This window comes from Oryctolagus cuniculus, chromosome 1 (assembly GCF_964237555.1).
Source record: "Oryctolagus cuniculus chromosome 1, mOryCun1.1, whole genome shotgun sequence".
NCBI classification, from domain to species: domain Eukaryota; kingdom Metazoa; phylum Chordata; class Mammalia; order Lagomorpha; family Leporidae; genus Oryctolagus; species Oryctolagus cuniculus.
Window position 1 is genome coordinate 165,864,596 of NC_091432.1, and position 72,089 is coordinate 165,936,684.

At 39.9% G+C, this 72,089-nt stretch overlaps 1 long non-coding RNA gene and 2 pseudogenes across 1 annotated transcript; all 3 read right to left on the bottom strand.

Annotated features, from left to right (window-relative positions):
• Positions 1-7,039: 7,039 nt before the first annotated feature.
• On the bottom strand, positions 7,040-54,612 carry LOC127491121 (uncharacterized). The gene is made up of 3 exons (XR_007919642.2): positions 54,518-54,612; positions 44,613-44,731; positions 7,040-8,341 (listed from the first exon to the last, which is right to left on the bottom strand). It is a non-coding gene; the product is annotated as an uncharacterized lncRNA (long non-coding RNA).
• LOC100337864 (Y-box-binding protein 1 pseudogene) lies at positions 24,088-25,403 on the bottom strand (annotated as a pseudogene).
• Positions 54,613-59,259: 4,647 nt separating the features above from the next.
• LOC100359263 (small ribosomal subunit protein uS17-like) lies at positions 59,260-59,734 on the bottom strand (annotated as a pseudogene).
• Between the last annotated feature and the right edge of the window lie 12,355 nt (positions 59,735-72,089).

Here is a 72,089-nt window from a genome sequence, read left to right on the forward strand (position 1 = left end):
AATGACTCTAGTTAGCAGGAGAGCATCTGCCACAGAAGAGCTCTTTTTCTTTTGAAGTTCATGGAGAAGCAAATTTTATCACTTTAAAAGCAAACTATTGCCTGACATGAGAGAATGCGAAAAGGAATTGAGAGTCAAAGTTTTGACCACTGACACTTAGAAAAGCTGAAATCATTAGTGTTTTTTAAATACTAACAAGTGCTATCTGCACTAACGCATATCCGTAATCATACCTCCTGAAATGGCCTACCTTGTGTGTACTTACTTACTCAGTTTGACATTTGCTTTTGACAGTTTGACATCTAGGATTTAAGTTCTATTTTCCAAAGTTCGAAACAGTGGGGAGAGAGAGTCATACATTCACTGCATTTGATAATACTTTCATGTTAAAATTGGTAAGTGAAATATTCTTCAAAGGAATTGCCATTTCTTGGTAATGACACATGAATTTATTTCTCCATTGTTCATTAGGTGAATCACCTTCATCAAATTTGTAACATTCTTTTAGTGGTCCATTTTTTGTTACATGTGCACTTTATTGACTGATTTTTTTAAAAGATGCATCTATCATTAAAGATCCTTGGGAATGTGTTCAAAAAGTGTTAAAATGCTGGGCTTGGTAAAATTACAACAGGCAACATAAGCCAGATTGAGAAACATCTTGCCAAATAGTATTTCTCAGCAAGCCGTTTGGAGAGACTACATTTTTTCGAAGTAGTTAATACCTTGATAAAAAAATATATAACTTTTCCCTTATTCCTCTTCTTAACATTAGTGTTCTTCTATACATATTAATTTCTACATGGCTGCAATTCCAAAATATTCCTGGCATTTGTATGCAATTGCATATAAATGTTTGTCTTCAGAGAATCAAATGCAATTGAGAAGTTTTCAGTTGCATAAATTATCTTCAAGAAATTAATTTAGGTTCTGTTATACCTCTGGGCTCTGAAACCAGGAACTTTTACCAAAGCAAGGGGGAGGATGTGGGAAAATCTTTTCAGTAACTGACCCAGTATCGCTGTGTTTTCTCTTGAGAAGGCAACATGAGTGGTTGTTGATGAGTACACTTGGACTTCACGACTTCCAGGACACAGAACATCTCAGCCTGCTCTGGGCAACAGAGGTTTTGGGGACCAGGGAGGGGATCTATTTAGATAGGGAGTTAGGGAATGCTTACAAGGTGACAAACTTTAAAACTGAGTTTTTATTTTTTTAAAGATTTATCTATTTAATTGAAAGGCAGAGTTACAGAGAAGCAGAGGCAGAGAGAGAGAGAGAGGTTGAGGTCTTCCATCCGCTGGTTCACTCTTCAAGTAGCTGCAATGACTGGAGCTGAGCTGATCTGAAGCCAGTAGCCAGCAATGTCTTCTGGGTCTCCCACGTGGGTGCAGGGGCCCAAGGACTTGGACCATCTACTACTGCTTTCCCAGGCCATAGCAGAGAGCTGAATTGGAAGTAAAGCAGCCAGGGCTCGAACCAGTGCCCACATGGGATGCTGGCACTGCAGGTGGCAGCATTACCCACTATGCCACAGCGCCAGACCCTAAAATTGAATTCTGAAGCAAGAAAAGATGAAAGGGAAAGCTTAAAGAAAGAGAGTCCTGTATTTAAGGAATTAGTATGATATCTGTGTGTCTACCACAAAATGGTAAAGAAAGAGTGGTACAAGCAAGAGTTATATAATGGTTGGGCCCTTATACGCGTACTAAAGAGGTAACATTTGATATCTTGGGGCCAGCCTTGTGGCACAGTGGGTTAAGCTACTGTATGTGACACTTGCACCCCATGTGTGAGCACCAGTTCCAGTCCCAGATGTACCATTTTCCATTCAGTTCACTGCTAATGTGCCTGGAAAAGCAGCAGAAGATGGCTCAAGTACATGGGCCCTTGTCACCCACATGGGAGACTAGAACGGAGTTCCTGGCTCCTGCTCACTTGCTCTCTCTCTCTCTCTCTCTCTCACTGTGTGTGTCTCTTTACCTTTCAAATAAATAAAATCAATTTTTTAAACTTTTATTTAGTAAATATAAATTTCCAAAGTACAGTTTATAGATTACAATGGCTCGCCTCCATAACTTCCCTCCCACTCGCACCACTCCCATCTCCCGCTCCCTCTCCCAATTCCATTCACATCAAGATTCATTTTCAATTATCTTCATATACAGAAGATCGATTTAGTATATACTAAGTAAAGATTTCATCAGTTTGCACCCACACAGAACATAAAGTATAAAATACTGTTTCAGTACTAGTTATAGCATTAATTCACGTTGGACAACACATTGACAGAGATCCCACATGAGGAGTAAGTACACAGTGACTCCTGTTGTTGACTTAACAATTTGACACTGTTGTTTATGGCGTCAGTAATCTCCCTAGGCTCTGGTCATGAGTTGCCAAGGCTATGGAAGCCTTTTGAGCTCACCGACTTCGAAGATCAATCTTTTTTTTTTTTTTTTTTTTTAAAGAATTGTTCCTTGAGTTTTAAGAGGAATAGACTTCAGTTTTAAAAAGATTGATTTGGGTCAATAAAATCAGAGATGAAAAAGGAAACGTAACAACAGACACCACAGAAATAAAAAGAATCATCAGAAATTACTACAAGGACCTGTATGCCAGCAAACAGGAAAACCTATCAGAAATGGATAGATTCCTGGACACATGCAATCTACCAAAATTGAACCATGAAGACATCGAAAACCTAAATAGACCCATAACTGAAACAGAAATTGAAACAGTAATAAAGGCCCTCCCAACAAAGAAAAGCCCAGGACCAGATGGATTCACTGCTGAATTCTACCAGACATTTAAAGAAGAACTAATCCCATTTCTTCTCAAACTATTCAGAACAATCGAAAAAGAGGGAATCCTCCCAAATTCTTTCTATGAAGCCAGCATCACCTTAATCCCTAAGCCAGAGAAAGATGCAGCACTGAAAGAAAATTACAGACCAATATCCCTGATGAACATAGACGCAAAAATCCTCAATAAAATTCTGGCCAATAGAATACAACAACACATCAGGAAAATCATCCACCCAGACCAAGTGGGATTCATCCCTGGTATGCAGGGATGGTTCAACATTCGCAAATCAATCAATGTGATTCACCACATTAACAGACTGCAAAAGAAAAACCATATGCTTATCTCAATTGATGCAGAGAAAGCATTTGATAAAATTCAACACCCTTTCATGATGAAAACTCTAAGCAAATTGGGTATAGAAGGAACATTCCTCAATATAATCAAAGCAATTTATAAAAAACCCACAGCCAGCATCCTATTGAATGGGGAAAAGTTGGAAGCATTTCCACTGAAATCTGGCACCAGGCAGGGATGCCCACTCTCACCACTGCTATTTAACATAGTTCTGGAAGTTTTAGCCAGAGCCATCAGACAAGAAAAAGAAATCAAAGGAATACAAATCAAGAAGGAAGAAGTCAAACTATCCCTCTTTGCAGACGATATGATTCTGTACTTAGAGGATCCAAAGAACTCTACTAAGAGACTATTGGAACTCATAGAGGAGTTTGGCAAAGTGGCAGGATATAAAATCAATGCTCAAAAATCAACAGCCTTTGTATACACAAGCAATGCCATGACTGAGAAAGAGCTGCTAAGATCAATCCCATTCACAATAGCTACAAAAACAATCAAATACCTTGGAATAAACTTAACCAAGGACGTTAAAGATCTCTACGATGAAAATTACAAAACCTTAAAGAAAGAAATAGAAGAGGATACCAAAAAATGGAAAAATCTTGCATGCTCATGGATTGGAAGAATCAACATCATCAAAATGTCCATTCTCCCAAAAGCAATTTATAGATTCAATGCAATCCCAATCAAGATACCAAAGACATTCTTCGCAGATCTAGAAAAAATGATGCTGAAATTCATATGGAGGCACAAGAGACCTCGAATAGCTAAAGCAATCTTGTACAACAAAAACAAAGCCGGAGGCATCACAATACCAGACTTCAGGACATACTACAGGGCAGTTGTAATCAAAACAGCATGGTACTGGTACAGAAACAGATGGATAGACCAATGGAACAGAATTGAAACACCAGAAATCAACCCAAACATCTACAGCCAACTTATATTTGATCAAGGATCTAAAACTAATTCCTGGAGCAAGGACAGTCTATTCAATAAATGGTGCTGGGAAAACTGGATTTCCACGTGCAGAAGCATGAAGCAAGACCCCTACCTTACACCTTACACAAAAATCCACTCAACGTGGATTAAAGACCTAAATCTACGTCCTGACACCATTAAGTTATTAGAGAACATTGGAGAAACCCTTCAAGATATTGGCACAGGCAAAGAATTTCTGGAAAAGACCCGGGAGGCACAGACAGTCAAAGCCAAAATCAACTATTGGGATTGCATCAAATTGAGAAGTTTCTGTACTGCAAAAGAAACAGTCAGGAGAGTGAAGAAACAACCGACAGAATGGGAAAAAATATTTGCAAACTATGCAACAGATAAAGGGTTAATAACCAGAATCTACAAAGAGATCAAGAAACTCCACAAAAACAAAACCAACAACCCACTTAAGAGATGGGCCAAGGACTTCAATAGACATTTTTCAAAAGAGGAAATCCAAATGGCCAACAGGCACATGAAAAAATGTTCAAGGTCACTAGCAATCAGGGAAATGCAAATCAAAACCACAATGAGGTTTCACCTCACCCCGGTTAGAATGGCTCACATACAGAAATCTACCATCAACAGATGCTGGCGAGGATGTGGGGAAAAAGGGACACTAACCCACTGTTGGTGGGAATGCAAACTGGTCAAGCCACTATGGAAATCAGTCTGGAGATTCCTCAGAAACCTGAATATAACCCTACCGTTCGACCCAGCCATCCCACTCCTTGGAATTTACCCAAAGGAGTTTAAATTGATAAACAAAAAAGCGGTCTGCACCCTAATGTTTATTGCAGCACAATTCACAATAGCCAAGACCTGGAACCAACCTAAATGCCCATCAACGGTAGTCTGGATAAAGAAATTATGGGATATGTATTCTTTAGAGTACTATACCGCAGTAAGAAACAACGAAATCCAGTCATTTGCAACAAAATGGAGGAATCTGGAACACATCATGCTGAGTGAAGTAAGCCAGTCCCAAAGGGACAAATACCATATGTTCTCCCTGATCGGTGACAACTGACTGAACACCAAAAAGGAAACCTCCTGAAGTGAAATGGACACTATGAGAAATGGTGACTTGATCAGCATAGCCCTGACTGCTAATGGACAACTTAATACATTATCCCTCATAGTATTTTTTTTTGTCTGTTCTACTTAATGTGACTGGTTTAATTCTGTAATTATCACACAGTTATTCTTAAGTGTTGAAAATTAACTGAAATGTGATCCCTGTTAAACATAAGAGTGGGAATAAGAGAGGGAAGAGATGTATAATTTGGGGCATGCTCGGGCTGACTTGCCCCAATTGGTAGAGTTGGAAACATACCAGGGGATTCCAATTCAATCCCATCAAGGTGGCATGTGCCAATGCCATCTCACTATTCCAAGTGATCAATTTCAGTTCACAATTGATCATAATGAAAGGACTAAGAGTCAAAGGGAGCACATAAACAAGTCTAGTATCTGCTAACACCAACCGATAGAATAAATAAAGGGGAGAGTGATCCAACATGGGAAGTGAGATACTCAGCAGACTCATAGAATGGCGGATGTCCTAAATAGCACTCTGGCCTCAGAATCAGCCCTAAAGGCACTCGGATCTGGCTGAAAAGCCCATGAGAGTATTTCAGGCATGGAAAGCCAAGACACTCTGGCAAAAAGATCTCTGTGAGTGAGATCCCAGTGGAAAGAACAGGTCTTCAAAGAGGGAGGTGCCTTTCTCTGAAGGGAGGAGAGAACCTCCACTTTGACTATGACCGTGTCTAAACAAGATAAGAGTCGGAGAACTCAAGGGGCTTCCATAGCCTTGGAAACTCATAACTGGTGCATGGGGAGATTACTGATGCCATAAACAGGAGTGTCAATTGGTAAAGTCAACAGCAGGAGTCACTGTGCACTTACTCCTCATGTAGGATCTCTGTCCTTAACGTGCTGTACACTGGGGCTTGATGCTATAACGAGTACTCAAACAGTATATTTCACTTTGTGTTTCTATGGGGGTGCAAACGACTGAAATCTTTACTTAATGTACACTAAACTGATCTTCTGTTAAAAAAAAAAAAAAAGAAAGAAAGAAAGAAATTATCAATTCCCAACTTGACTCTCACTGGGATTAAACATGACAATAGGTCTGATCTGATTTCATCATCATTTAAAAAAAATCATCTATTATTTTTCACTTTATGTTTCTGTGTGGGAGCAAACTGTTGAAATACTTACTTAAGGTATACTAAGCTGATCTTCTGTATATTAAGATAATCGAAAATGAATCTTGATGTGAATGGAAGGGGAGAGGGAGTGGGAAGGGGGAGGGTTGTGGGTGGGAGGGACGGTATGGGGGGGGGAAGCCATTGTAACACATGAGTCGTACTTTGGAAATTTATATTCATTAAATAAAAGATAAAAAAAAAAAGATTGATTTGGGGGCTGGCATTGTGGCATGAAAGATTAAAGTGCTGCCTGTGATATCAGCATCCTATCTGGGTGTCAGTTTGATTCCCAGCTGCTCCACTTCTGATCCAGCTCCCTGCAAATGCACCTGGGAAAGCAAATGAAGATGGTCCAAGTGTATGGTCCCCTGCCACCCATGTAGGAGACTCCTGTCTTGTATCTGGCTCAGCCCTAGCCATTGCAGCCATTAAGGAGTGAATCAATGGATGGAAGATTCTCTCTCTTTCCCTCCCTTCCTCCCTGACTCCTTCCCTACCCCCTCCCCCTGTAAATCTGCCTTTCAAGTAAATAAAAAAAATTACTCTGACCACTGGATTATATGCTGGCAGATGAAAGATCAAATTTTTTTTAAAGATTTATTTATTTGAAAGGCAGAGTTACAGAGAGGCAGAAAGAGAGAGAGAGAGAGAGTGTGTGTGTGTGTGTGAGAGAGAGAGAGAGGTCTTCCATCTGCTGGTTCACTCCCCAAATGGCCTCAATGGCTGGAACTGAGTCTATACTAAACCAGGAGCCAGGAGCTTCTTCTGGGTCTCCCATGTGGGTGCAGGGGCCCAAGCACTTGGGCCATCCTCTACTGCTTTCCCAGGCCACAGCAGAGAGCTGTATTGGAAGTGGAGCAGCTGGGACTCAAACTGTCACCCATATGGGATTCTAGCACTGCAGGCGGCAACTTAACCCACTAAAACACAGTGCCAGTCTCAAGATCAATTAAAAAAAAAAAAGCTATTAAAAACCACAAGTGACCAAAACTAGCTCAAGAGATAATTATGGAACAACAAATCACAAAAGCCAAAGAATGGTCATGGTAAAGATGCACCAGGCAGATAGTATTAGAGATTATTTTTTCTAACCATTAAATAACATAAGGTTATTTGAAGCCCACCAATTCTAGTCCGTAGAAAAACATGAAAATCTTCTGAATAAAGTTAGAATATCCTTAATATAAAACCCAACAAAAAATTTTGTATGTTTTGAAAGGATACTATCAAACACTATAGGAGAAAAACCATGTGTATGTTGATGATTACCATAGAGGCATTTGACAAAATTCATTACCTGTCCCAGAAAAAGACTGAAAAGAAAGAAAACAAAAAGTCAAAATAAAACAGGAATGAAAGAAATCTCTCCAGGCCACCATTATGGTGTAGCGAGTAAAGCTGATGTTTGCAATGCTGGCATCCCATATGGGCAGCCATTCATGTCCCAGCTGTTCCACTTCCAGTCCAGCTCCCTGCTCATGGTTTTAGAAAAGCAGAAGATGGCCAAGTTCTTGGGACCCTGCACACACATGGGAAACCTGGAAGAAGCTTCTAGATCCCAGCTTTAGCTTTGGCCAATGCAGCTAACTGGGGAGTGAACCAGCAGGTGGAAGATCTCTGTCTCTCCCTGTCTGTAACTCTCATTTTCAAATAAATAAATCTTTAATAATAATAAAAAGAAATCTCCCATTAGTCTCAGGAGCCAAGGAAATTGTGATGCAGGTGATTTCACTTGCTGTTATGAAAGGACTGGTTTCTTCATCTGCTTAGACGGTGCTCTACCTGAGGTTACTCCTCCGGGTGATGGAGACCTTTGTCACCACTGCAGGGTGGCCCAGACTAGGGCCTACTATTTACCTCTACCTCAAGAGCCAGCCGAGCTGGCTGTTCTACTCACCAACTTCTCATGCTCTGAAGTTCACGGTTTCACTCTTCTTCACTCATCCAGACACACGTCGACCCAGAGTCTAGGGAAATATGCAGATAGTTTTGGAGCACCCTCTTCCTTTTTCCTCTCTCTAGAAGGGTTTGTCAGGATCTTACCTGGACAGCTTCTCAGCCTTGACATTTTTGGCTAATTTGTTGTGAGGAGTTATCCATCCATTGTGGGATATTTAGCAGTATCCTTGGCCTTGATCCACTAGATGCCATCAATATACACTTCCACCCTCTCACCACCCAATTTGACAACCAAAAAATAGATATTTTTTAGTGTTTTCTGGGGACAAATTCACCATAGGTGAGAACCACCGGGCTGTAAGAGAATATTGTAATTCTGTTTTCCACGATACATGGTTTTCTATGATTGCATTTAGCAATAAATTCTCAGCTGAGGCCTGTGAGGAACTACTTACAGTAGTCATTAGGATGTCATAAATATATATCATAGTTTGGTAGACCACATATTAAGCCACAAATCAAGTCTCATCAAATTTTAAAAGATTGAAACATGCTAGTTATTTTCTCAGATCATAAGGGAATAAAACTAGAAATCAACCACAAGAACAATATAACACTCATAAATACTTGGAAATTAAACAGTATGTTACTGAGCGATTCATGGATTATTGAAGAAATTAAAAGTAAATAAAAAACTTTCCTAAAATAAATGAAAATAAAAACACAATATATTAAAACCTGTGGGATACAGCAAAAGCAGTATTAAGAGGGAAGTTTATAGCACTAAGTGCTTACATTCAAAAAGAGAAATGTCTCAAATTAACGATCTGATGATGCATCTTGAAGACTTAGGAAAACAAGAACAAACCAAACCCAAAACCAAAAGGAGATGATGAGAAACAATAAGAATAAGAGAAGAAATAAATGAAATTGAAACTAAAAATATAAAGATCAACAAAACAAAAAGTTGTTTTTAAGAAGATAAACAAAATAGATAAACCTCTAGCCAAACTAACAAAAAAGAAAATAAATATATAAAATTAGAGATGTGAAAGGAGACATTACAACCAGCTCCACTGAACTACAAATGATTCTAAAAAACTAAATAACCATATGCTAATAAACTGGAAAACCTCAAAGAAATGGGTAAATTCCTGGATTCATATAAACTACCGAGATTAAACCAAGAAAATATAGACAACCTAAACAGACCCATTACAAGCAATGAGTCTGAAACAGTAATCAAAAGTTTTCCATGAAGGAAAAATCCAGGACCTGATGGCTTTACTACTGAATTGTATAAAGCATTCAAAGAGGAAGTAACTCCAATACTTTGCAGTCTATTCCAAAATATGAACAGGATGAAACTCTGCCAAACTGTTTTTAAGAGATCAGCATTGCTTTGATACCAAAACCAGAGACATGACACATAATGAACATAGGTGGAAAGATTCTTAATAAGATACTAGCAAATTGAATCCAAAACCAGATCAGCAAGATCATACATCATATCAAGTGGGATTTATTCCAGAAATGCAAGGGTGATTCAACATTCACAAATCAATAAACGTCATAAGTCAGATCAATAGAATGAATGAAAATCATATGGTCATCTCAATAGACACAGATAAGACATTTGATAAGATTCAACACCATTCATGACAAAAGCCCTCCACAAATTAGGTGTAGAAGGAACATCCCTCAAATTTATAAAGGCTATATATGACAGACCAATAGGCAGTAATCATACTCAAAGCATTTCCCCTCAGATCTGGAACAAGGCAAGGATGTCCACTTTTCACCAGTCTTATCAATATAGTACTGGAAGTTTTAGCAAGAGCAGTTAGAGAGGAGAAAGAAATGAAGGGCATCAGATTCAGAAAAAAGGAAATCAAATTATCCCTGTTTGTAGATGGCTCGATGTTGCGCATGGAAAAAAACTAAACACTGCACCAAAATGCTATTAGAATTGATAAACCAATTCCGTAAAGTTGCAGGTCACAAAATAGACATACAAAAAACAATAGCTTTTTTGTATGCTAATGAACTCAGAGAAATCAAGAAAGAAAGTCCATTCACAACAGCCACAAAAAATAAAATATTTAGGAATAAATTTAACCAAAGAAGTGTAAGTTCTTTACAATGAAAATTATCAAATATTGATGAAAGAAATCATCAAGGACACAAAAAATGGATATTCCTTGCTCATAGTTGGAAGAATCAATAACATTAAAATGTCTATACAGGGCCGGCGCCGCGGCTCACTAGGCTAATCCTCCGCCTAGCGGCGCCGGCACACTGGGTTCTAGTCCTGGTCAGGGCGCCGGATTCTGTCCCGGTTGCCCCTCTTCCAGGCCAGCTCTCTGCTGTGGCCAGGGAGTGCAGTGGAGGATGGCCCAGGTGGTTGGGCCCTGCACCCCATGGGAGACCAGGAAAAGCACCTGGCTCCTGGCTCCTGCCATCGGATCAGCGCGGTGCGCTGGCCGCAGCGCGCCGGCCACGGCGGCCATTGGAGGGTGAACCAACGGCAAAAGGAAGACCTTTCTCTCTGTCTCTCTCTCTCACTGTCCACTCTGCCTGTCAAAAAAAAAAAAAGAGAGAGAGAGAGAGAGAGAGAGAGAGAAAACAATCCTGGTCAAGAAAAATAAAGCTGGAGGCATCACAATACCTGACTTCAAAGCATACTACAAAGCTATAGTAATTAAAGCAGCATGGTACTGGCACTAAAACCTGATACATAGATCAATGGAACAGAGAGCCCAGAAATTAATGCGCATACATACAGCCAACTGATTTTTGACAGAAGTGCTCAGACCATACAGTGGAGTTAGGATAATCTCTTTAACAAATGGTACTGGCAAAGCTGACAGTATCTTTGTAGAAGAATGAAATTAGATCCATACTTCTCACCATATACAAAAATTAACTCAAGATGAATCAAAGATTTAAATTTATGACCTAAGACTGTGAAGTTGTTGGAAGAAAACGTAGGGGAAACACTCCAGACATTGGTGTAGAGGATGATTTCTTGGATAAGACCCCAAACAAAAACAAAACTAAACAAATGGAACTACAGCAAACTCAGAAGATTTGCACTGTAGTGGGACAGAATCAGTACTGTTTCCTCTTCAGTGAGCAGAGGACTTGCAGAGGAGGTGTGTGTTCACACCACAGTGAATGCGTGTGCCCAGTCACCTCTCTGGCTATCTTCCATCTTCAGGAAACTGTTTCATCAACTCAAGTCAAGGCTTATAAAGACTTATAGCAAATGAAACAATCAATAGAATGAAGATACATGCAACAGAATGGGAAAAAAATATTTGCAAACCACATAAATGACAAAATATTAATAATCTGAATATATCAGCAACTTAAAAAACTCAACAACAGAAAAACAACCAATTCAGTTGAGGAATGCATAAAGGACTTCAATAGACAGTTCTCAAAAGAAATAATACAAATGGCTAACAAATATATGAAAAAATACTCAACATCACTATCCATCAGGGAAATGTAACTCATAACCAAAATGAGTTATTACATCACCCCTGTCGGAATGGCTAACATCCAAACACAGAGAGTAATAAATGCTGATGAGGGTGTGGACAAATGGAACACTTATACACTGTTGGTTGGAATGTAAATTATTGCAGCTACTATAAAACAGTGAGGAGATTTCCTAAAAAACTAGAAATAGGCTTGCCATGTGATCCAGCAATCTCAATACTGGGTATATCCCAAAAGACTTCAGCATGATGTATCAAAGAGATACCTGCACCACCATGTTATAGCAGCACTGTTAACAATATCTAAAATTTTGAATCAACAAAAGTGTCTATCATCAGATGAATGGATAAATAAAATGTGATATATATAAACACAATGGAGTATTATTCAGCTATAAAAAACAATGAAATTCTATCATGTACAGCAAAATGGATGCAACTGGAAGACATTGTGTTTAATGAAATAGGGTGAATATAGAAAGACAAATACCACATATTCTCCCTTATATGTGGGAACTAAAATATAAAAAACATAAAGAGAAAAAAAAAAGAAATGTCTGGGTACCAGTACTGCTGTAAATATAGTTTTGTAAAACTTTGTTTTATATATTTGTGAAACCAATTGTTAAGAATGCTATACTACTGTAGTTTTAATGATCTGTGATTACTTTAAAATTTATTGTATGGGATTAAATGGTCATTTTTCCATTCAATTATTGTTTATAGCTGTTGTCTGTATTCCCACTAAACTAAGGTCTTTTTTTTTTTTTTTTAAGATTTACTTATTTACTTGAAAGTCAGAGTTCACAGGGAAAGAAGGAGAGGCAAAGAGAGAGAGAGAGAGGTCTTCCATTCGATGGTTCACTCCCCAGATAACCACAACTGCCAGAGCTGCACCGATCTGAAGCCAGGAACTAGGAGCTTCTTCCTGGTCTCCCATGTGGGTAGAGGGGCCCAAGTACTTGGGCCATCTTCTACTGCTTTCTTAGGCTATAACAGAGAGCTGGAACGGAAGTGGAGCAGCTGGGACTCGAACCGGCTCTCATATGGGATGCTGGCACTGCAGGCAGCAGCTTTACCCTTTAAGCTACAGTGCTGGCCCCTAAACTAGGGTCTTTTTGCTTTTTACTTGTTAAACTTATTCGGTGAAGTACTAAGTATTTTACTGTAATGTAAATTTAAGATATGTTATATCAAACACTAAAAAAAAGACAGAAGGGGAGAAGGAAGGAGGGTGGAGAGGAGTATCATTGTGTTCTTAGAATGGTGTCTACAAATCATGTAGAATCTGTTAAAAGCTAACTAAAAATTAAAATTAAAAAAATTTAAAAGTGAAAAAAGAAGACAAAAAATATATCATAGATTGGGTCCTTAAGTAACAGAAATCTGTTTTGGGTCTAGCACTGTGGCATAGTAGTTTAAGCCTCTGCCTGTGACACCAGCATCCCATTTGGGTACTGGTTCAAGACCTGGCTACTCCACTTCCAGTCCAGCTCCCTGCTACAGGTCTGGGATTATGGAAGCAGTGGAATATAGGCCTAGTGCTTGGGCCCCTGCACCCACATGGGAGACCCTCAAGAAGCTTCTAGCTCCTGGCTTCAGATCAGCCCAGCCCTGGCTGTTGTGGCCATTTGGGTAGTGAACTGGCGGATGGAAGATCTCTCTCTCTCTCTGTAACTCTCTCAAATAAATAAATCAATCTTTTCTTTGTAAAAAAAAAAAAGTAATCTATTTTCTGAAATTCTAGAGGTTAGGAGTCTGAGAACAGGATGTAAACAGGGTTAGATTCTGGTGCAAGCTCTCTTCCTAGCTTCTATATGGCCATCTTCTCCTGGAGTCTCTTTCTCTTTTAAGGGGATCAAGTCTATCACACAGGGCTCTCCACCCTTATGACATCCTTTAACCCTAATCAGCTTCCTAAAGGCCTTATTTCCAATACAGACAACACAGGATCAGGAGGACACAGCTCACTCCAATGTACTATCTAAAGAATTCATAATATCCAGTAGATATTTTTATTTATTATACTACTAATGAGACAGAGATTTCTGCTATTACCCCTATTCTTCAAAACATTTTGGAAACTGATAAGACTAGAGAAAAAAAAAGCAGTTTAAATATGGGAAATTAAAAGATAATAGTATTTATACTTGCAGTTAGTTTGATTACATACTTAGAAAATACAGGAGAGCTTATTAAAAATCTGTTAGAGCTAAGAGAATTTGGTAATGTGGCTGGCTAGATACAAAGTTAACAGTTTTTATTTCTGTTATTATTATGCAATTAGAACTTAGAATGGGAAATTATACTATCGTAAGTAAAATAAAAAGATTAAATCACCCAAAACAAATGGATGCAAGGCAGGGCTGGCCCAGGCCAAAGTCAGGAGCCAGGAGCTAGGAGCTTCAACCAGATCTCCCACATGGGTGGCAGGGGCCCAAGCCCTTGGGCCATCTTTTGCTGCTTTATCAAGTGTATTAGCAAGGAGAAGTAGAGCAGCTGATACTCCAACCGGTGCTCATAGGAGATGCAGGCATTGCAGGTGGCTGCATAACCTGCTGTGCAACCACACTAGTCCTCAATTAGTTATCTAAAAGGAATACAAAGTGTACAATATTGACTAAAAATATGAAAGCATAAAAAATTATAAAACAAAAATGTGTCATGAAAAATTAAGAATCTTTGAAATAAAACAAGAAATCTTGAAATTTTAAAGGAAGACAGTAAAGTTTTGAAAACATACAGAAAATAAAAACTGTATGATTTGGTTACCCTAAGTCAAGACATTTCTTTCCAGGAAAGAAGCTACTGTCACTGTTTGGTCAAGAGGTGAGATTCATTACCAAAAAAAGTGGTGACAATTGAGATGGAGAGAACTAGATGGATCTGATACATGTTTTAAGGAAACAACACCAGGATTTTCAAATCCATTTTATGTGAGTTTAAAATGGTGAGAAAAGCAGATATTTAGTCTAGTGGTTAAGATGATGCTTAACATGCCAGGGTGGCCGGCGCCGTGGCTCACTAGGTTAATCCTCCGCCTTGCGGCGCTGGAACACCAGGTTCTAGTCCCGGTCAGAGTGCCAGATTCTGTCCCGGTTGCCACTCTTCCAGGCCAGCTCTCTGCTGTGGCCAGGGAGTGCAGTGGAGGATGGCCCAAGTACTTGGGCCCTGCACCCACATGGGAGACCAGGAGGAAGCACCTGGCTCCTGCCTTCGGATCAGCACAGTGCGCCGGCCGCAGTGCACCGGCCGCGGCGGCCATTGGAGGGTGAACCAATGGCAAAGGAAGACCTTTCTCTCTCTCTCTCTCACTGTTCACTCTGCCTGTCAAAAACAAACAAACAAACAAGAAACACACACACAAAAAAACCATGCCAGGGTGCCACATCATAGTTCCTAGACTCAATTCCTATCTCTGGCTCTTGAATCTAGCTTCCTGCCAATGCAAACTCTGGGGTGCAGCAGTAGTGGTTCAAGTAGTTGGATTCCTGTACCCTACATGGGAGACCTGGGTAGCATCCTAAGATCCCAGCCTTGGCCCTGAGCCATTCCCAGCTGTTGAAGACATTTGGGGAGTGAAGCAGTACATGGGAACTCTTTCTCTGTCCTCTGCATTAAAAACAAATCAATCTTTAATTAAAAAAAATGTTTAAATGGAAAGGAAGTATGATTGAATCCAAGTTTTTTGAGTTAATTTTTAAGAAAAAAAATATAAATTACACCAAATTAGATGAAAAGTATTTCTTTAGAATGAGAAAGGAAGCCACAAAAAATTACAAATTTTAAAGTGCTGCCAAATACTATACACATTATCAAATAAAGAAAAATGACATACTATTTTTAATGAATCAACTGCTTTCAACATTTGGCAGTAAGCTCTTTGATATTGCCCTTTAAATGACAATAACTTTATTAAATTCTTTTCTAAATAAAAATAGAAACTTAATTCAGTCTTGTTCCACCATGTTGATCAATGTTGAGAATTGGGTTACATAAAGCATCTGATGTCACACATATATATAATCGCTACAAGGGTACTTCCAAAGGATCATAGAAAATGTACATTATCTAATTCCCTTTTCCATGAACTTTATGAAGTACCCTTGTATTTGTAGTATATCTTTAAGCTTTTTGTCTACATATAAAAATTCTGATAAATTCTATTTCACATAATTTTCATCCAAAAAAGTGTGGATTATTTATAATTGTAAATGCATATGCTGCATTATTGAGTATATTCATGGCAAGAGAACTATTTTGACTAGGCACCATTATGTCTCAAATGCTCCAATATTTAGCTAAATAAATGTTCTACTATTTAGCTGGATAAATACTAAATATTGCATGTCTGATGATTGGAAGACTTTTCTACAGACTAACTTCTGGCTCCCTAAATTTCAAGTATTATTTCTTCTCTCATAGTGTACTGAGAGATACTGGTCATGCTCATATTGAAGGGCAACCACAGGCCCTGAACCTCTGTGTCACAAAGTTGCATGCATCAGCACAATGGGTAGTTAGAAGCCATCCTATGCAAGACTCACTAGCAGGGGCACAGTGGTTAGGACCCAATGTTGGGGGCTGGTGCTGTGACATGGGTAAGAGCTGCTGCCTGCAGTGCTGGCATCTCATGTAGGCACTGGTTTGAGTCCTGGCTGCTCCCTTCTGATCCAGCTCTCTGCTTATGGTGTGGGAGAGCAGTGGAAGATGGCCCAAGAACTTGGGCCCCTGCACCCATGGGGGAGACCCAGACGAAACTCCTGGCTCCTGGCTTCGGAGCAGCCCAGCTCTGGATGTTTCGGCCATTTGGGGAGTGAACCAGCGGATAGAAGACCTCTCTCTCTCTCTCTCTCTCTCTCTCTCTCTCAATCTGCCTTTGTAACTGCCATTCAAATAAATAAAAAAAATTTTTTTTAACTTTTATTTAATGAATATAAATTTCCAAAGTACGACTCATGTGTTACAATGGCTTCCCCCACATACCGTCCCTCCCACCCACTACCCTCCCCTTTCCCACTCCCTCTCCCCTTCCATTCACATCAAGATTCATTTTCGATTATCTTAATATACAGAAGATCACCTTAGTATACATTAAGTAAGGATTTCAACAGTTTGCTCCCACACAGAAACATAAAGTGAAAAATAATAGATGATTTTTTTTAAATGATAATGAAATCAGATCAGATCTATTGTCATGTTTAATCCCAGTGAGAGTCAAGTTGGGAGTTGATAATTTCTTTTTTTTTTTTTTTTTTTTTTTTTTACAGAGGATCAGTTTAGTATACATTAAGTAAAGATTTCAGTCGTTTGCACCCCCATAAAAACACAAAGTGAAATATATTGTTTGAGTACTCGTTATAGCATTAAATCTCAATACACAGCACATTAAGGACAGAGATCCTACATGAGGAGTAAGTGCACAGTGACTCCTGCTGTTGACTTTACCAATTGACACTCCTGTCTATGGCATCAGTAATCTCCCTATGCTCCGGTCATGAGTTTCCAAGGCTATGGAAGCCCTCTGAGTTCTCCGATTCTTATCTTGTTTAGACAAGGTCATAGTCAAAGTGGAGGTTCTCTCCTCCCTTCAGAGAAAGGTACCTCCTTCTTTGAAGACCTGTTCTTTCCACTGGGATCTCACTCGCAGAGATCTTTTTGCCAGAGTGTCTTGGCTTTCCATGCCTGAAATACTCTCATGGGCTTTTCAGCCAGATCTGAATGCCTTTAGGGCTGATTCTGAGGCCAGAGTGCTATTTAGGACATCTGCCATTCTATGAGTCTGCTGAGTATCTCACTTCCCATGTTGGATCACTCTCCCCTTTATTTATCCCATCGGTTAGTGTTAGCAGGTACTAGACTTGTTTATGTGCTCCCTTTGACTCTTAGTCCTTTCATTATGATCAATTGTGAACTGAAATTGATCACTTGGAATAGTGAGATGGCATTGGTACATGCCACCTTGATGGGATTGAATTGGAATCCCCTGGTATGTTTTTAACTCTGCCATTTGGGGCAAGTCAGCTTGAACATGTCCCAAATTATGCATCTCTTCCCTCTCTTATTCCCACTCTTATGTTTAACAGGGATCACATTTCAGTTAATTTTTAACACTTAAGAATAACTGTGTATTAATTACAGAATTAAACCAGTCATATTAAGTAGAACAGACAAAAAAACTACTAAGGGGGATAATGTATTAAGTTGTTCATTAACAGTCAGGACTATGCTGATCAAGTCACCAGGAAAACCTATTTACTTTAAGTGAATAAGGAGAAAACGTTGAATATTATGAAAATTATCTAAAAAAAAGAAAGACCTCATCTGGGACAATCACATCCCATATTGGAATGCCTGGGTTTGGGTCCCTGCTCTGCTTTTGGTTCCAGTTTCCCACTAATGATGTGCCCCTTGGGAAGCAGGAGATGATGGCTTAAGTTCTCATGACCCTGCCATTCATGTAGGAGACCCAGATTGAATTCTGATTTTCTGGCTTTGCCCTGGCCCACCCCTGGCTATTGTAGGCATTAGAGGAGTAAACCAATGGATAGAAAATCTCTCTCTCTCTCTCTCCTCTCTGTCTTCCTCTCCCCCACACTTTCTCTCCCCTTTTAGATAAATAAAAATTTAAAAAAAATTTAATAAAGAAGAATAACTTACAGTAACTTACTGGCATATAGAAGTGTCAGTGGATAACATGTTTATCCCACTAAATCCAAAGTGAAATATCTCCAGGACAATTTCCTCTTAGCCAGATCTTAACACTGCCTGGGGCAATGCCCAAAGGGCATTTGATAAAGGGGAAGCTGAAGAAAAAAGAGGCATCCTGTTAACTAAGTACAGTTAAAATATGCTACTTTAGTAAATTTTATCAAAATTTGTAATCACATAAGCACATTTAGGTCCCAGGGTTCAAAGAGTGATGGACACTGAAACTTAAGTTTTTTTTTTTAACTTTTATTTAATGAATATAAATTTCCAAAGTACAGAATATGGATTACAATGGCTTCCCCCCATAACGTCCCTCCAACCCGCAACACTCCCCTTATCCACTCCCTCTCCCCTTCCATTCACATCAAGATTCATTTTCAATTCTCTTTATATACAGAAGATCAGTTTAGCATACATTAAGTAAAGATTTCAACAGTTTGCTCCCACACAGAAACATAAAGTGAAAAATACTGTTTGAGTACTAGTTATAGCATTAAATCTCAATGTACAGCACACTAAGGACAAAGATCCTACATGAGGAGTAAGTGCACAGTGACTCCTGTTGTTGACTTAACAAATCGACACTCTTGTTTATGGCCTCAGTAATCACCCTAGGCTCTTGTCATGAGCTGCCAAGGCTATGGGAGCCCCCTGAGTTCACCGACTCTGATCATATTTAGACAAGGCCATGGTCAAAGTGGAAGTTCTCTCCTCCCTTCAGAGAAAGGTACCTCCTTCTTTGATGACCCATTCTTTCCACTGTGATCTCACTCATGGAGATCTTTCATTTAGGTTTTTTTCCCCCCAGAGTGTCTTGGCTTTCCATGCCTGAAATACTCTCATGGGCATTTCAGCCGGATCCGCCTGCTGATTAAGGGCTGATTATGAGGCCAGAGTGCTGTTAGGACATTTGCCATTCTATGGGTCTGCTGTGTATCTCACTTCCCATGTTGGGTCATTCTCTCCCTTTTTGATTCTATCAGCTAGTATTTGCAGACACTGTTCTTGTTTATGTGATCCCTTTGGTTCTTAGTCCTATCATTACGATCAATTGTGAACAGAAATTGATCATTGGGACTAGTGAAATGGCATTGGTACATGTCCTGTTAAAGTGAAATGAAAACTATGAGAAACGGTGACTTGATCAGCCCTTACCCTGACTGTTGATGAAAAACTTAATACGTTATCCCTCTTAGTATTTATTTGTTTGTTCTACTTAATACTTTTGGTTGAATACTGTAATCAATACACAATTCTTCTTAAGTGCTGAAACTTAACTGAAACTTAAGTTTTGTTGTTAATTCTTAGTATATTCATTTCTGCTTGATAATATGAAGAATCATATACCTAGTTATCTGGCTTGTTTAGCTTAAGCCAGACTTCTGTGTAAAACACTAAAACACCTCATTTACAGTTTGTGCTGTTTACTTAGGAAACTGGGTGGCTGAGTGGTTCTTCTTTGGGAAAGAGAACCTTGTTGTAATAAGCTGCTTTGCCCAGGGATCTTTTTCTCTGTGAGCCAGCCTCCCTTTCTCTGTGCATAGGCATCACACAGCCTGACCTGGAGACACTTTTTCTATCATTTTGGCAGCACCAGCACTGGCATGAGATAAACCAAGCAGGTAAAAATAGCATCATTAAAGCTCTGAAAATTAAATTGTCACTGGAACCACAGCCCACAAAATAGGCTAGGATCAGTGCTCTAAACCTACACAGAGTCATTTTACATAACCAACATCCTCTCACTCCTCAATCTAAGCCAATATCTTCCCCAAGTTTTTACATATTCCATCCAACCAGACAGTTCGTCAACCTACTTGTATCCCCCCACACATATTTGCCTCCTTCTAGTGACAATAAAAGGGTCATTAATCCTACCTTATTGCAAACTCTCCACTTAATTTCTTTTCTTTAAAGGACTTTATGCTGCCATGTTTTGTTTCTCTACCATAATATTTATGTAGTATTTTGTTTAAAAAACAGAGGGGCTGGCATGGAGCGGGGGAGAACATATAGAGAGCACTATCATTCATTGGTTCCCTACCTAAATGCCCACAATGGCTGGAGCTGGGCTGGGGCCGGGCTGGGGCCGGGCTGGGGCTAGGCTGGGGCCAGAGCCAGGAGCTAGGAACTCAATTCAGGTTTCCCATGTGGGTGGCAAGAACCCAATAATGTGAGGTACCACTGCCTCCCAGGCTCTGTATTACTGAAAGTGGGAGTCTTAAGCAAGAAGCAGTAATCAAATATAGGCACTCTGATGTTGCATATGGATGTCTTAACTGCTAGGCTAAACACCCATTTCCTCTCTACTGGATCCTTCTCATCCAAATTCATACATGCTATAAGATTACCTAGAAAAACAAACAACCAAAGTGGCAAGTAAATAAAGACCTTCCTCTGACTTCCCTGTTTCAGCTACTGCACGATTTCTCTGCCCTCCTTCACAAAAAAATGGGATGCTATCTATACTCATTGTCTCTACTTCTTCACTTCCAACTTTCTCTTCAGAATAACTCTGGATGGACTTTCTTGCTGACCCCTCTAATGAAATGGACCTTATCTCACTAATGACTGATCCTGCCAGGGCTAATTGTCATTTCTCTGATATCATCTTACTTGAGCTCCTAACATTTGACAGCATGCACTCTTTCCTACTTCTTTTTTTTTTCTTAGATTTTATTTATTTGAAAGGCAGAGTGAGAGAGAGGGGAGGGGGAAAAGAGAGAGAGAGAGAGAAAGAAAGAAAGAAAGAAAGAAAGAAAGCAAGCAAGCACAGGTGCGCACGAGAGAAAAAAATCTTCCATCCTTGGTTCACTCATCAAATGGCTGCAACAGCCAGGACTGGAACAGGCAGAAGCTAAGAGCCAGGAATACCATCTATGTCTCCTGTGAGTGGCAGGGGCCCAAGGCTTGGGCCATCTTCCACTTCCTTGCTTGGCCCATTAGCAAGAAGCTAGGTCAGAAGCAAATAACCAGAACTTGAACCAGCATTCAGATCTGGATGCCAGTATCACAAGTGGCTGCTTAATTCACCGCACCTCACCACCAGCCTGTCTTTCTTCCTTCTTGACACATGTTTTTCACTTGGTTCCCAGGATATCATACTTCCTTGGCTTTTCTCCCATCTCTTTGGCTGCTTCACATCTAATTCCCTCAGCTCTTCCTTCTGGCCTTTTTATGTCTTGGTAATCCACAACTCTCTTCTTGGATTTATTTTCTTCTCTATGATCTCATGTGGGTCAAACCATCTTTAGCAGATAATTCAAATTTATTACTCCAGCTGACCTTCTCATTTGAGCTTCAAAATTCTGTATTCTATTTGACATTTCAATTTGGTTGTCTACTAGAGGATTAAACATGGCTAAACAATTATTAATACCCCCATCCCAATTTGCTGATCCGAAGTCTTCCACTTCTCACTAAACAGATTTACATTCTACTTAGTTACTTCAAAAAATTACAGGTTTGAAAACTTTTTTATTTACATTTTTAAAAAATTTATATAAAGAGAAGGTTTGGGAATCTTGGTTCTTCTTTCTTATGCAACCTGTGCCCAGTCCATGAGTAAATATCCTTAGTACTACTTTCAGTATATCCTAAATATGTCCATTTGCCACTATCTTCATACTTATAACCTTAACCCACATCACCTACCTATCTCATATTTAACAACTGCCCTCTGAATTCACTTACAACAGACAGGGCTGGTAGGTAATTTAAAATGGTAATACCTTAAACTTCTCCAGGGTCACATATTATATACTAATTCTTGATTTTAATTTGGGTCATAATGGATAGTTTATGGGGAAATTACTTCACATGTTTTATACTGGAAATATATATGCTTTATATTTCACAACTACCAACAAAAAGCAGGTAGAGGAATAAACAATCAGTAGTAAATATAAAATACTTATATGGGTCTTTAAGAATGATTTGAGCCATAAACTCTCATGGAGCTAAAGTGTGTTATAAAATAATAAGGATAAAAGAGGGGCATTTAAAAGTTCTACTAATGAGCAAGAATAAACAGGAAGGGGTAAGCCCTCTGCTTGAGACAGATGGTGATAACAGACGACAAAAACAAGGCAGGACCATTCCGTTCCTGTGCTGCCTGTCTTCTGCATCAAAGAGAATGATCTTCAGACTGGAGGGGGCAGAATAAATACGTTTCATAGGGAACTGATGTCAACGATAAGTGGGAAGATAGAGAACACCAAGTGCCCGCCAAGATGAATTTATCTCAGGTTTGGAGAGACTGGGGGATGGGACTTCAGAATTGACAACTGTTATCTCTGAGGAATAGTGACAGAAAAGAGAGGTGCCACAGGGCTGGAGAAAAGCAAATTTTCAATAAGGGAAAAAGGTGAGTTTCGCAGGTATAGATCAGTGAGCCTGACATTAATCCCAATGCAAAATTATAGAATGGATGATTAAAATGGGTGGTTTCTCAATAGGATAAAAGGAAAACCTGTTACATTCTTACAAAGTAAAGTGGTACCCTCCAAGAGCCAGCATAGGCTCCTTAAGATTAAGCTGTATCAATTAGTCTTGTTTTCTTTTCAGGTAGATTATCTAGCACAGTTAAGAGAATATTTCATAAGCACTTTTTCAGTGTTATATTCTAGGTTAAGAGCTTTATATGCATTTTCTCATTTGATCTTAAGTATTGTTTTCCCTCAATTTACAGATGGGGTATTGTTTAGGATTGCCCCAGATCACACAGCTAAAAATTGAGGCGCATGTATTTAAGCACAGGTAGTGACATTTCAGAATCCACGGGCTTTATCTCTATGCTGTAATGACATTAAAGAGTACAGGATGGACACAGCTGAAGAATGCTATTAAAGTCACACCTGAATTTTGTCTAGGATGAACTAGATGATGGAATACCAGGGAAGTTCATAGATGATGAAATGGGCATTTTCAAAGTTGCAATGCATTTGATTAATGTGTGGTCTACTGAGGAAGAGATGCCTGGTGATCTTATCTCAAAAACTCATTCTTGACATATTGTTAATGTCTTCATCAACTTGGCTAACTACATAAATGGTATGTTTCTAAATTTGTGAGTGACCTGAAATCTGGTTGGGTAGTATCTGATAACAACATAAGATTCCCAAAAGATCTTAGCACAGATGCAATACAAGAAGGTGCATTTTACTAGGATTCAATGTAAAAACCATCACGTAGGGCTTTCAAAGTCTATCCAATATCACATGGAGGGAAAAAAAAGAAAAGTAGTAGAGTTCATTAATAAACCCTTCTCATGTGGTCAAAGCAAACTTAGTAGAATCATAGGTCTGTGGTGAAACATTTTACCAAGGCAAAAAATATCAAACAAAGAAGCTGAATCCCGGATCCTTCAACTGACTTTTCATTAAATGGCTGTAAAGTAAAACAGTGGAAAATACCAGAGAACAAGCAGCCAGGAAGCTTAGTCCTGGTGACAATTTCAAAGGAGAGGGAGAGAACAATTTGGCAAAATCTAACTCTTTTTTTTTTGTTTTTTGTTTTTTTTTTTTTGTTTGTTTGTTTGTTTTTATTTAAGACCTTTATTAGCAGGTGCTTGCAGTTTGTTGCCTTTTTTGAAAAAATCAAGTTGTAAACTTTTATTACAAATTAAAAATGAAGTTCTTAAAAATCTCAACTTGACCAGATATGAAACAATTTAAAAACCTTTAAAGGTGTATTGAGAAAAACCAGGCTTTTTTAAAAAACACGTTTGTCGTTACCAAAAAGAGACATCTTTAGGTAAAAATAATAAAAACCCCATGCTGCATAGATAATGCAGATAGTTCTAGTAATCTGGTCAACGGGCAAAAAGCAAGTACTTAAGGTCTTCAGCTCCAATCTTTTGTTCATTTCTTATTGCTGGAATTTCATATTCATTTCTTCTTGTTGGATGACTAAACCGGATGATGGTAGACATGTTAAGCCGGCATTTACTCAGCCCCGCCGTGCTCAGCCTCGGGAGCGGACGAATTCTCAGCTGGTGGATCGGCTGCTTTTGTCTCTTTGCCATCTTGTGGTTTAGGGTTATCTGGGCGTCTGCGTCGGTAGTTGAAGTTGCGGCGGTACCGACGCTGAGGTGGCTGCTGACCCTGGGTCTCATCTCCTTGGTTTTCCTTGTCTTCTTCATTGCCGTCCTCTCTAGGCTGTCTTTGGCGAGGAGGACCTCTGCGGAATCGTGGTCTATAACCCCGATGCATATTCTGTCTCACTGGTCTACCTTGTTCTCCTGCACCCTGGTTGTCAGCACCTTCCATCACTTCTCCCTGCACAGGAGGGTTGGAATACTGTGGTCGACGCCCATAGGGTCTCCGCATGTAGTAAGGTGGGAACCTTCGCCTGCGGTAGGGCCGGCGTTGTTGGGCCTGGCCTTTGGGAGCGCTCTCCGATCCCTCATTCTTTTCCCCACTCTCACTATTCTGGTAATTCTGCTGGTAATTGCGTGGAGGACCCCTACGACGTGGGTAGCATCTATAATGGTTACGGTCTGCTGCATATTTACTGCCTTGCACTGGAACTCCACCAGGACCTGTAACATTTGCTGCCTCCGCACCCTTTTCTCCTTCAACAACATCAAACTCCACAGTCTCTCCATCTCCTACACTGCGAAGGTACTTCCTGGGGTTATTCTTCTTTATGGCAGTCTGGTGTACAAATACATCTTCCTTGGTGTCATTCCTGTTGATGAAACCATATCCGTTCCTTACATTGAACCATTTTACTGTTCCCAAAACCTTCGTTGCGATGACCTTCTTGTCCCCGCCGGCGGGCGCCGCCCGGGCCACCGCTCCCTGCGCCGCTGCCCGTGGTGCCGGGCTTGGTTTCGGCGGCGCTGAGGGCGGGGGCGGGGGGGGGCGGCGGGCGGCTGCTGGGTCTCGCTGCTCATAGTTGCGGTGATGGTGACTGGGGCCGGCTGCGGCAGCTGCGGCTCCTCCCGGGGTGTGATGGTAACTAGGCCCGCGGCTGCGGTGAGGCTGCTCAGGGCTCTCTGGGGTCCGCTCTCCGCTCCCGCTACCGATCGAACTCCAAAATCTAACTCTTGTTCTCTCTTTTCTCACATATGCACTATATTTTCCCTTTTTCATGTGTAGTGGAAAGTTTCCAGTTACTGAGGGCTTTCATTATTTTCCTTACCTGTACTATAAGCAGGCTTTTTAAGTGGCTTTATATCATGTAGTATTTCTTCATTAATTTTGTCATTTTTATGTTTCTAAAAATATTTTCAATACTAAAAAATTCCTATGTGTACTATCTTAAAGGATGTTAGTCTTGAATATATGTATTTTCATAGAGTGACTGAAGGATAGCCCACTTTTAGTTGATAGTAGCCATGGCTGAACTGAAGGTTTTGGTTGTTTGGCCAGTCCATTATCTGCTACTATAACAAAATACCTGAGGCTCGATGGTTTATGAAGAGAAGCGGTTTATTTAGCTCACTCTTTTGGAGGTTAAAAGTAAAAAAAAATGGGCAGCCCATGATTCAGCTTCTGGTAAGAACATCATGGCAAATGGCATTACAATGGTAGGACTGCCTAAGAGTGGTTATGTGATGACAGTAGAAGCCAGAGCTTGAGAAGAGCTAGATTTGTTCCTCTATAACAACTTATTTTTTTAATTTTTAATTTAATTTAATTTTTTTGACAGAGTTAGACAGTGAGAGAGACAGAGAGAAAGGTCTTCCTTCCGTTGGTTCACCCCCCAAATGGCCGCCACGGCTGGCGTGCTGCACCGATCCTAAGCCAGGAGCCAGGTGCTTTCTCCTGGTCTCCCATGCAGGTGCAGGGCCCAAGGACTTGGGCCATCCTCCACTGCCCTCCCGGGCCACAGCAGAGAGCTGGACTGGAAGAGGAGCAACCGGGACAATCTGGCTCCCCAACCAGGACTAGAACCCGGGGTGCCGGCGCCGCAGGCGGAGGATTAGCCTAGTGAGTCACGGTACCGGCCAAACAACTTATTTTTATGAAAACTACCTGACCCTGTGAGACCAGCATCAATTCCTTCTAATGGTGATGCCACTTGACCCAATTATTTCCCACTACACTCTATCTCTTAAAAGTCTTACCACTGCCCAGCACCACCATGTGGAGGACCAAGCTTTCAACCCATGAACCCTTGAGGGACATACTCAAACAATATCCAAGCAGGAGATCTGTATAGCAGCTCAAAGGAACTCTGAATTGTGCAGATTATATTTGAGTATTTCAAAATGCTTATGCAAAATAAAATAAAAAGGTAAGTTTATGTTGTTGCCATTTTTTTTGGAAATCTGTGCAAATGAAGAGTCTTCAAAAAACCTCATGGGAAATAAGTATTATGAAAAAGCTGCATGAATTTCACATTTATTTCTGTACCCCTAAAATCTTATCTTTTAAGTCCATTTTTCTACAAACTTTTTGAGACACCCTGAAATTGGTAAAAAGTATGATATAGCGCATCAAATAAACTAAGGTGACTCGATACTACAATAACAAAATTATAATAAACAGAAAAAAAGAACAGAACATCTCTCTTTATATATACACTTGAGCTCACACATGGACTCATGTTTGGTTCTGTCACTTTAAAGGACAAATAGACACACCTGTACTTTCAGAAGTGGTATGAGTGATGAAGGGATTTAAATCCTGTAATATGAGAAACTATTAAAAAAATTGGGGTAATTTTTCCTGCAGAAAATATTAGTCACTACTTATCAAACTATGAAAGTGACTACAGTAATAACAGCTTATATAATCAAATGGAAATATCAGTTTTACCAATGGAGATGGGACAGAGTGGCTGAAAGCACAGGTTCTGGAGTTAGATTACCTGGGGTATGGCCCAGACTCACTACTTCCTTGCTCTTTAGACTTCTACAAGTTACTGAGCTGCTCTGCACTGCAATTTCTCCACCTGTAAAGTGGTAAAAATACTACTACATGACACTAGGATTAAATGGATTCAGATATACAAAACAAAGAGAACACTAATTGCTACAACATAATTATCTAACACATTTTAGCTATTAATAAACCACAATAAACATTTCCTCTTTTGGGGTCATGGTAAATTAATCATTATACTTTTAGAAGATTTTTTTAAAGATCTATTTTATTTGTTTGAAAGGCATAATAACCGAAAGAGATGGTGAGACAGAGGGAGAAATCTTTTTTCCATTGGTTCATTCTCCAAATGTATGCAAGAGTTGGGGCTGGGCCAGGACAAAACTAGGAATCTAGAACTTTATCCAGATCTCCCACATGAGTGGCAGGGGCCAAGCATTTGGGTCATCATCCATTGCCTTCCCAGGCATATTAGCAGGGAGCTGGATTGAAATTGCAGCCGGGACTGAAACTGTCACTCTAACACAGGAAGCCAGTGCTGTAGGTGGCACCACAATGCTAGCTCCCATGACTGGACTTTTGATGGTGGTTTAATTAGGAAAGAAAGTGATAGGGAAGGAATGGTAATGATCAACTTGAGAATTTCAGTTTGTTCTTATGGAATAAGTTTAGCCAAAGAAAACTGCCTTATAATTCCTAAAGTTTAGGTTACCTTAAAATATCTGGTGGGGCTTAATATCTCAACAAAATCAAATGGAAACATTACTAAGAAATCAGATTGTCAAGAAGATTGGTTATCTAGCAGGCCTGGGCCAAGTTTTTGAGCTCTGTAGTTAAACCAAGATAATGAAACCTTTTGAGAACATATTATCAAAATTATCAAAGTCACCTCTCACTTTACTATGAGCAGAGGATGCCCTTTAGAATAAGTTATGGTATCTGTGGATTATTTGTGTGTATACAAGTGAAAATGTTTCCATTACAAAGTAAATTTCATTATATCTCTTGGCAATTGACATTTCCTGTTCACTGGGCTCTTTGTTCTAAATCTTCCAGGTGCTACATTTTAGAAATAGGAGTGTTCTACGTGTCAAAGTTAAGAGTAGGCTAGCAGTTAACCATTGTCTTCAAATATGTGAGGTTTATGATATAGAAAGCAATTAGACTTTTAATAAGGTTTCAGCAGTCAAAACAAGGAGATCAATTTGAATGACAAAGGATTTAAATTGTGTACTGGACATTTTGACTCAAATCTCTCATTCATTCATTTAGAAAGCTTTTATTGAGTACCTACTATGTGCAACCTCTTTTTTAATATAAATATTTATATATTTATTTTAAAGTCAGAGTTACAGAGAGCGAGAGAAAGAGAGATCTTCCATTTGCCTGTTCACTCTCTAGTTGGCTGCAATGGCCAGGGCTAGGTCAGGCTGAAGCCAGGAGCCAGGAGCTTCATCCAGTTATCCTACATGGGTAGCAGGACCCAAATACTTGGTCCATCTTCCACTGCTTTTCCCAGGCCATTAGCAAGGAGTTGGATCAGCAGTGGAGCAGCCAGGACACAAACCAGTACCCATATGGGATGCTGGCCTTGCAGATAGTCGATTTACCCTCTACGCCACAGCACCAGCTCCACAAACTCCTTTCTAAGCCCCAAGAAAAAAAGCAGCAGATAGCCAGGCACTGTTCCTTTCTCATAGAGCTTACATTCTAGTGAGGAGACAAAATAAACAAACAAGAAAAATGCCAGAGTGTATTGATAACAGAGAATTAAGCAGGGCAATACAGATGAAAAAAGACTAGATGGCTACTTTGTATTGAATGGCCTTGGAAGTTTCTTTATTTACTTTTTTTTCAAAGATTTATTTATTTATTTATTTGAAAGGCAGAGTTAGAGAGGCAAGGCAGAGAGAGAGAGAAAGAGAGGTCTTTCATTCTCTGGTTCACTCCCCAGATGGCCACAATAGCCAGAGATGGACAGATCTGAAGCCAGGAGCCAGGAGGTTTTTCTGGATCTCCCACATGGGTGCAGGGGCCCAAGTCCTTGGGCCATCTTCCACTGCTTTCCCAGGCCACAGTAGAGAACTGGATCAGAAGTGGAGCATCCAGGACTTGAATAGGCATTCACATGGGATGCCGGTACTACAGACAGTGGCATTACCTGCTGTGCCATAGCGTCAGCCCCCGAGGTCCCTTTAAAGAGGTAACTTTTTAACTGAGACATGAACTTGAACCAAATTGTGAGGATCAAGAGGGAAAAAAAATCATTCCAAGAAAGAAGAGAAGAGGTGAGAGAGAAGGCAAGTTTGGATAAAAGATTGTAGGCAAAAGAGATAATATTTACAGGAAGTTCCAAAATGCAGAGTCCAGATTATTTATGGTGTTGTAAGACTAGTGAGAAATTTAGATTACAACTATCACTTCTTGGCCTTTTGGCTACGATCAAGTGTAGAAATTTAGATTACAACTATGATCAGTAGGCAATTAGTGGCTTTTAATCAGAGGAGGGACATGATGTGATTTAGATTTAAAAAAATTCTTGCTATTACATGTAAACTAGATTATAGAAAGCAACAGTGAAACCTGGGAAACCAATTAGAAGGTTATGACAATAGTCCTGGCAAGAAATATAAGTGACTTAGTGGGAGACAATAGAAATGGAGATAAAGAGAAACAAATCTTGGGTGGCTTTTAGAGTTAGAGGTGATAGAGATCAGGGTAGATTGGAAAGAGAAAGAGCTCATTTATGGAAGTATGCTAAATTTTTTATGTAATCAACCTAGTACAAATGGTACCAACTTCTGATATATGTAAGCTTGGGTAAGGAATGGTTTGGTGTGGAAAAATGAAGAATTTTCTTATGGATGGGGCTGGTGTTGTGGCATTAGGAGGGTTAAATTGCCGCCTGTGACACTACTATCTTGACTGGGCACCAATTCAAGGCCAGGTGTTCCACTTTCCATCCAGCTTTCTGCTTATGTGCCTGGGAAAGCAGCAGCAGATGGCTCAAGTGCTTGAGCCCCTGCACCTATGAGGGAGGCCTCGATGAGGCTTCTGGCTTCTGGCTTCAGCTTGGCCCAGTCCTAGCCATTGCTGCCATTTGGGAAATGAACCAGCAGATGGAAGATTCTCTCTCTCTCTCTGTCTCTCTTCACCTCTCTGTAACTCTACTTTTCAAATAAATAAATCTTAAAAAAAGAATACTTGCATGGGAAAATTCAGTTTTGCATGCTTACTAGCCATCCAAGAATGTTACATACAAAGTTGGATATTTGAATATAAGTTTCTTAAAAGAGGTGACAAATAGAAAATATTGATTCAAAAGCCTAGACTATCTGAAGTCATAAAAATGGATGAGGTCATGTATAACAGGGACAATTTACTGAACCTATGAATATTCCCATATTTAGAGACTTGGTAAAGGAAGGGCGACAGAATAAGAGAGCAAGAAGGATCAGCCAGGAAATTGGGAGGAAAAGGAGGTGACAAGGCTAACCAGGAGGTCAAGAGAAGGAGCTATTTCAAGAAGAAAGGGGTAATCAATGTAGCAAATGTTGCTGAGAAATGGAAGATAAGAACAAAGTAGACACTGCTGGATTTGGCAGTCTCAGTTGAATGATGGGTACTGAAGTTCAGTTGGAGGAAGTGGAGAAGAGAAGGTGAACTGGTGAAAGAAAGACAGCAGCTACTGACAGGAGCAAGTACCTGTAGACGATGTCAGAGACTGAATGGAACAACTCACGATATTGCAGAAACTCGGTGAAAAGTTGACAATGACTTATGATGAAGAGAATTGTGCATCTGTTTATCAGTTGGACTAAATGACCTTGGAATAACCTATCATATGATAATGCTCTTTGAATCTTTTATTCCGCAGTATTTATCTGCTATTGCTCTCTTGCTTGCCTAAATTGTCAGTAGTGTGCCCCCCCACCTGATCCCTCTGCAACCTTATCAAGGGTGGATAAATTATTTTCATTAGACTTTATAAAATACTGCAAATGGCTCTTGAATTTTTATTACTTTCTCAGTAGACTGTAGATTGGGAAAAATTGATCTTATTCTGCTGTCTCATAATGTAGATAAGTCAATTAAGTCTCCAAGAAATGAAATGATTAGTCAAATATAAAATTCACAGATAATAGCAAGACTAGGACTGGAAACCCAGTCTCCTACTCTCATTTCTTTTCATATTATTATTTCTCTATTTTTGCTTTATAACTTCCTCTTTTTTAAATAGCTATCTTCAAAAAACTTTCAAAGTTGTATTGTTTAAAGTAGCAAAATAAAACCAACCAAACCAAAAAATTAGAAACACCTGAAATTCTCAATATCAAAGAATTGGTGGAGGTCCCTTTTCAGGAAGGAGCTGAGGCGTTCCTTCCCTCAGTGGCTAGAATATTGGCAGTTGATGGTTTTCAGCTGGATCCTTCTCTGGGCCTTGAAAAGTCACAACGTCAACTGGACTCAGCATTAATCTGTTGTAAGTCAGGAAGGATAAGTCCAGGATCAAGCATAAAGCAGGGCTTGAGGGTACAATTAAGCTGCCTTGGCACCCTCAGCACAAACCCATGGGCACATGAGCAATCTCTACAGCTAGCACACCAAAAAGGAAGAAGGCCAACCTGAATTCACAAAAGGGTTATCCTCATACGAAACACAAGCTGCAAACAGACTGCACTATAATCTCATTCAAGATGTCTCTGAAAGGAAGTGGTGCAGGGAAATTCTCAGAACAGGCAGAGCTTCAGGCTCATCTACCTTGTGTGGAAAGAATGTGGGACCAAAGGCATAATCTATACCAAACTATGAGTAGAGGACAAGGATTTACATCACCATTCAATGGTCAATAAAAACAAAAACTGGAAAATTGGTGACAAAGACGGGGGTGGGAGGAGATGAATGTGTGTAACATTTGGGAATGAGTGTGAAGATCTTTTTACCACTTGTTAATATCCCTCCCCCCAAGCATCCTCAAGGAAGAGTCACTAAACAACTAAAAGTACAAAATGACTTGGCCAGTTGGTCTGGTGAGTCTCTGTCATCAGTCACCCCAGTTCTGGCACAATAGTCACAAAACCAGTAGTCAGAGTGGCAGAGATGAGACTTTTCATGGGCTCTACAGCATGGCTCCCATTCACCAGGGCTAACCTATTTCCACTGCCAAATACTCACCTCACATCAATAGAATTCATTGTTAAGCTTTGATATGGCATAACCCTAAAGGACACCAAAAAATTACTTGATGGAAAATTGAATTCCCTGAATTTCTTCCATACTGCAAGGGGCAGAAATTCATCTTGGCTGGAACCAACACATATTTCAGGTATGGGCTTACCTTTTCCACCTACAATCTCACCAGAACACTTAAGGCCTTGAAGAGTGTTTGATCCACTGAGGTTGGAGCTTTCATCAGACTAAGAAAACCAATTGATGACAAAGGTAATGTGGCAGTGAACATGAGACCATGAAATCCATGGATATATCACAAACCACAACATACAGAAGTTACGTGTCATGCTGCAGGAAGGAGGTGCTATCTTGCAGAATACATCCAAATGACCATTGTATGCTATTTCGTCCCCATTAGGTAGGATTTATGAGCCTGGGAACCAAGAGAAGAAAATAGTATTCCAAGTGATTTACTTGTAAAAGTTGTGCTTCCCTTCCCTATAACTCTAGACAAAGATGTCCTGCTCTCAGAGTGTCCTTTAAAGAACACAAGGATTACATTAAGCTTCACATGAAAACTACTGCTGTCACTTTGGAATTCTCATCATAGGAAGGCAAAGAAACTAGTACACAAGGAAAGAAGCTGTAATCCTAGTGAAGGTGTTTAACTGTGGTCCTCAGGTGGATGTAGGACTGCTGATTCACAATGAGGACAAGGAAGAACAATTTTGGCACCGATGCACCCATGTGATCCGTGGGAACATTTCTTAGCATGCCACCCTGCCCAATTTTGATGATTATTGGATTTATTGCAATAGTCACAGCCCGAGAAAATCATGGTAGCTGACTCAGATCATAAAGATGAGGGACACTTCACCATGTAAGCCACCCAGATCAGTAGAAATATTAGTTAGCTTTACATCATTATAAAGAAATACCCAAGAGAGACCAACTTTATACAGAGAGAAGGCTAAGCTCATAGTTTTTGAGGTTCAAGCCCATGTTTGGGCAGCCCCAGTGGTGGATGGTGGATGACAATGATAAAGCACATGCAGAAGAAGCATCATGTGGTGGTAAGCAAGGACTCAGAGAGATGCTTCATGGGGTCAAATTCAGGCTTTGCTAGCAATCTTCTCATGATCACTGCCGCCAAGTCCATTCACTCAGTGACCCAAGGACTCCCCATGAGACCCACCTCCTAAGCACTGTCCCTGGATTTGGCTTTCACCCTCTTACTACTATTAACTTAGGACTGTAGGGTTTAAACGACTGCATACATTTGGGAACCACATGCTGTTCAGACTGAAGCACCAGGGGTGAGTGAAATCAAGAATAACTGGAAGAGGATGGATACAAAGAGAACTTCAGGGAATCAAAGCAACCCAGGAGATGGACTACAGCAAACACTATTTTATGCTGCCCAGATTACTCCTTTCAGGATTGATGCATTAGCTCTCAGCTGAATTCTTATCTGGAAATCATCCTTAGCTGAGAGAAGCTGTCTTGCCCCCTTCTGATGCCTATTCCTTGTGTGCAGTCCCTATTCAAAGACCTAACCCCTTTTCTTCAAGGAGGTACAACTCTGAAAGGCCATCCCAGGGCCAGAGCTCCCCAGGAGGTCTTTGTCCCAACTTCATTGCAGTTCCAATCTTTTCTCTACTCTGCCCTCCTTCCTTCACTCACCCATAAACATGGATCCTGAGTCACTCACCAGAAAAATTACGACATACAATACAAATCTCTTTCTTAGACTGTTTCTCAGAGCCAGTAAGCTCAAAAATTGTATGACCCATCCAAGTGAGATAATATCTGTAGTTGTGAGAATGCTAATATAGTAAAAAAGTTCATGAAATTGGGAAAATTAGGTTACGAACACTGTGAAATGTTTGCTCCCAGGGCTGGCCCTGTGTCATAGCATATAAAACCACTGCTTCTGATGCCAGCATCCCATATGGGCTCTGGTTCAAGTATGGGCTGCCCCAATTCCCATCCTGCTCCTTGCTAACATGCCTGTGAAAGCAGCAGAAGCTGGCCCAAGAACTTGTGCCCCTGCACACATGTGGGAGAACCAGAAGGAGCTCCTGACTCCTGGTTTTGGACCAGCCCAGTTCTGGCCATTACAGCCACTTGGGGAGTGAACCAGCAGTTGTAAGATCTCTCTCTCTCTCTCTCTCTCTCTCTCTCTCTCTGACTCTGCCTTTCAAACAAAATAAATCTTAAAAAAAAATCAGAAAAATTTGGTCCCACTTTTTAAAAAGAAATGTGTATAGACATATGGAATTATGACCCAGAAAAAGCCTAAAGAAGGAAAACTTCAACAGTGGTCATCTTAGGGTACTAGGCTCATCATGTTTTCCTATATTTTTAAAAATCAAGACTGGATATATTATTTTAATGTGTTTCTTTTAGTAAAAATATTAATTGTTTGATAGTATACCTGTAAAAATGCAATTATAACTATGAAATGGAAGGAGAGATAAAAACACAGATATCAATGTAATGGGTCTATTCCAGAGATTTAAGAATGGGAAATAATTTATCTTCTCTAATGTATTCACTGGACCAACTAAAGGTAACTGGTGAGGCAGACAAAAACAAAATGAACACCTAGGAGTTGAATTTCTAGGTGGCACAGTAGCTATATGTTTAATGGAGGAACTGCTAGATTGTTTTGTAAAGTAGTGTATAATTTTATATTTACCAGTCACTATAATCTACATTATTTTCCACTTTAGTTCAAGAAGTTCTCTTTCAGTCTAAATGTCTTGCCAGATACAGATTTTGTCATTTGTCTTAGATGGCTCTGCACAGGTTCCTAACAAGCAGAAGACTATAAAAATTGACAAGAACTTGGGTGGTTTTAAAGACTACATCCAAAAGGTAAGAATGAGTATTAGTTCTTCTCCGAGACTGGCACACAGCTCTTACAGCATTTCTCTCACTGTTCCTGTCCATCCACCTCAGGCATGTGTGTATTTGCCCAACTGACTCAGGAATTGCTCCTGCAGAGGTGGGCAGCTTTGTGGTTGGCTTTGTTTCCTATCAGACCCTCTCAAGGAAAGGGAGCCTGGGAGGCAGGTATCTGGTGCAGAAGTTAAGAACCCAGATTGGGGCACGTGCATCCCATAACAGAGGCCTGGATTTCAGCCCCAGCTCTGCTCCCAATTCCAGTTTCAGGAATTTGGGGAGTGAACCATAGAATAGGATCTCTGTTTCTCACTCTGCCTCCCAAATTAACAATTTTTTTTTAAAAATTAAACAATGAAAGGGGAGCCAGCGCTGCAGTATAGTAGATTGAGCATACCCCTGTGGCACCAGCATCCCATGTGGGCGTCAGTTCTTCCAATCCAGCTCCTTGCTATGGCCTGGGAAGACAATGGGGGATGCCCTAAGTGCTTGGGCTCCTGTACCCTTGTGGGGGACCCAGAGGAATCTCCTGGCTCCTGGCTTCGGTCCAACATAGCCCCAGCCATTGTGTCCATTTGGGGAGTGAACTAGTGGATGGAAGACCTCTCTCTCTCTCTCTCTAACTCTGCCTCTCAAGTAAATAAATAAATCCTACACAAAAAGGGGGGGTCTCATTATCATCTCAATTACCTGTATAGAGAGCAAATTTTAATTGCAATCAGAAATTGTACAAATTGCTATCTAGTACACGATTGGATTGTTTTTTAAAAAAATCATGCTACTTACATTTTATAAACAGATGATACTTTGTTTTCTCTTTCATCATGCTAGATTCCCTCAAAATTTGTAAGAAAAATTTACATATACTATAGCTGAATACCATATTCAACCCCAAATTTCTTGGCAATAATTCTTACATGATACAGAATAAGCTTGCATTTTTAATAAAATATTTTCTGGAACAGTAACTTTAGTGTGGAAACAATGCTTATACAAGTGCCACCAAAGAGCCACTTGTATAAATCAATGACCACAATGTCTTTAACAGTTTCACAGAAAATGTAGAAAAATTCTTTGAGTGTTCTTTGATCAACTCTAAATAAAGTCAAATGAATTACATAAAACTATATTTTCTGTGAGGATTTTTTCTCTAGCAGGTTAATCAAATGCAATTGAAGAGTAGTGTGTGGCTTTTTTTTTTTTTTAAGGTTTATTTATTTATTTGAAAGTCAGAGTTACACAGAAAGAGGAGAGAGTGAGAGAGAGAGAGAGAGAGAGGGCTTCCATCCGAGGTTCACTCCTCAGTTGGCCGCAACGGCCAGCTGCAGCTGTGCCGATCTGAAGCCAGGAGCAAGGAACCAGGAGCCAGGAGCTTCTTTTGGGTCTCCCACATGGGTGCAGGGGCCCTGGGACTTGGACCATCTTCTACTGCTTTCCCAGGCCATAGGAGAGAGCTGGATTGGAAGTGGAGCAGCTGGGTCTCAAACCGGAGCCCATATGGGATGCTGGCGCTTCAGGCCAGGGCGAAAACCCACTGCGCCACAGCACTGGCCTCTAGTGTGGCTGTTTTTAATGTGATTTTGAACTTCATAAATTTGAAGTGGTATGGTATAAAACTTTATAAATAAAATCCCTGTCTATATACTTTGAAATAATTTGTATCCCCTCCAATTACCAAAAAAAATCAAAAGTTATATAATTCAAAGCTGTTTGAATAAATTGCAAGCTGTGTTTTTGCTATTTCCATTAGGAGGTGGTAAATTAGCTTTAAAACAGACACATCTTTTGTCAAATCTATTGAAACTTAGTCTCGAACCACACAGTGAGAAATAAGTGATTCAACCTGTTGAATTCTTTATTTAGTGGAAGAGTAAGCATGTGATTATAAAGTAAATTGAAAGTATGTTATCACAAAAATTGAAAAATAAGAAAGGAAGAGAAGGAAGGGTGGGTGGGAGGGAGGGTGGGTGAGAAGTATCATTATGTTCTTAAAACTGTATATATGAGGTACATGAAATTTGTTCTCTGTATAAATAGATAAGTAAATTTATTTAAAAATGATTATTGTGAAAAGAAGAAATAAGTGGCACTTTTTAGGGATGTATCATTCCCATTAATGCACAGCCCTGCATCTGGTTTTCTGGTACTTTATCTACAAAGGAGAAATTGTTACTCTTTCACACATGGATGTACTACATACAACATATTTATACATGAATCTATTAATGGTGCCGGTTACATACACTTTGGCCAACGGTTAAAAATCTGAGCTGAGGAGCCAGCGCTGTGGCACAGCGGGTTAAGCTGCTGCTTGCAGCGCCCAGCATTCCACATGGGAGCATCGGTTCAAGTACCAGCAGCTTTGTTTCTGATCCATCTCCCTGCTAATGTGCCTGGGAAGGCAACGGATGATGGCCCAAGTCCCTTGCCATCCATGTAGATGACCAAGATGAAGTTTCTGGCTCCTGGCTTCAACCTGGCCCAGCCCCAGACAATGTGGCTATTTGGGGAGTGAACTAGCAGATCAAAGATAATTCTTTCTTTCTCTTTCTCTCTCTCTCTTTTTCTCTCTCTCGATTTGTGGTGTGTGTATGTCTGTGTGTGTTTCTCTTTCTGCCTTTCAAATAAATAAAATAAATCTTAAAAAAAAAATCTAGGCTGAACAACAAGGCCACCTGGAAAGTAATCTAAAAGTCATTATTTCATCATGAAGGTTATATAAATATTTTTACTTAGCTCAAATCCAAGAGATACAAAGGGATATGCTGTGGGAAAAAAAAAACAGTTTTCTATCTATCAATATCTAGTTCTTCCCTCCAGAGCCAAAACCAGTATCACCAGCTGTTTGTGTAATCTTCCCAGAGATATTTCATACATATATAAGCAAATATGTATAAATACGTATGCTCCTCTTGTTTTTTTTAATAGCATTAATAAAATACAATACAAACTTCCATTTTCACTTGAAAGTATCTTAAAGATTGGACCCCATCCATACATATAGAAGTTCCTAATTTCTTTGCATATCCATTGAATATTATTGCATGATGCATCTTAAATTGTTTTGCTAGTTGGAAAGTTTTTTAAAATATGTGTTCCTGAAATCTCTCATAGACCTAAAAAATTAAAGTCTATGGACCAGAGTCTGGTAATGCATATTTGCTTATTTTAAACTTTTTTAAAAATTTAATTCTTATTTATTTGTAAGAGAAAAAGACAGAGATCTCCCATCTGCTGGTTCACTCCCATCTGCTGGTTCATTGGCTGCCTGCAGTAACTAGAACTGCACCAGCCAGGACTGAGCCAGGTCTGTGCCGGAAATCAGGAACTGAATCCAACTCTCCATCTTAGATGCCAGGAATCCAAGTATTTGAGCCATCACCTGCTGCCTCCCAGTGTCACATTAGCAGCTAGCTGCAATCGGGGCAGAGCTAGGACTACAACCCAAATGCTCGGATACAGCATGCAGGAGTCCCAAGCAACATCTTAACCACTACAGCAAACACTTGCCCTGAAACATGCATTTCAAATAAATTCCAGGTGACTTACACAGCCAGCAGCATCTTTGTGCAGGTTGGCTTGGGGGAAATCACACTATCTTCCTTAAAGTATCTAACCATAGAATTCTGGAAGGACTTTCTTCGTCAATGCTTTCAGTAGATGTGGGTTTGGAACCATACAACTTATCTAAGAAAATTTGAAAGTAGTGAAAACAAAGATATATACAGAGATGGGGCCGGCGCTGTGGCTCACTTGGTTAATCCTCCACCTGCGGCACCGGTATCCCATATGGGCGCCGGTTCCAGACTCGGCTGCTCCTCTTCCAATCCAGCTCTCTGCTATGGTCTGGGAAAGCAGAAGATGGCCCAAGTACTTGGCCCCTGCACCCACATGGGAGACCAGGAAGATGCACCTGGCTCCTGGCTTCGGGCCATTGAGACCATTTGGGGAGTGAACCAACGGAAGGAAGACCTTTCTCTCTGTCTCTCCCTCTCACTATAACTCTGCCTCTCAAATAAATAAATAAAATCTTTAAATATATGTATACACACACACACACACACAGAGAAGATCTTTTTGAATTGGGACAAGTTTAACATTCTTGTGGTCCGTTCACATAATCTCTCTTCCCCTCCATCTTTCAGTGAAACCTCTCATTCTCTAATAGTTGCTTCCCTCCCAGTTTTACCAGGCTCCTCATCCGTGGGAAAGCAAAGTAAAATGGTTCAAGAGCAGAATTTACTTGGAAGCCTTGCAAGATTTAGAGTACTGCTGCAATAGATGTGTTGTTTTTGTTTGAGAAATTTAAAAAAATAAATAGTTTGCAAGAACTAAAACAGAAAATGTGGAATGCTAGTGACCCATGATTTCTCAGCATTTTAATCAACTATAATGGCTTTGAGATGGATTTTATGGAAGCAGAAGGGGAAGTAACCAGCACTGATTACATTCTACATAGATTATTTAAATGCATTTAATAAAGTGTAATCATATGTCCCCATTTTGTAGATAAAGAAGTTGAGGCTCAAAGAGGTGCAATACCTTACACAAAGCACACATCTGGTAAATGGCATATGGCTGGAAACTAGTTCTGATTCCAGATACTATGCTTCTATGAAATCATGTTCACTGACTAGGCAAATTATATAATTTAGAGACACATGAACAAGAGGAAATAGTCAATATATTTACATAAAAACCTATTCAATATTTCACTGTGAATCCCCAAATGAGGTAATTGAGGTAATTCAATTTCCTAGGCAAGTATTTCTGTGGCTGAATGGGTAATTATTGAACCAATTGTGCTATCAGATCACGCAGATCATGTGCTATGGAGGAGAGGGACTATTCTAGATATAGCACTACATATAAATTGCGCATCAGAGAGTTGCTTTGGAATAGTTTTAGCCCTAAGTGAGAATGACAACCTCTTGAGAGAGTTTCAAATTGAAAAATTGTTTTTGCACTTGTGTTGTTGTTCTGTGTGGTTAGTCCTATACCAAATTTAATAAAACATTTATAAGCGTATATATTTAAATCTTGGCTTAAAGTAAAGATCACAGACATACTATACAGTACTTCAGGAACAACATCACATAGAAAAAATTGACTTCAATTTATGTCATAAGGCCACATTTTAAAAAGCAGGTTCCTTGTCCTTTTTAGACTTCTTAAGTTCTGGAGGCTAACCTATCTCTCCCTTTAATCAGTAATGCAAAGTGTCTCCCAGATGTTCCCAGACTACTGGTGCTTTTGTGCCATTGAAATCCAGTCACAAGACCACAACAGTCCATCACAGCAAATGTGGGTGAGACAGGAATTGTGTCCATGTGTTGATTAGCCAAAAAACAGAGTTTGTCATAGGGCTCAAGAATCCTGCTTGGAAAGGAAAAGGGATTGGAAGTATCACTTGGGTTCTGGGAGAGCGCTATTAAGGTAAATCTCATGAAATACAATATGCTTCCTTTGCTTATTAACATTTTCTTTAGCATGTTTCTCAGCCAAGTGTTCTTGCAATGAAGATTTATTGGTACGAATAAAAAGATGCTACATTGTTATCATGCTGTGGTCAAATAAGCTTGAAAAGCAATAATTAACTTACTACATTGTTAAAGTATACTTATACAATATTAAACTGTATGTAAATCGTCTCTGCCTCAAACTTCTAGTTTCCAATGTATTCCTTGGCAGAGAGTTACAGCTCCTTATTGGTTTTTTCCATTTTTCTCAGTTCATGAATGTTAAACTAAACTTTAAATGAAATTATAGATTCTAAGGACTCTTAACTCCAATTTTTGTCCTTTCATTCCAATTTCCTCAAGTAATACAAATCCAAAACATGATTTTATTATCATTTGAGATTAAAATCATAGGACTGTTTCATCTTCTTTCCTTCCAACATTTCTGACATTTACATTTTATTTTTAATTTCAAAATAAAACATGCACATAGTTTATAAAATCAAATGTCCTAACATGTTTTTAGCAAAAATAGCCACTTCATGGCTCATCCCCTCCTCCTCAGCAACATTGTTCTCATGTTTACCCATCTCACTACTTATTGATGATAGGCATTCATATATCATTGTATTTTTCTCTCCTTCAATATTTACTTTTATCTTATATTGTGACAAGTTTCAAACATTTGTAACAATAATTGGAATCATAAAGTTAACCCTCATGTACCCATCACCCAAATTTAGCAATTATCAACTCATGACCAACCTTCTTGCCTCAAACTCTGCATCCATTTTTCTCTTCTCTAGGCTAATTTTTTTTCATTGAAAAATTTTTAATGGAAATGGAACCTACATGTGGAAATGTACAAGTATCAAAGTATACTTCTCCCTTAATTTCCACCCAGAGAACACCCCGTGACCTCAGTACTCAGGCCAAGAAACAAGACATTAGCAAGCCCTGAGGGCCTCACTTTGGCTTCTTCCCCGTTAACACTCCTCTAAGAGTATCCCCTCTTCTGACTTGAAACGGCAGAGATCTGTGTCCTCTGTTCTTGTACAGTACACAAATGGAATCACACAGTGCATGCTTTTTTGGTCTGACTTCTACTCAATATTATATTTCTGATGTTCATTCCTATGGCTTTCTCTCATACTTTCTCAGTATTCTTTAGTAGTACATTATGTAAATACTGCATTATGTGACTATTTCAGTTTATTTAGACTGTCTACTGTTGGGCATTTCAGTGAGGTCCATTTTGTAGCTATTTCAAATAGCATGGCTATGAATGTTTTTGGTGATCATATGTTTGCATTCTTTTTCTTGAGTATATACTTCTTAGTATATATTGAGTATTATATATTACTGGGTCATAGAGTATGTATATATTCAGATACAGTGCATACTTTAATATATGCTTCCAAAAAGTTTTCCAAATTTGTGTAAATACATATTCCCAATAGCAGTCTATGGGAGTCCCAGTTATTCCACAACCATTGCCAACAAGTGTTACTTCCTGTCTTCATTTTAGTATTCTAGTGGTTTGCAGTGGGATCTTATTATGGTTGGAACTCTGTGGACTAATGAAGTTGAACACCTTTTCATATGTGAGCTGGTCATTTGGCTGTCTTCTTTTGTGAACTGCCTGGAAAAATCTTTCATTAATATTCCTGATTGATCTGTAGAACTTATTCAATTGTTTTGCATATGAGCCTCCTTTTATTTTTTAAACTTGTTCATTTTCATCCACTTGAAAAGCAGAGTAACAGAAAGAAAGAGAGGCAGAGTCAGAGATAGAGCAAGAGTGAGCAAGCGAGCAAGCAAGAGTGAGAGAGAGAGAGAAGAGAGAGAATTTATCATCTGCTGTTTCTCTCCCCAAATGCCCCCAATAGCCAGAGCTGGGCCAAGCACAGGCTAAAGCTAGGAATTTCATCCAGGTCTCTCACATGGGTGGAAGGATCATCCACAGCAAGCCATATGGGAAGCAGAAGAGCTGGGACTCAAACCAGGCACTCTGATACAGGATGTAAGTAAAATGGTGGCTTAGCCCACTGTGCCACAGGGCCTGCCCCAGGTACCTTTTAAGATACATGTGTTGCAAATATCTTTTTCCACTTTGTGGATTGTCTCTTATGGCTATAAAGATATCTTGATTTAGTTTTTAAAATAGTACCATTATTCATTTAAAAATTTGTCTACTTCAGTGCCATACATGTACTTTTTTTCCTAATTCTTTGTTGCTTTACCTTTCACATTTAGGATCACAATCTATTCAGAATTGAATGTTGTTTATGGAGTGAGGTAGGTAAGGGTCAATATTCACTTTTTTCATATGTACTAAATTGATCCAGAATTATTTTTTGAAAAAAAAATTTTTGTTCACTATATTAAAGTGTCACTTTCATAATAAATAAGCTACCAGTATGTAGGTCTTTTTGGATTCATCTCTTTCCTCTTGGCTTGTTCTTACTCAAATAGGACAATTTTAGTCACTGGGGTTTTATAATAGTTATAGGCATCTGGAAGTACCAGTCCACCAGTTTTCTCCTTTTTAAAGGTCACCTTAGCCTTTTCTCATTCATTTTCATATTGACTTTATATAATCTTTCATCTAAAAGTAGTAATAATCCACTGGACTACTAGGATTGAACTGAGTATATAATTTGGGGATAATGGACCTCTGTATAAGATTGAGTCTTATGCTCCGTGGATATGTTACATATCTCCATTTGTCTCTTTATTTTATAAAAATGTAGTCAAATTTAACAGTATTCTTCCCTTTATTGGGAGGGGGGGGATTTTTTGAACACTGTTTTATAATTCTTTCAGGACTACTGAATTATGAAGATATTACCTTCTTAAATCCTAATGGTTTGCATGTTATACTTAGATGTAAAATAGAGAACACAAACTCCACACATCTATAACCAACTTATCTTTGACAAAGAAGCGCTAAAATCAATCCATCAATCCCTGTAGCAAGGACAGTCTCTTCAACAAACGGTGCTGGGAAGAAAACTGGATCTCCACAGGCAGAAGTATGAAACTAGATCCCTACATTACACCTTACACAGAAATACATTAAATCTATGACCTATTATCACCAAATTACTAGAGAAGAACATTAGAGAAACTCTGCAAGACATTGGCATAGGCAAAGACTTCTTGGAAAAGATCCCAGAAGCACAGGCAATCAAAACCAAAATTGAGAAATGGATTACATCAAGCTGAGAAGCTTCTGTACTGCAAAAGTAACACTCAGCATAGTGAAGAGGCAACAGCAGTATAGGAGAAAATATTTGCAAACTATGAAACTGATAAAAGGTTAATATACACAATCTATTAAGAGCTTAAGAAACTCAACAACAACAAAACAAACAGTCCAGTTAAGAAATAGGCAAAGCTTGAACAGGCATTTTTCAAAACAGGAAATTCAAATAGCCAACAGACACTTGAAAAAATGCTCAGGATCACTAGCCATCAGGGAAATACAAATTAAAACCACAGTGAGGTTTCACCTCATCCAGTTCAAATGGCTCTCATACAGAAATCAACTCACAACAAATACTGGCAAGAATTTGGGGGAAAAGTACCCTAATTCACTGTTGGTGGAAATGTAAACTGGTACAGCCACTGTGGACGACAGTATGTGGACACCTCAGAGAATATAGACCTACTACATGATGCAGCCATCCCACTCCTGGGAATTTGCTCAAACAAAAAGAAATCAGCATATGAAAGAGATATCTGTACCTGCATGTTCATTGCAGCTCAATTCACAATAGCTAAGATATGGAATCAACCCAGATGTCCATCAGCTGAAGGCTGGATAACGAAAGCACGATATATTTGCACTATGGAGTACTTCTCAGCTGTGAAAAAAAAAAAAAAAATGAAATCCTGTCTTTTGTAACAAAATGGATGCAACTGGAAACCATTATACTTTGGGAAATAAGCCAGTCCTAAAAAGACAGATATCATATGTTTTCCCTGATCTGGGAAACTAATAGAGTACCTAAACTGTAGTGTATTGGAGTGAAATGGACATTTTGATGATTGTTTACATTGCTTGTCTCTACTATTAAGGAACAGTGTTTTTTTTTTTTTCTTCATAATATTTATTGAACCTTTACTTAGTGTAGGGTCAACCTTATGAATATAAAGTAAACTGAAAACAGATTTTGATAAAAATTAAGAGTGGGAATGGGAGAGGGAGGAGGAAGAAGTGTTGGAACGTGGATGGGAGGGAGGATAGGTTGGGAAGTATCACTATCTTCCTAAATCTGTATGAGGGGCCGGTGCTGTGGTACAGCGGGTTAACGCCCTGGCCTGAAGCGCCGGCATCCCATATGGGTGCTGGTTCGAGACCCGGCTGCTCCAATTCCAATCCAGCTCTCTGCTATGGCCTGGGAAAGCATTAGAAGATGGCCCAAGTCCTTGGGCCCCTGCACCCACGTGGGAGACCTGGAGGAGGCTCCTGGCTCCTAGTTTTGGATCAGTGCAGCTCCAGCCGTTGCAGCCAATTGAGGAGTGAACTAGCAGATGGAGGACCTCTCTCTCTCTCTCTGCCTCTCCTCTCTCTGCATAACTCTGCCTTTCAAATAAATAAATAAATAAATCTTTTTAAAAAATGAAATACATGAAACTTGTATACCTTAAATAAAATTAAAAAAAATAAAATATTGGGGCCGGCGCCATGGCTCACTTGGTTAATCCTCTGCCTGTGGCGCTGGCATCCCATATGGGTGCGGGTTCTAGTCCGAGTTGCTCCTCTACCAGTCCAGCTTTCTGCTGTGGCCCAGGAGTGCACTGGAGGATGGCCCAGGTGCTTGGGTGCCTGCACCCACGTCGGAGACCAGGAGAAGCACCTGGCTCCTGGCTTCAGATTGGCATAGCTCCAGCCGTGGTGGCCACTTGGGGGGTGAACCAACGGAAGGAAGACCTTTCTCTCTGTCTCTCTCTCACTGTCTCACTCTGTCAAATAAAAAATAAAATATTAAAAAAAAACATTTTATTGGAATACAGTATACCTGCCAAGAAATGCACATAAGTGTATACAGATAAATGAGGTTTATTTTGTCATTTGATTGCACTCATAACAAACACCCAATTTAAGAACAGAGCATTACTAGTACCCCAAAGTCCCATTCTCCCTTCGTGTCTTTGTTTTGAACATATGGAATAAGAGTATATTATGATGTACATGGTATGAGCAGTGAAGCACAATTTACAACTATATATCAAATTATATGATATCCACACCATTTTTATGCTCTTTCTGTACATTAACCACCACAAATAAGATAGAACATCTGCTATTTGTCTTTTTGGGTTTAAGTTTACTTCACTTAGCAAAATGGTCTCCAGTTTCATCCATTTTGTTACAGATGTCAGAATTTCATTCTTTTATTTGGTTGAGTAATATTCCATCTTGTATGTCTACCACAGTTCCTCTATATAGTCATTAGCTGATGGACATTTAAGTTGACTCCATATCTTAATTATTATGAATTGAGCTGCTATAAAGACAGGTGTGCAGGTAATGCTTTCATATGCTGACTTCATTTCCTTTGGCTATATTCTCAGGAATGGGATAGCTGGATCATATGGAAGACTTATTTTTAGTTTTCTGAGGAATCTTTACTTTCTTCCATAACTCTTTCAACAGTTTGCTTTCCCACCAATAGTGCATTAGTATATCTTTTTCTCTCCCAGCATTTATTGATTTTTTGGATGATAGAATTCTAACTGTGGTGAGGTGACACCTCGTTGCAGTTTTTACTTGCATTTTCCTGATGGCTACTAAACCTGAGCATTTTTTCATGTGTCTTTTATCATCTATATTGCATTCTTCAACAAATGGTTGTTCATATCCTTTACTCATTTCCTTTCTTATTTTTTTTTTTTTGACAGGCAGAGTTAGACAGTGAGAAAGAAAGACAGAGAGAAAGGTCTTCCTTCTGTTGGTTCACTCCCCAAATGGCCACCACGGCTGGCGTGCTGCTCCGATCCGAAGCCAGGAACCATCTAGGTGCTTCCTCCTGGTCTCCCGTGGGGTGCAGGGCCCAAGCACTTGGGCCATCCTCCACTGCACTCCCGGGCCACAGCAGAGAGCTGGACTGGAAGAGGAGCAACTGGGACAGAATCCGGCGCCCCAACTGGGACTAGAACCCAGGGTGCCAGTGCTACAGGTGGAAGATTAGCCTATTGAGCTGCGGTGCCGGCCCTTTTTCATTATTTTTAAATTTATTTTTCTCCAAAAGAAACCTTTTATTTAAGGAATACAAATTTCATGCATTTCATAAGTATAACTTTAGGAATATAGTGATTCTTTCCACCATACTCGCCCCCCCCAACTCTCTCTCACCCTTCCTCCTCCTCCTTCTCCCATCCCCAGTCTCATTCTCCAGTATAATCCTTTTTCAATTAACTTTATACACAGAAGACCAACTCTATGCTAAGTAAAGAGTTCAACAATTTGCACAAAAACAACAACAACAAAACTGTTCCTCAACAGTAGAGACAAGTGCAATTCTAAGTCATTGCATCTTGAAGTTAATTTCACTTCTTTTTATTTTTATTTTTTGAAAATTCACTTAAAGATGTACCCAAGAATGATGCATCTTTTGCAAGCACTCAGACATAATTATGATACAACTCTGTGAGGACAGAGGTCCTTCATGGGAAGTTAGTGCACAGTGATTCTTTGTTGTTAATTTAACAGTTAACACTCTTATGTATGACATCAGTGATCACCTGAGGCTCTTGACATGTGCTGCCTAGGCTATGGAAGCCTTCTGAATCCATAAACTCCATCAGTATTTAGACTCCTGGGAGTCTTCCCAAGGGAAATGAAATCAGCATATGAGTTATCTGCACCCCCATGTTTATTGTAGCTCAATTCACAATAGTTAAGACATAGAATCAACCCAAATGCCCATTAACTGAAGACTAGATAAAGAAATTACGGGATATGTACCCTATGGAATACTACATAGCAGTAAAAGAAAATGAAATCTGGTCATTTACAACAAAATGGATGAATCTAGAAAACATCATACTTGGTGAAATAAGCCAGTCCCAAAGGGACAAATACCATATATTCTCCCTGACCTAGGATAACTAATAGAGCATCTAAAAGGCAATCTTTAGACGTGAAATTGACATGTTGAGAAGCAGTGACTTGAACAGCCCTTGTCTTGACTGTTGCCCATTTCTTAACCAGATTTTTTGTTTTGTTGTTGAGTTTCTTAAGTTCCTTATCTATTTGGAGTATCAACCTTTTATCAGATGTATAATTTGCAAATATTTTCTCTTGTTATGTCAATTGTCTCTTCATTTTGTTAATTGTTTCTTTTGCTGTGGAGAAACTTTTTAGCTTGATGTAATCCCATTTGTTTACTTTTGCTTTTATTGCCTGTGCTTCTGGGGTCTTATCCAAAAAGTTTTTGCCTAGGCCACTGTCTTGCAGTTTGTCCCTTTTTTTTTTTTTTCTAGTAATTTGATGGTTTCAGGTCTTAGGTTTAGAGCCTTGATCCACTGAGAGTTGATTTTTGTATAAGGTGTAAGGTAGGGATCTTGGTTCATACTTTTATATATAGAGATCCAATTTTTGCAACACCATTTTTCTTTAAGAGACTGTCTTTTATCAAGGAAGTGATTTTAGCTTGTTTGTCAAAGATTAATAGGTTGTAGATGAATGGATTAATGTCTGGGGTTTCTATTCTGTTTGTTATTCTGCCAGTATCAGGATGTTTTGATTATAACAGCCCTGTATTGAAATATGGTTATGTGATGCTACTGGGTTTGTTCTCATTGTTAAGATTGCCTAGCTATTCAGGGTCTTTTATGTTCCATATGAATTTTAGGATTTTTTTTTTCTAGTTCTTTGAGAATGTCCTTGGAATTTTGATTGGGATCACATTGAATCTGTAAATTTCTTTGGGTAGTACGGAAACCATGAAACTTTCAATCCATGAACATGGAAGACATTTCTATTCTTTTGTGTCTTTCATTTTATTCATTAATGTTTTGTAATTTTCATTGTAGAGATCTTTCACAGCCTCTGTTTAATTTATCTGAAGGTATTTTAATTTTTTGTAGTTATTGTGAATTGGATTGATATTATAAGTTCTTTCTTAGCCAGAGCATTGCTAGTATATAGAATGCTATTGACTTTTGTGGTTTTGATTTTAATCCTGCAACTCTGCCAAATTTTCTGATAATTTGTAGTAATATCTTAGTGGAGTCTTTTGGCTCCCCTATTTAAAGGATCATGTCATCAGCAAACAGGTGTGATTTTACTTTCTCCTTTCTAATTTGTATCCTTTTGATTTCTTTCCTTATCTAAAGGCTCTGGCTAAAACTTTCAGAACTATATCAAATAGTAATAGTGACAGTGGGCATCTTTGTCTAATTTCAGATCTTAGTGGAAATGCTGCCATCTTTTCCCCATTCAATAAGGTGCTATCTGTGGATTTGTCATCTATTGTCTTATTTGTGTTGAGATATGTTCCTTCTATATCCATTTTTTTAAAAATTTTTTGAAGATCCAAAGCCAGGGGCCAGGTGCTTCTTCCTGGTCTCCCAAGCACTTGGGCCATCTTCTACTGCTTTCCCAGGCCACAGCAGAGAGCTGGACTGGAAGAGGAGCAACTGGGACAGAACTGGCACCCATATGGGATGCCAGCACCACAGGCAGAGGATTAACTTAGTGTGCCATGGCACCAGCCCCCTGATGCTCATCTTTTGATTTCTATTTGCATGGTATATCTTTTTCTGTCCTTTCACTTTCAGCCTTTGTATATCTTTACTAGTGAATTGTGTTTCTAGTAGGCAGCATATAGAAGGGTCTTTTTACAAAAAAAAATCCATTCATCCAGTTTGTATCTTTTAATTGGTGAATTTAGTCCATTTACCAAGGTTGTTATTGATAAGTAATGAGTTGGTACTGATATTTTTCCACGAATATTCCTATAATTTGTTTTGAATCTCCTTTGTTCTTTTACTATGTTGCTTTCTATGTCCACACTCTTTCTTGATGTTGAATGTCTTTCTGTTTCTTTATATTGTACATCCTTAAACATCATTTATAAGACTGGTTGGTGGTGACAAACTCTTTCAATTTTGGCTTGTTTTTGGAAGGTCTTTATTTAACCTTTATTTATGAAAGACAGTTTTGCTGGGTAAAATCTTCCTGGTTGTTTAAGACTTGGTTCCATTTTCACAGGGTTTCTATTGAAAAATATGCTATTTATCTGATAGGAGTTCGTTTAAAGGTTCTGTGTCTCCCTTGAAAATTTTAGGATATTATCTTTATGTTTTAGTTTTGAACATTTGACTATGATGTGTCATGCTGAGGATCTTTTCTGGTCTTGCCTATTTGGGTTTCTATGTGGTTACTGTATTTAATGTCCATATATTTCTGAAAATTAGGGGAAATTTCTACTATTATTTCAATGAATAGTTTTCTAAACTGTTCCTTTTTTACCTCCATGCCTTCAGGATCTCCTAATATTCATATATTTGGTTGGTTGATGGTATCTCATAGATTCTGAAAACTATTTTGGTCTTTTTTTTTTTTTTTGTCTAAGATATTTCAAAAGAACTGTCTTCTAGATCAGATATTCTTTCTTCTGCTTCAACAAGTCTGCTGTTAAGGCTTTCCACTGAATTTTTTATTTGACTCATTGAACACTTCATTTCTAATATTACTGTTTGTTATTTTCTTCAGTACCTCTCTTTGCTGAAATTTTTTGTCCATGTCATGCACTGAATTCCTACTTTCATTCCTTAAAATTCCTTTTCAGGCATTTTGTCAATCTCCCTTTCTTCACAGTCCAATATTAATAAATTATTATATTCCTTTTGCAGAGGAATATTGCCTTGCTTGTTTATTTGTGTGTGTGTGGGTATGTGGGTGTATTTCTAAGCTGATTTTTGCACATCTAGGAGAATCCCTTGTTACTATCTCCTCTGGAGGATCTCTCTCTCTCTCTCTCTCTCTTTCTCTGAGGGAAGGCTTTATTTCCTGGAAATGTGCCTCCTGGTCTTGGTGGAGTGTCTAAGGCTTACATTTTCATTTCCGGGTGTGTGCTGGGTGGGGCTGGGGAGCTCCAGGAAGGTTCACTGTACAGAGCTCTGCTCTGCTAGATCTGTCCCTACTGTGCAGGGAGCTCAGAGTCTCCACACCCCAGCCTCAGCCAGTGACCTTCTCACCTCCGTGGCCTATGCCCAGAACTCCTGCAGTAACAGGATACAGAGGACCCGCTCTTTACTATATAAATTGCCTATCCTGACCCTGGTGAGTTCCCACAGCAGGGGAACTGTCCAGTTTCCCAACTCAGGTTGGAGTTCAACTGGAGTTCTACCTCAACAGATTGTGCCTAGAACTTTGGTTGGGGGGAGAGAGAGGAGGTAATGGGGCCTCACTTCACAGAGAAAAGTAATCGCCCAAACCCCTACCAACTCCCCAGGCCAGACATGAAACCAGTGGGGAACCATGTAATTCTCCCTCAGTCAAAGCTGTTGGTTGTAGTGGCCACAGCACCTTGTCCAGGGAAGATGGCACTTCGCAGCCCACAGCCAGTCATGTCGATGCAGGAGTGGCAGATATAGTTGCCTATCCCATGTTTGAAATTATCTCCTCCTTTTTTTCCAGGTGTTGTATAATTTACATTTCAGTCTATTATCCATTTTGACCTGTTTCCTGAATAGTGTGAGCAATGAGTCAAGGTTGTTTTAAAAATAGATATCCAATTGGATTGTTTAGACATCTTTGAAGAAAATCCATTGACAAAGAGTTTATACATGAACTCTACTTTTACATATTAGACTGTTTCCAGTTGCTCTACAAGTCCCTGAGGCACCATTCATTTTCTAATAATTGTCCTTCTGTCTGGTCTTCAGATTGGATTTTTTAATTAATCTGTTTTTGTATTCTGTGATATTTTCTTCTTTGGTGTCTAACTTGGATATATTTTAGTATATCCACCAATTTTAAAATTTCATATGTATTTTTCAGCTCCAAAATTTTTTTGAGTAATTGAGATTTCCTATTGATTCTTTTTAATTATTTGCATGTTTTTCTTTGTATCCTTAGATGCCTAACACTTTAGTATGCTGGTAAATAATTTCTATAATTATTAAGTGTATTTCTTAATAATTAATTTGTTTCTCTCTTAATTGTAGGCCACTTTCTCTGCTTCTCTACATATCTGGTAGTATTTTATTGAGTATTGGATAATTTTGTTCTATTTTTGTAAAAAGCACTGAACTTTGTTATAGCAGGTGATTAATTTCCCTGTGGATCAGTTTAATTATTTATAAGATGGTTTATAAGCAATTCTATAAACATGGTGGGTCTAGTCTGGGGCTAGTCTGGCCTACTCATTAGAGTTTTGTCCTTTTTCTTAATTGCTAGTATTTTATTTTATTTTATTTTATTTTTTTATTATTTTTTTTTTTTTTGGACAGGCAGAGTGGACAGTGAGAGAGAGAGACAGAGAGAAAGGTCTTCCTTTGCCGTTGGTTCACCCTCCAATGGCCGCCGCGGCCGGCGCGCTGCGGCCGGCGCACCGCGCTGATCCGATGGCAGGAGCCAGGAGCCAGGTGCTTTTCCTGGTCTCCCATGGGGTGCAGGGCCCAAGCACCTGGGCCATCCTCCACTGCACTCCCTGGCCACAGCAGAGGGCTGGCCTGGAAGAGGGGCAACCGAGACAGAATCCGGCGCCCCAACTGGGACTAGAACCCGGTGTGCCGGCGCCGCTAGGCGGAGGATTAGCCTAGTGAGCCGCAGCGCCGGCCTTAATTGCTAGTATTTTATTTTTTAAAATTTTATTTATTTAATAAATAAATTGCCAAGGTTGGCCACACTGAAGCCAGGATCTGGGAACTCAATCTAGGTCTCCCTTGTGGATGGCAGGGACACAACCACTTGAGTCATCACCTGTCATCTCTTCAGGGTGCTGGAATCATGAGTGGAGGAGGTGCTGAAAGCCAAGGACTCTGAAGTAGGATATGAATATCCTCAACGACATTTCATCTCTATATCAAAACCTGTTTCTACATATTGTCTTTAAAAATGTTTTAAATGTGTTTATTTTTATTTATTTCTTTGACAGGTAGAGTTTACAGAGAGAGAGAAAGAGAGACAGAGAGAAAGAAATCTTCCACCTGCTGGTTAACTCCCCAAATGGCCACTATAACTGGAGCTGGGCCAGTCCAAAGCCGGGTTCTTCTGGTTCTCCCATGTGAGTAGCAGAGGCCAAAGTACTTGGGCCATCTTCTGCTGCTTTCCCAAGCACATTAGCAGGGAACTGGATCAGAAGTGGAGCAGCTAGGGCTTGAACTGGTGCCTGCATGGGATGTCAGCTTCACAGGCAGCAGGTTTAACCACTCCACACTACACCACACCACCAGTCCCCAAATTTTGTCTTCTGTGGGTATCAGTTGAGTTCCTGAGTCTTTACTGAGGCCTGTTACTTATACTAGGTAGAACCCCAACATCTCCCAGCCCTGTGCAAGCTGTGCATCTCCATTCAACCCATTGCTTTCCGTGGCATTAAGGACTCTTAACCTTTGCTTGCACAGCTTAGTCTGGCCAAAGACTTAAAGGCTCCACATTCAGATTTCTGGAGATCCTTCTCTTTGTAGCTCTCTTTTCTTCTTTGTTTTATATTTCAGCTACCTTAGCAGCTGTTACTCTCTTGTTTTCTTTTGTCTTATAATAAAATTATAGTAGATTCAATTATGTTCCTTTTCTACTACCTATTCTAAGTGAAGACGGTTTCCTTTTATGTTCAGAAGGTAGGAATGGATCAGGCTCACAATGTCTGCGGTGTGACTCCCTTTTCTACTTTTTTCTAGAAGTGCTAAACCATAAAAATTAAACCATACCCTTCTCTTTCTAAAGTCTGCTGCCCCTCATCCTTCCCACCTACAGCTGCCCCTCTCTTTCCTTTTTCCCACTCCAGGTCTTGTTTGGCTTGGATTCTATGATAAAACTATCTTTTAAATATGACCGTATCCTAATATGGAGCTTAGGTCTTTGATTTTTTGAGAGTCCTTTAGGCTATACAATTCTAACACTTTTGAACTTGTGGCTATTCATTTATTCCATTCCTGTGGTGTAGATTCTCGAAATTTCTGTTTTGGAGTCTGTCCGCAGATGGTCTCTTGGCACTTTCCAGTGGGTACCTGTTGGGGGTTTTGAGGTTCTTCTACTCTCAGGCTGCTCCTGCACAAATGCTGACAGATCTTACATATGTGGGTTATTTGTCACTATCTTTATATTTTAGGTTCCTGAGGATTTTTTTATTACCTCATTTAGTTGCAGATGTTGTACTTGGGTTTTTCCTTTCATTATCTTACTTGGTCTTTCTGTTTTATTAATGATTCATAAAGATTCACTGCCAATACCACCAGCCTAGAATCTTCCTTTATATATTTCTTGGGAAAATAATACATATTACTTGTCATGCAGGAATGAAAGACATACTTTAATTCATGTACTATTTAAACTTTAAAGTCATTATTGTTGTATTGAGTAATTTTAAAACTCTACACAAGATTATGTTTTTGGTTAGGATGCTGACAAAAATTATAAATGCAGACTCTATATCAGGATCGAGGTGTGTGCCATGAAGAATTAACTTTACCCAAGCAGAGCTCTGGACTTCGCCCATGGCTTTTGAGAGGAGGTTTTTAGGCCGTAGGAATGTCCTGCCAGAAATGAGTGTCTGCCTGGGGGCTTTCACCACAGAACAGACGAACAATAGGATTTATGAGGGGAGTTTTGGAATATTCCACATGAGTTCCAAATTCCTGAGGCACTAGAGGACTACAGGGATTAGCCTAAACCTCTATGAAGGGTTAGAGCTGAAAGGTCAGCCACATGAGCAATATATATAATCAAGCTCTGTTTAAAACTCCGGACTTCAAAGGCTTGGATGAGATTCTCAGCAATGCTCTGTGTTCTCCACATGTCAGTGTGCTGGGAGAGTAGTACTCCCCTGAGTGTGGTGGAAGCTCCGTGTTTGGAACTCTCTCAGGCTTTGCCCATGTGTCTCTCCCTCTGGCTGGTTTTGTTTTATAACCTTTTGCAATAAGAAAAAAAAAAAACTACAATCCTAAGAATGTTGCTTCCCCAGCTTTTGGAAACCCCTGAATTTGTAGCCAGCTGGTCAGAAGTGAAGATTCCTTGGCTTGAATGTGTCTTCTTCAAAATTCAGGTGTTGCAAATAGTTTTGAGATAGTGGAACCATTCACAGATGACTAAACCAGGAGAGCTCTTTCCTCCTGTGTAGAATTAAGGTCCTTACAAAATAGGCTCCTCATCATGGTTAGGCCTTCTTGCTCTTTTGTCTTTGGGGCATGAGGACTCAGCATTTCTCCTTTCTGAAAGATGCAGCAAAAAAGCACTATCCTGGATGTAGACAGTGGCCCTCACTAGACAACTGAATGCTCCAGCAACCTGGTCTTGGCCTTCCAGCCTCCAGGACTGTGAGAAAATAAATTTCTACTCTTTAGAAATTATGCAGTCTCTGGTACTTTGTTATAGTGGCACAAAATGGAGACCCTCAGAGTTATGGCTGATGTCTGAAGTGAGGGCATTCCTACTGAGGACCTATGCTGTGTTGTCTGGCTCCCAAGTAGTAGCTTTTGGTGAACATGTTAAACATTATAATTATACAAATAAACACAGGTTTTGTTATGTAGTAATACACACCAAGAAAGTGTACATTAAAATGGCATATTATGATTGACTGGGAATAGAAATATGCAACAATGAGAGAGAATTAAAATCACATATAGAAACCAAAGTAGGACTTGTTGCTGGCTTGATGGCATTATTGGTACTGTTTCAGAACATTCAGATTCTTCCTTGCCACTTAACCACTCACGGTGATCATGACATATGAGGGCACTTCAAAGGTTGTGGAAAAATGATATTAAAAGAGAAATCTATTTTGATACAAAAAATTTTGAAATCCATGCATTTTTGGGGTAATATCATAATCATGGGTTTTTAAATTTTATACATGAAAATAAACATCTTTTAATTTCATTGGCCATGCACTTTTCTGAAGCATTCTTTTCTTTAACAATGAGGAGCAACAGAAAAATGGGAATTAAGCAACAACCAACTGCTTTCCTGATAAAGACTGAAGCAAAGGCTAGGGTCCCTGGGTTGCAAACTACATAGCTGCCTGGGAATATGACAAGAGAGGAGAGAATAAGCAGTAGGCAGGTCTTGTTTAGCTCTGTGCTGCAAAAAGGAGGCAGAACATATAAAAATAAAAAGTTAAGATTAGATTCAAGGGTAATCATTTAAAACCTTGATAATATGGTTGAGCTGATGAATCTACCCATTCTAAAGAGTATTCCATTTCTGGGCTTCTTGTTACGTTGGTAAATGCTCTTATTACTTGAAAAAAATAAAAAAGTAAAGGTATCTGTTACCTTTTAAGTTACAGTCAACAAACCCAGTAATAATCATAGTCAATCTTTTTCTTGGTCCACTGAGTTACATTTTCTTCTAGAGTTCTCTTTCCTCTCTGTGGCATATGCGGCAGATCATGGTCAGATCCACTGTATTCAGGTAGGATCAATAAGAAAAGAAGAGCTCAAGTATGGAAACATACCTTCCAACACAACACAGATTTTATTACATGAAAATAATGTCCCTTCTAACCAGCTTAAACAGCCTAAAAGACATGAACCAATGGGTGCAGTCAGGCCCTATTTTTATTGTACTTTCCATTGTATTAAGGATCTTTGTGTTTTCTTATAATTCTAATATTCCAGCTGATAAGGATAGACTTGAGGACTAATACTCATGATAGATCCACTCTCTGATATGTTCAGAAAAATATTTCCTTTGGCTTTTTGAGGAAAATCTTTTTGTTAATGGATATCTTCAATTACAAGAAACCTATTCCCTGTGTTAATATTTGTCTAAAACTTTCCTCCAAAGAATTCATAAGATTTTACTTTTCCAAAAGACCAGATTTGAACATATGAACACAGCTGTGTATTCTTCTATCCATGCATTATAAACACATCCTATAACTCCCTATGTTCCTTTGTATACCTCTAGGATTAAAATGTTCACAGTCATAATCTAGACAATTTCATAATCATACAGGAAAGTAACCAAGGCTCAGACAGCTGATGAAGGAAATCTACTTAAATGCCAGTTTAAAATATATAAGAGAAATGATAGAATTTGGACTGTAGCATTTCACAAATTCTAGTTGCTTTATTGATTCAGACAAGACTTATCAAGATCAAAATCCCTGGGTAAATGGTTAATGGGAAACTGGACATTCATTTGGTATCAAACTGATACCAATTATTCTGTGTACACAGAATAATTTCTAATTATAAGAGGTAAGATAAAATTGCACAATAGTGAGTTCAGATTGCCATCACTCTACAGAACATCAATCTTAACAAATTGATGGTGAAAGAACTGGAAGTTCTGTGTCTTCTAAGGTGGTACAACATGAAATATACAATATCACCTATGATACTATATTCATTGTGTTTCATTTTTATCTGTCAAGCCTTTAAAATCACTTCAACAAAGCACAAATTCAGAGAGAATACAACCAAATTAAACAAAGGAAAAAAACTGGGCTAAATGTTTTTTCCAATCCATGTAAGAAGTTTTCCAAATTCTGCTATACTTATGTTCCCCTGCTTGATCTCTTACTATTGGCCTTGAATTGTGAAGTCCATTCTGTGTCAACATGCTTCAGCTGTAATGTTATTGGCACAAGGTAGAATCCCTGATCTGATCAGTGTAAGGCAAATAATTGATGAGTGCCTTTTGGAAACTCAATTGCATTGTTGATTATTTTGAATATACAGATGCTCCTCAATTTAGAATGGGGTTACATCCTGATAAACTCATTGTAAGTTGTTTACGCTCATGGTTGCCTGGCCAACTGGAGTATTGTGCCATGTATCACTAGCCTAAAAATAATCAAAGTTCAAATTTTGAAATGCAACTACTACTGAATGCATATCGCTTTTTCACAATCATAAAGTTAAAAAATCATAACTTCAGCCATTGTAAATTGGGGACTGTCTATGGTCTATTGACTTTAGAATAGAGGTTAAGAACACTTGCTCTGAAGATCTTGGGAAAGCTGCTTAATCTCAATAACCTCAATTTTCTCATTTGTCAGGTGAAGAAAATATTAGACTCTTTATCAGAGGGTTGTTACAAGGGTTAAATGAGATAATGTAGCAATAGTTGAGTATAGTGTTTGGTTTACAGCATATAAAAATACATTTCAACTATTATTAGAATTATGACTGTGGTCACCTAAAATATCAGAATGAAAATTGCATCATCTAGACTCCAATACTTAAAAGTTACTTCAGACCGCAAGTGGTATACTTGGTTCCAGTGTTGTGGTTTATCAGGGTAAGCCCCCGCCTGTGATACTGGCATCCCATATGGGTGCCAGTTCAAACCCTGGCTGCTCCATTTCCAAGTCAGTTCCCTGCTAATGTACTTGGGAAAGCAGTGCAAGAAGGTCCAAGTGCTTGGGCCATGAGGTCCAAGTGCTTGGGCCCCTGCACCCATGTGGGAGACCTGGAAGAAGATCCAGGCTCCTGGTTTCTACCCTGGTTATTATGGCCATTGGGGAGAAGATTCTCTCATTCATTCTCTCCCCCACCCTTCTCTCTTTCTCTCTCGCTTTGTGTGTGTGTGTGTGTGTGTAACTCTACCTTTAATATAAATTATTTTTATTTTTTTGATAGGCAGAGTGGACAGTGAGTGAGAGAGACAGAGAGAAAGGTCTTCCTTTTATCGTTGTTCACCCTCCAATGGCCGCTGTGGCCAGCACATCGCGCTGATCTGAACCCAGGAGCCAGGTGTTTCTCTTGGTCTCCCATGAGGGTGCAGGGCCCAAGGACCTGGGCCATCCTCCACTGCACTCCCAGGCCACAGCAGAGAGCTGGCCTGGAAGAGGGGCAACTGGGACAGAATCTGGCGCCCCGACCGGGACTAGAACCCGGTGTGCCGGCGCCACAGGTGGAGGATTAGCCTAGTGAGCTGCCCCGCCAGCCCTAATATAAACCTTTAAAAAAAGAAAGTGGTATATTTTTCTGCTTAATGGTGAAAATATCTTTTTGTTGAAATAATTTTCTTCACCTCATAGGCATACTACTATATTTCTATTTTTCTTACATTGTAAATTCTTTAATTAACTAACATTGTATTTTTTCATCTTTAAGAACTTTGGGGATCCCAAAATCACCCACAGAAGTAGGGTAACACAAGATTTTGGGTTAAGTTTTGGCAATTCTCTCTCTCTCTCTTTTTTTTTTTTTTTGAGTGGGAAAATAGCTTTATTTCTCTGGGGAGTGGGTGGGCGTGGTCTCAGAACTTCTGGAACTGCTTCTTGGTGCCAGCGGCCTTGGTGACCTTGAGCAGGTTGAAGCACACGGTCTTGCTTAAGGGCAGGCACTCGCTCACCTTGATGATGTCCCCGATCTGGACGTCCCTGAAGCAGGGGCACAGGTGCACGGACATGTTCTTGCGGCGCTTCTCGAAGCGGCTGTTCTTGCGGATGTAGTGCAGGTAGTCACGGCGGATGACCATGGTTCTCTGCATCTTCATCTTGGTCACCACGCAGACAGGATTCTACCTGGATGGAGACGTTTCCGGTGAACGGGCATTTCTTATCGACGTAGGTGCCCTCAATAGCCTCCTTGGGCGTCTTGAATCCCAGCCCAATGTTCTTGTGGTGGCGCGGGAGCTTGTCCTTGCCCGTCTCCCGCAGCAGGACCCTCTTCTTGTTCTGGAAGCTGGTCGGCTGCTCTTGGGAGGCACGCTCGGTCTGGATATCCGCCATCTTGCCGGCCGCCCAAGGAAAAAGAGCTGCGCAACTTTCACAGTAGCTGACATCCCAGGAGAAGATGTAACATGTATTCATGTTCCTGAGTGATTGAAGGGTCTGAGGATCTAGACAGGGTCACACAGTGTGCTCCATGTGGGGTTAAAATACTCATCATTAGGGGCCAGCACCGTGGCTCACTTGGTTAATCCTCTGCCTGCATTGGCAGCATCCCATATGGGCGCTGGATTCTGTCCCTGTTGCTCCTCTTCCAGTCCAGCTCTCTGCTGTGGCCCGGGAGGGCAGTGGAGGACGGTCCAAGTGCTTGGGCCCTGCACCCGCATGGGAGACCAAGAGGAAGCGCCTGGCTCCTGGCTTCAGATCGGCGCAGCGTGCTGGCTGTAGCAGCCATTTGGGGGGTGAACCAATGGAAGGAAGACCTTTCTCTCTGTCTCTCTAACTCTGTCAAGTTAAATAAATAAATAAATAAATATTCATCATTAGTTAGTGAAAACATGGTCCTGAAGACAAAGGTAGAAAAATCACAGAATTGTAAGAGATAGCTGGGCATTGATGAGAGAAGTCAAGTGATTGAGAATTAAAAAAAAAAAAAAAAATTCCTTCAAACCCCAGACAACTAGCTAAACAATAGAAAAATACAAAGACGTTGAATTACGTCAAATCAAAATATTTCTTAGACTTTCACATTATAAATAACTGATTTTAAATGTAATCACTAATTTTGCTGTATATTAATTAAGATTCTACTGCAGTTTACAAAAACCCAAATGATTGAAATCACAATGAAATGTTTGACTCACATAACTGGAAGTCCAGAAGTCAGGCACACTTCAGGGTTGGTACAATCTGGCAACATCTGCTCTCTTTCCCTATTGTGATTCTCTGACCCTGCCTTCCTCTGTGTGTTGGCTTCAAAAAATGACAGTTCCAGCTTCTCCTGTGCAGGCTCTTCGTGCAGCTGTCACTAAAAGGGAAAGGAACATTTATATATCCAAGAGGAATGAAATCAGTTTGTCAAAGAGACAGCTGCACTTCCATGTTCATAATAGCTCCACTTGCAATAGCTAAGAAGGGAAGCAACCTGAGTGTCCATCCACTCACGAAGGGAAATTGGTACATATACACAATTTAGTACTATTCAGCCATAAAAACGGATGAAATCTTGTCACTCTCAACAACGTGGATGGAACTGGAGGTCATTATGTTAAGTGGAGTAAGTACAGAAAGAGAAGTATCACTTGATCTCATTTTTATGTGGACTCTAAAAATGGATGATCTCATAGAAGTTCAATATATGATGGTAGCTAACAGGTGGGAGAGGAAGGGAAGAATAAAGGGAAGAGGGATGGGGAAAGGCTGATTGATGGGTACTAGGTTACAGCTAGATTAGAATAAAGTTCTGGAGTTCTGTTGCACAGTCAGGTAACTATACCTACTGTTAAGGGGCTGTATATTTCTCTACTTAAAGGAAACCTAGAATATAGGATTTTGGATATTTTCATATAAAGAAGTGTTAAGTGTTTGAGGAAATAGATACATTTACCCTCATTGGACACTATACCATGAATACATGCTTTAAAACCACAGGGCAGGTGCTGTGGCCAAGTGGACAAACCTCCACCTACAGTGCTGGCATCCTGTATGGGTACTGGTTCCTCTTCCGATCCAGCTCTCTGCTATGGCCTACAAAAGCAGTAGAGGATGGCCCAGGTGCTTGGGCTCCTGCACCCGCATGGGAGACCCAGAAGAAGCTCCTGACTCCTGGCTTCAGATTAGCCCAGCCGTTGCAGCCTTTTGGGAAGTGAACCAGCAGATGGAAGACCGCTTTCTCTATCTCTCCCTCTCTGTCTGTAAATACCTCTCAGACATATAAGTAAAATATGAAAAAAATACCTCATGAAATATCCTATAAATATGAATCATTTTATATGTCTGTTAAAAAGATTTCTTTAATTAAAAAATAAAGAACTAGGAATAAATATTTTTCAGAAGCCTGCAGCAAGTGTCTTCTCCCCCATTCCTGAATCACTCACTTGCAAGGGGATGAGATTACTTCTGAAAAACTTGGCTTCACATAAGCAAGTTGTGAACAGACAAATGAAAATTGGGTTGCTCCTGGTAAGAGGGAAATCAACATTGGGCAGGTCATCAATTAGGAGCCAACAAAAAACTTTGTAGGAGCAGAGCATTATTTTTTCCCCTGGAAAATTAGTTTTTCATGTAACTCTTAGCTTTTTAACAATTATAGAGGAAAAGGGTTTAAATCTTTTCCCATCTGATTTTCCCCTTCGCTGAGATAACAATAACAACTTTGAGTCAATATTATTATATACATTATACAGTATCTCCAAACAGGTTTTAGAAATCTTAAATGAATCTGAATACTTTAGAATGTTTGGAGTTTTGGAAAGAAACCTAAGTGGAATTTTCCCTTAATTTTTAGGACATGAGTTTTTTTTTTTTAAACATAAAAATGCAATCTGTATATAATAACCTAACTTCAAAATGTTGTTGTGTAACAGCTATTTGATGTTTGACAAGTTTTTGACACTTTTTAATGAGCTTGTTTATATCTTTAATCTTAGAAATAAATTTACCACGTACAAATCTGAGCACCACGTATGTTAAGTTCAGCATTTTATCCTTGTAGGAGTAGAGCGGTGTCTAAATTCAGCAAAACACTTTTTAAATTTGTTCAAGTGAAAACAGATATATATGTCCAATGGTTTTAGTCTCATTACTTTTTCTTTGGCTTTTTTTTTTCTTAAGCCAAATTAACAACTATTTCCCTATTATTAGGGAATTCTAAGCTATTATTTGTGTAGAAAGGCTAATACCTTGACCTCAGAAGAGCTGGGTGCAAGTCTCATGCCAGTTAAGAGGTTTTTGGAATTGTACTGTTCCCTGCCAAGCCAGAGTTTTCTCCTCAAATCATTCTATTCAATGAATCATTTATTCATATTCATTCACTCATTTGTTAAATAAATATTTAATGTATTTGTCTTTTGTGACTTGAAGGTTAAAAATAAAAACACCTAAAACTTGTCCTTTGGTTTCAAGACATTCACAGTAAATTGATTCAAATGACAAATAGCACAAAAGAATTTTTATAATGAGCTATAATGAATGGAGTATTTTGGAATTATTTAGAAGAAAAGCTTAAGTCATTGTAAGGCTGGAGATGGATGAAAGAAAAGTTTCCTTAGAGGTGATGCTATTGGAGCCAAATATTGAAGTATGAATAGGCGTTAGCCGGGGAAGAGTAGGCTGGGGAGGAGTTGCAGACATTCAGAAGGAGGAGTCAGTGGGATGAAAGGTATGAAGCGAAGACAGAGCCTCATGTAGGGGGAAGTATAAGCAATTCATGGGGAGAGAAAGTGGAGCAGAGAGGGAAATGAGATGGTGGGTAGGTGGGCAGGGACCAGAAGACTTTCAGTGACTTTCACTGAGGGTGATGATGAGTCATTAAAAGATATTACTTAATGGCCAAACTGAAATACATTTGTGTTTTCTAACATTTCATTCTGGCCTTCTGCAATTCTACTGATTTTAATATTTAAAACAATCTGAAAGAAATGGTTTATAGAGTTCATCATGTAAGAATCTACCTTCCTGACCTCACAGTCACTCAATTATGGTTAGTGATTCTATAATATTTATAGAATTCAATTTTGTTTTCCTTACATTTAAAGGCAACTTCTGAGCCAGAAGAATTGCAAAACATTTTTGTTTTAAGGAAACACCATTGTGAATTTGTAAAGTTGCTGTCACAGAAGTTCAGCAAAGCCCTCACAGAAATCCTGGAGTGTGCAGCTCTCAGTCCAGCTTCCCCTCCGCTTTCCCCAGGTTAACTGCTCCCTCACGCAACACTAACATAAGCGTTAGCGGAGTCATCTGATGCCTTCGCATCCTCTGTCTCATGCACATCAAACTCTGGGCATTAGAAATGATTTTTCTCCACTGCCCCATCTCCCCCACCTCCACCTCCTTCTCCTTTCACTTAGAAAAGTCTTCTATTAAGATGCAAATTCTAGAAGTGGGATTCATTATGCTATTATCAGATAATGGTAGCATGAATTATCTATTAGGTGCCCAGTGAAAAGGGAAATGTGCAGGGTCAAGAGACCAGAGGTGGAGAGGGCCTGGGTGTGTGAGAAGCAAGGTCCAGGCATGAGTGAGCTCTGCCTTCTCACTGCAAAGGGTTATTTTCAGCTACTGTGGTTTTTTTGGAAAGCAAGCCAGGGTCAAGAAGGCTATAACACTTCTTAACAAAATAATAGAAGGGTCTATTATTCAAAAGAGGCAAAGTCTAAAGCTGCTAAATACAAGAGCATTTCCTCAGTGTGATTGCAGACAATATTACCTTAGAAAATACGGGCTGCTCGCCTAGCTGCTGAGCTCACCTTCCTGTGTGATCCAATAGGAAATGTACTTTGCAGCTGTCTTTTATAGGGAAACTGACCTAAAATTAGAGCACCCTTGGTCATCTTCATCCTGCCCTACAGGAAGAGCATCTACCTCCCAATTCTCACCTCTTTCGCTTGAACGGATGGGTAAAAGATTCCATAAGTCCTGGCAAAGAGGAGAATGCATTTCTTTTAGAATTCTCCAGAAGGGGAGGTAGAGGCCCAAGGAACTTGAAGAGGGTGCTACATGGAGGTTTAAAGACAGTGAAAGATGGAGGGGGCTTTTTATAAAGCACATGTGAGAAGCATCACTCTCCTTAGGCTCAGGTCTGGAAGGGCTTTCCTGTAGGCTGAGGGAGAGAATTCCAATGACCTGTACTCTTCCTCATTGCCCTCAAGTCTACTTTCTTGGATGTGCAACTTAGGTAGTAGCAGAGAACACAGGCTAAAAGGGCCCTCAGCTTTCTACAAATTTTTATTTAGTGACTTGAAAGGGGGGAGATATAGGGAGAGAGGAAGAGAAAGGAAGACGGGGGGAGAGGAAGACAGAAAGAGAACACCCACTATCATCTGCTTGGCCACATCCCCAAATGACAGAGACTGGTCCGAGGCCAAAGCCAGGGACCCATTTCAGGACTCCCACATGGGTCCAGGACCCCAATTACTTGAGTGAATACCACTACAAACAAGGGCCTGCATTAGCAGGGAGCTGGAGTAGTCAGGAACCAAAACCAAAAAGCAAATCTAGGTATTCCGATGTGGGACACAGGTGATTCAATAGCTAGGCTAAACACCAGCTCCACTAGTGTTTGATTTAATGTGTTTTGCTCTTGCTGTCTGGACATTCTTAATTTTTTCTTTGAACTTGTATTTCATAAGTGAAGGACAACAGGACAATGTGACACAAGCATAGGATATGGTAACGTGTGCATGTGTTGCCATTCTTTGCTGCCTCATTCATTTCTGGTATTCAGGATGCTCCATTGGCACACAATTCGCGGGGACCCACGATGATTTGGAATTCAGTGAGACTCAAAGCAAGTACAAGGTGAGTTTGCTACATTGATGTCTGAATAAGCAGAGGCTCTGACAGCTACAAGAGCCCAGTCCTTCAATTTGAACTGGAACATGCTTTGTACAAAGAAGGCAATGGTGCAGAGATAATCTGAAAAATGGCACAGAATATTTGCAAACCATATATCTGGTAAGGGGTTACTATTCAAAATGCCAAAAGAAATGTGAACACATTTTAATAGTCTTGCATTTTGAATAGTGCTTGCATTTTGAACTAGGGGCTTCAAATTTTTTTTTATTTGACCCCACCAATTATGTAGTTAGCCCCTTTGCTCTATCTCTTGAGACCTATCTGAGCATTCAAAAATATTTTGTGTCTTTCCATCCTAACAGAACATATTGGTATAGTGAGTTCTTTCTTCCCTTCATGGCCCATATCAGTCTCCCAATAGTCAGAAATAGAGCAGGGAAAACTGCACCCCGCCCCATATTCATTGGCATTATGAAGTGGAACCACCTCTCATGTTAACTGAGTGATAGGAAGACCCACTTGGTTTGAGATACAATAGATTTAATTCCTGATGGCTTCCATAAGCAAGGCACAAAACCTAGAAGACAAAAGGGGAGGCCCAACTCACTATTCTTAATACTTGTAACTGTCACACACTATTATGTAGGGACCTACATATATATATCTCTAGACTTTACTAAAAACAAAGACATGCTATAATAAAATCTGTACTCCCAGTGTTTTGCTTCTGAATTCAAGAAATACTGTCTTAATTAATTAAGCTCTGGTTCAACTGCAAGAAAGAATCCCCACTTCATCCCTGAACAGTGGCTTCAGCAGGTTAGACTGTTTTCTTTCTGATTCATAAGACTGGAAGTAGGAGACCTCATCTCTTCTGTTTTGTTGTTCTGTTATGCTCAATGTATTTCCACAAAGCTGCCTTGGAGTCCATGATTTTTTAGCCATGAAACTCAAATGCAGAAAAGCAGCAATAAGGAAAGCAGAAGAAAAACCATGTCTGTTTCCTCAAAAAAAGTTCAGAAATTACACACACCACTTCTGCTTTTACTCCATAAGCCAGGACTTAGGCACAGAGTTATACTAGGTACAAAAGAGACTGGGAAATACAATCCTATATTTTCCGCTAAAAATATAGGCTTCTGTTACCAGAGGAAACCAGGGGAATAGAAGTTATGGGAAACCATCTCTGTATTACATTTTCAAGTCACACATAACCCTACTTATTTGAAAAGTCTCATCTCAGTAAATTCCACGAATGTAGTACCTAATACAAAATATCATAGGTGGGGCTGGCACTGTGGCCTAGTGGGTAAAGCTGCCGCCTGCAGTGCCAGCATCCCACATGGACAGCTGTTCTCATTCTGGCTGCTCCACTTCCAATCCAGCTCTCTGCTATGGCCAAGACCCTGGGCCCCTGCACCCACTTGGGAGACCTGGAAGAAGCTCCTGGCTCCTGGCTTTGGATCAGCCCAGATCTGGCTGTTGTGGCCATTTGGGGAGTGAACCAGCAGATGAAAGACTTCTCTCTCTGCCTCTGTCTCACTGTAACTTTGCCTTTCAAATAAATAAATAAATCTTTTTTAAAAAATTGTAGGTAATTTGAATTTTGTTTTAAGTGGTTCATATATTTTGAGAATTTGTTTATACAATTTCCCAGTTTATTTTTTAAAAAAGATTTATTTATTTATTTGAAAGTCAGAAAGTTACAGAGAAAGAGAGAGAGAGAGAGGTCTTCCACCCACTGGTTCATTCCCCAGTTGGTCACAACGGCCGGAGCTGTGCTGATCCAGGAGCCAGGAGCTTCTTCTGGGGTCTCCCATGTGGGTGTAGGGCCCAAGTGCTTGGGCCATCTTCTGCTGCTTTTGTAGGCCATAGCAGAGAGCTGGATCAGAAGTGGAGCAGCCGGGACTCGAACCAGCGCCCATATAGGATGTCGGCACTGCAGGCAGCAGCTTTACGCACTACACCACAGCACTAGCCCACAGTTTATTATCTATCCTTTTGATTTGTAACTAGGAAGCAGATAATATATAACTCAATAATGAAAGATTTTTAGAAATAAGTCTGTCTTTGGTTTGAAATGCTACATTTATTTTGTAATATTAGATGATGTGCTTAAAAAGTGGATTTTACCTGAAAGTGACACACTTGAGTGTGCCCAGATAGACTTTCAGGCAGCTTCATAAGATTGATCACTGGATTAAATTCATGAAGATTCTGGTTTTCTCACTGAGGTTGGGTTCAGGAGTCTGGATTTTTAGTGTACCAAGAACAATTTCATCGGGAAATTCTATCACAGGACATAGTATGTTGGGTTGTCCTTTCCTGCAGCTTGCCTCCCACAAAGCCCAGCAAGCGGCCAGCTCTTGGAAAGCATGGATGAAACTGCACTCAGGTCATCTTGTACCTTCCATAAATTACCACTAACCCAGGCATTTGTTTTGAGAGTTGCTGCAATATTATATTTTCCTTCCTATGTCTGCTTTCCTCCTGATTCTTTCCCACACAGCATACTCTGAAATTCTCCCCAGGACAAGAAGAGAAGCCCGAAAAGCCTTGTTAACCCACAAGGAAAGTGCTAGATTGGTGAACCAAAGACAAAAATTGAAATGGATGCATATGATTTGCCATTATATTCATTCATTTGGCCTCAAAAATGGTAAAATACACATTTCTTTACTCAGTATTTTAATAGTACAACTAATAAGGACAGATCCCAATTTAATAATTGTGTAATATTCAGTTTTACCTAGAATAGGATAAGAAAAAATTATAGAGTTTTGCTGCTGATTTTATCCCATAATTCAGTGTTTCCCACAGGGCACTATACCTTTTATATATATATGAGGTAATTTTAAGGGGCACCTATGCCAATTTTAAACTTGAATAGTTTCCTATTTTACTTTAACCTTGGATTTATGGCAAGTAGCTCTGAATTTCTATTAGTCATAGTGACAAAGTTTTTTTTTTTTTAGAATAGGTTTTTTAAGTAAAAAAGTGAATTAGTTTAATGAAATATAAATTAAGGGTTTGTAAGCAAAATGAGAATCAAATTTCAACTAAGAGTTGGTAGTTGGGTGATCTTGAATATATCACTTATTTTTTCTAAGCCTGTTTCATGTGTAAAATGAGAATAACAACCAATTGAGAACTTCTAGATTGAGGGAATGATTCGTGTACACATAATAGTCAATACTGATAGCAATTGCTATTGTAATTAATGCTATTAATCTGGATTGGATGTTTATAAGCATTATGATATTTAATGTGAAATGGACACTGAAACATTACCTGAGCTTGCAAAGAAAAATGCTGGCATGTCAAAAGAAGGCTTCAGAATAAAGCTGGGATACCACATGTCCATAATAGGGTGCTGGATAAATTATGATCCATCTGTTCAGTGAAATACTATGCAGTCATTAAAATAAATGAGAGTTGGCTGGAATGCAGGTATGATGAGAGCGTGCAACCTGGGGTTAGGAGACCATAAGGGTCATGTAAGGCTTTGTAGGAGAAGTGAAGGTGGACAACATCTTTAAAAGATGAAGGCAGCCATCTGACCAGATGAGGATCAAGTATGAGGGATAAAGGAGACAACTAAAACAGAGACACAGAGCAGGTACAGATGCAGAAGGCTGACTTTGTGAACATGACTCCTTGGTAGAAAGGCAAGCAGCTCAGGGCCAGCCAGCACTGTGGCGTAGTGGCGGATGCTGGAGCGTGTTTTTATGCTAAGGGGCGAGGTTCTGGTAAGTATGGTACAACCCAGCCTCTAGCAAGAAAGCACAGGATCAGGACTGTGGTCTGGGAGATCGCCTGAGGGCAGTGGGAAGGATGGTCGTGTGAAACAAGAGATTATTCCTACAGTCTAGACAAAACTTCCTAAGCAAAGGCAATCCTGCTAGGGGTGGAGAGAGGGTTCAGTGTAACGGGCAGCAGGGACCACTGGGAGGCTGAAGGAAGCTGAGACGTCAAGACGGACTTCCAAGTCCCTGAGCCGTTTCAGAACTCAGAAGAGACTTTGACAGAACGTCTTGCTGGGAGGCTCAGTGATGGGGCACAGAATTTGGAACTTACTCCATAGGAGAGGCCTGAGTAGGATTAGCTATGTGGGCCTGTGAGGCAGGTACTGAAGGGACAGACGGCGGTGTGGATCCCTGCCACCCGCTGACAGTAAGAGCACCTCACGTCAGCACGTTCCAGAGACGCTGAAGAAACGTCCTTAACAATAGTCCATCAATGCACATCTCAATGTGGCCTTTTATCTTGGTCTTGTGATTTCTTTACAAATAATTTGCTTCATGCTCCATCTTCACAATGAGGGTAACCGTCTAGAGGATCATTCATAAACTCTCTAATTTGGGGTCCACCTGTTTGGCCTTGATTGCCCGTCCAGTCTCTTCCATCTGACCAAGACATCGCAGCCTGCTGCGAAAGTTATATCACAGAAGGTTCTGAGACTCAGATTCTACTCCTAGAGTGAGAGGGGCCTGTTTGAATGGGGTGCTAACACGGAATCGATCCCAACATGTACAAAGTGATCTTTGCTGTTCCCCCATGACTGAATTTACAGAAACTCTCAGCTTTGGAGCTTTGGAAGAGTGGGAACGTGTTTAAAGCAACAGTAAAATCTAGAAGTCCCTTTATGGGAAGGCCAGATACGCTGAAGTGGGAAAGAGTGTGCCAGGCCTGTGAAGCTTACAATTACACTTGGCTTTGCCTAGTGTTGAAAGTGACCAAAACTAATCAGGTCCAGAAGAGCATTCAGCAAAGCTGCTTTTCTGACTGTCTGCTTCTGCCCTTCCTGATTCCGCTGCTGAGCAGATTGCAAGCGACTGGTGCCAACTCTACATTGCTTAATAATAATTCTCATTAGCATGCTGCCTTGGATGTGTAGCGCGGAGCAAAATTTAGCTTCTCCTTGGTGTGAATCAAGAGAAGAGCATGAAATGTTCAGACTGTGCAGAGGGCGTGGAGACCTGAGAACAGAGGACGCCTTCAGATGTGGACAGTCCCCTCTCTGGTCCTCTCCCCAGCAAGGATGGGGAAGACAAAGAGGAATTCTAATACCCAGTAGGGAATTCCGTGTCCTTTCTGCTTCTCTACTTGGGGGCCCTGAGAATGCAATTGTTTGTGGCTGCCTGTGGAACAGTTTGAGTCATTCCAAACATGTGGGGCCTGTTGAAGCCCCCGGCCCCCGTGGTGCAATGCTGTTGGTTTGGTCTGTGCGATGGACCACATGGCAACAGGCTGTGAGTACCTGCAGCTCCATGACTTTCGGGAGGTCGTTCGCATTAGCTTTGGTGGTGAGAGCTGTTTGTTCTGCTGCAGATGCCACGGTGACGGCATGGCGTTTTGAGGAAACACACACAACCTTGCACGTTCACAGCCTATTTAATGGGGCCGTATTTCCCACAACGGCTTTCACATGCCATCTGCTGTCACATGATACCACGTGCCAGGCCCTTAGAAGAGATGTATTCGATCATGCAGTGTCTCACTCCTCCTTTAGAAATGGCAAGTTGAACAAGACATTAAGTAGGTTTCACACTAAAGGAAGTATGTGCATATCAAACGTGTTGAATTAAAAAGGGATTTTTGTCGTCATCACTGGCAGCAAAATGGCAGTGACAAACCCTGATGAAAACTTGCTAGAAGTTATCAGACCTTGCGGTTAGCAGAGGAAGTACCATTAAAACCTACTTTTTGTGTGAACTTACTTGCCAACAGAGTAACTAATGTAAAAAAATTGGAGGACAAATCCAAGGCATGCAATGGTCTCTCACTTTTCACATGCTCATGTTGGTGGACCATTTCTCCTGTCTGATCCAATGCTGAACTCAGAGGTCGTGAAGTGCCACACTGTCAAAGAGTGAGAAGACTGGTACAAAGCAGTCCGGGGAACAAATGGATTAGCACATTCTGCCATGTCTCATCTGCAAAGATGGAACCTCCTTTGTTAATTGAAAAGAAAATGTAAAATGGGAGAAATAGAAAAAAAATTAGAATAAGAGATTTGGGGCCCTTCTTTCTTTCTCCTCCTCCATGACCTATGACAGTGCACGGCAAGGTCTTCCAGTCTTGCATTTTCATGTATTATTCTGACACTATCTGTAGGGAGCCTCGACTGGGCTGCGGGAGAGACGGTCTGTAATTGAAAGATCTTTCAAGGGAAGGACTTCTATCAGGTCTGCCGAGGGAATAGGAGCTCCACCTGCTGACTTTTTTATGTTTGCCGACTCTGAAAGAATGCAAGGCATAAAGGCATTGAATGGTGGTACCTCTTTTATAATTTCTCAGTGGAAATATAGTTTTCAAAGTTATTGATAAGAAGTACTGGTCTAATTCAGGGCTTTCACGGAAAAATTGCAATCTATTGCTTGTTTGAAGAGTGGGGATTATGTTTGGCTTCCCTGAGCCAGTCTAAATAATTGCTTTAATCTGTAACAACATATAAATTCATAAGTTGTTGCTGCTATGGCTCTTAGGGAGTACTCGACTTTTCAAATGCTGCCTCTCTCAGCTATAAATTTATACCAGGCTACTGGTCCATGTGTGTTGTTTTAAGAAACTGTAGTCTCTTGTTACCGACAGTTTGGGAAGAAATGCTAGGTGTTTTTGATCTAAGTAATAAAGATCAAATGCTAGTGAAAGCATTAGTGTTTTAAATAGAATAGACATTATTTGAGTGTTTGTTGTCTGCCTTTCAGAGGGAAGCTGTGCCGATCAATCTAATACCCACATAAGATGCTGAGCTGCTCGTTTGTCTTTGCCTTGATGAAAATCACCGTGGGGAAGCATGGAATGCATTATGCACACTTGGCTGCTGAACTCCCTGGACCATGAGATCCTTGAGGGCAGGCACATCTCTGAGCTTCTTACAGTCTCAGTACTGTGGATT